General features: G+C 42.0%; 1 protein-coding gene and 1 long non-coding RNA gene across 2 annotated transcripts; both read left to right on the top strand.

The window, feature by feature from the left end:
* Positions 1-15,510: 15,510 nt before the first annotated feature.
* Positions 15,511-49,996, top strand: LOC111262552 (uncharacterized). The gene is made up of 5 exons (XM_022836878.2): positions 15,511-15,705; positions 37,092-37,133; positions 42,683-42,808; positions 47,790-48,237; positions 49,507-49,996. The coding sequence occupies exons 2-4, from the start codon at positions 37,092-37,094 to the stop codon at positions 48,198-48,200; spliced, it is 579 nt and encodes a 192-aa protein (XP_022692613.1). The 5' UTR covers positions 15,511-15,705; the 3' UTR covers positions 48,201-48,237; positions 49,507-49,996.
* An 8,517-nt stretch (positions 49,997-58,513) lies between these two features.
* On the top strand, positions 58,514-60,256 carry LOC147753189 (uncharacterized). Its single transcript, XR_015311944.1, has 3 exons — positions 58,514-58,739; positions 59,163-59,280; positions 59,878-60,256. It is a non-coding gene; the product is annotated as an uncharacterized LOC147753189 (long non-coding RNA).
* Positions 60,257-71,229: the final 10,973 nt, after the last annotated feature.

Below are 71,229 nucleotides of genomic sequence, written 5' to 3'. Positions count from 1 at the left end.
GTGTGTGTGTGTGTGTGTGTGTGTGTGTGTGTGTGTGTGTGTGTGTGTGTGTGTGTGTGTGTGTGTGTGTGTGTGTGTGGGAGCAAGAATGCATCTATCCATCTAACCGTATATTAGCTTTACATGCGCAAGCGCACCCACAAAAATGAATCATTTTCTGCCCCAGACGATCTATCCCATTGTGTTACGCGTCATCGTCTTTCGACCATTTGTATTTTTTCACAAACAGCTTTGTTGTTATTGTTGTTACTGCCGCTGTTGCTGTTGGTGATGATGGCGTCGATAAGAATTCCCTTACGTTTACTATTTCCAATTTTATTGTTTTCGGCCCGCTTTGCCACTCCGCATTTTAACGTGTTTGAAGATAGCCGATCGGGCCTTATTTAACAGTTGCTGACAGATTTGCGTTTGTTTGTGATCTAACGATCTCTCATAATCGGTCTTTTAAAAACCGCTTACTTCTTGGCTTGATCAATGCCAACAGTGGCATAAACGATAAAAGGCATGACAACAACGGCAGCTACTGCTACTCCGGCAATTGTTGCATTACTCATTCGAGACATACGACAATCAAGTCAATCGGGCCTGATACGAACGCTCACATGAACTCACCCTGCCAGGAGTCAGAAATTCTCGTGACTGATCAATCCATATACTGCATCCTATTATACATATATATATACGAGGGGTTTTGTATGCCTGCGTGTATCGCCTGTTCCTAGATGGCTGATATGATGGTGAACAAATGATGATCGCGTCGCATGCCCTCAAGTAGCGTTCGTCAAGTCGAATGAGAAGACTTCTCTGTTAGAGTAAATCGACTTGGTTCTTTACTGATCGAACAAATTTTGCTATCGTTTCATGAGTTCGTTTGCCGCATTGATGCTAAATCTTCTCTGGTCGTCGCTTGCTTTGTCGCTGCTATGTGCTCGCAAATTTGAAGACTGATTTGCTTCTGACCTTTCCGCTGATTTGTCGAGCTACGACGACTAAACCCTTTCAGCTTCGCATATCGCCCGATTAATAATAATTCCTCATGGCGGAACACACCATGGCTCCGAATGGAAAAAGTCACCGAGTACAAAATGTTAGAAGACGCGTATAATCACGTGACAACAGCTGTTACGCCCTTTATGGGACTTATACAATTACATAGTAACAATCGTCATAAATTCGACATCAGTTGATCCAGTATCTCCTTAGTAGAAGATAATAAACAAACGAACAGAGCAAACTTTCGCACATAAATACGCTAAAACGTTACGCACTCCAACACTCAAAATATATTACTGCAAGACCCATATATCATGCATAACGACGAGGTGCAACCCGGACCGTATTACCTCACAAAGGACATACACAATAGTTTAATCTTATCACGGATAACAGTTCCGTGTCACTGACCGTTACCGTAAGAAACTATAGTTTCAACTATATCGGCTAATCGATCTTTTTCGATGCACTACTGCCTAAATCTTGTAGCAAACCGCAACTGTAACGCTGGAAGCGTTTCGTTTAATATCGATACTATGATGCACTCTGAGATCCGTCCGTGCGCCAGCCTGTATTTGCGATTTCGGGGATACGGCTACTGATAATTCGGATCAATAAAAGTGATAACCAATCGTCAACAGTGAAGCAGGTGAAACCTTGAACCGAGACGTCGGTTACCATAAAGCACAGTGCTGAAGCCATCATCGTATCATGCAGTCTTACCATGTAGTTTGACAAGAACTGCATACACATCATGGTGCTGCCATTAAAGTATCTGGTCTTCTGCGACTCGCGGACGATACACCTAGGAAATTAATCTCACATGTCTGATGTCTAGTAAGGACCACTTGCGCTGAACCTGGAATACTTCCTATTTCTAGTTCTACTATAGATGCAACTATAGTTGGCTACCACAACTCGGGAGGAAGAGGACGTGTACGTCAGTGAGCGCCAGTTCTGTGTATAACTCTGGTCAAACGTATTCTTCGTTTTTCTTTTTATGCGAGTAACAAGAGCTAAGATGGCATGGACGCACGCTGAATCTTGTCTAAACGTTGTGAAACAAAGTTGCGCTAATCATGTAGGAATTGCGGACGCTTTCACCTACTGCGTCGAACGCCGTACTCTAATTTTCACAGCGATCCCCGTCAGAGCGTCACGCACATTACTCGTTATGATGCCACAATAACTATATAGAAGATCATCTCGAAGATTATGTTCAAATTTAAGCATCTTTCCAGGATTGGCATCTAGTACTATGGTCGTTATTGTTGCCGCATAATGCTAATTTTGACACGCCGATATATAGACAATCGTATTAAAAACAAAATACAATCTCGTTATATTGCCAGCAAAAGCGGTAGATGTCGCTTTGTTGGTGCTTTTTGTTTACAATAAATGGGGAAGGGGTGTAAAAGGAGGTGTCAATACATGCGTTTATAGCCACAACGCAACGAAATATCTAACTGGGGTGAGTCAGACGAAAACTGCGGAACAAGAATCGGGGTATGATCAGAAAATACCCCGAGCGATTCAATTGTGTTTGACATAATTATATTGATATTAGGTGGTAAATATTACGGAAGGTGTCAAAAGTGCATAGCAAACTATCCCTGTGCCTTTAGGCTCGGATATAGTCACTGTGTGACCACGGCTGGTAGCGTACGTATAGGAAAGGGACTTGTCCTAAATTCAGCTGGTACTTGTTTTCCTCGTTCTGTCCTTTTTGTCCTATAACGGATCATGCGAAGACTTTCGTCTCGATTTAGATGCTCCAGCGCCATTGTCGATGTTATCATCGAATCTGTTATGCTTCCAACCTTACCAACAAAGACAGATGATTATGAGGCGAAAACATGAAAGAAAAATACGAAGGCATTGAGTGGCAAGCTAGTCCTATATTTCGACTACTCCAATGTGATTCTGTCGGGCGTAGAAGCTCTATGGATGAAAGGCACAGTGCTCCTGGTGTCGTTTGAAATATAGGTTAAATGAACACGAACTCAGTTTTATGGAATCAGGAGAGAAAAGGACTCGTCAAAGTTATCACGACAAATATATGCAATATAAAGTATAGGCGTCATAAGGAAAAGGAGAAAGGGACGGACTCCTTGCTCGAGGGGTGTTGCCCGCTGAATAACGTCGACTAAAACCCTATCGTCACCCATGACCGGTAGTTCGCCATATAATGTGAGAATGGTTAGTCTTTGTTGGCACTCGCGAAAGCGCGGTCGATCTTATCTTCAGCAAAAAAAAAAAAAAACGCTAAAAAGCAGAAAAGTTGCAGAGTTGTCCTAAGCTTGAGATGTCTTCTTGAGATGCTCTAGCTTGAGATAGTCATTACATTATCGCACAGACCCCTCGCCTAGTTCTAATCTCAATGTTTTTATAAGCTCTTATTTATTTTTGTAGAAATCAAAATCGGATAGACAGATATCATGGTCGAATTTGGGTACAAATGATTTGCAGTTTGTGTAATAAAGCAGAATCTAGATGAGCTAGAGAGGTTCTGTCCCAATCGTTCTCTTCAATCGCTTTAAAGATAATAATTTAGTTCTTGCAGAAAAAAATATTGTTTGTGAATATTGCTTCTAAAGTAAATTAAAAGAGATGTTGTTCCAAAATACTACGCCCCGGGCAGCTTGATTGCCAAATGTAATATATCGATTTGCGTTTTTGTGTTTACTTTCGGGTGCTTTGTGCAGATTTGTATATGAACCTTTACAGCCATCGTATTCTACCACGTCCATTGGAATTTGTCTTCTACACAAAACACAGGGCAAATACAGCCAGATAATTATAAACATTACTTGTCTATGGGTTGGTCGACTGCTATGTAGTATGATCAGACGCTCATTTATTTAATAGGGCAAACAATAGATTCTATATTATACAAATCGCTATTTTGATTTCATTAAAAATCATACTCCACTGTCTAAAGCGATTTCCCTTGAACGCCGCCGCCGACGCTTCCAGACGCTGGCCTCTAAAAATAATTCTTTCGTTTCATTTACTTCTAGGTGTCGCCTATCATCTATGAATGTTTACATTCGTTCTGGTTTTTTCTCAACGTAGTTTATTAATATGTCTTCTCTTAATCATTCAACCTGGCCACTGAAACATACATACGTGCAACACTAAATAGATACAAATTTCGAGGAAACTCAAACTTGCCATTAGATACACGTAAGTGTTGTCGTTAGTTAGTTTCAGCTAGAATGAAATCAGACAAAGGGTGAGAGCAAAATTAGTTAACTAGATCACCATCGTGCGTCCTGCTCTGTAAATATGTATCGTTTTAAACTATCGGAGCTGAAAAGAAAGTCCCCATCCAGTGACCTATGTAAGTTGAATTTGTAAGCTTTTGCTGAAGCAGCTTCAAAGTGTTCATTCCTTAGATAGTGGTATCTATGAAAGATGCCTAACTTGCGAAAACCGTGCCAATTGTCCAAGTACCATCAAGGAACCACCTATCGAAAAGCTGGACCAACTGATATGCTAGCGGTGGCGGAAAATGGCCGCTGACGGCCGCAAACTATGGCTAACGACTGGACAAGAACGCGAAACATATGAAACAAGTTAATTCCTGAGATGTTCAAGCAGATCAACGAGTATACAAAAGAATAACTGTCCAAGGACTGTTGCTATAGTGTGCATTCAGGCTTACAGATTCTCCCGCAGGTCGAATGTGCACGACTAGCAAATGGCAAACTTGGGCATATTAGTTGAAAGCTAACGAAAAAATACCGTAATAACTCAAATAGAATGGAGATAAGAACGAGTGGCTCCATACATACAACACGATAGCCCGGACAACACAACAAAATGTCTTCTTTCCGCCACAAAAATGGCGTTACCTAGCGAAGGGCCAAGCGCAATAGGCGATGCGCTTACGGTGTTTATTGCATTTTTCCACTCTAATTCATCTTTGCTTGTTCGACTATAATGACTGTCATTTCGTCAGGCCGTGAATTACCGTAGGTATCGGGCTGAAGCATGAATATTAATTGTCAGCGGGAAGATGACGTTTCATCGAAACGTCAACTGTATTCCTCGTTGGGGTTACGGCCTGTTCCTTATTGTTTGTTTCTGCAGCTGCGGCCACAGCCGTATGCTCGATCTGCCTCGGCAGATCTTCTGCTGCTGCTGTTCCATTGCGTTCACCGGTTGCTGCCCATTGTTCACTATGCACCGCCACGAGGAGCGGAGTCTGGGTTCCGCTCTCTGACCCCCTGATAATTTCATCACTAAGCTTTATTGTCTCGCTGTCTTTTTTCCAGCGCACATTGGCAGCCGGGTCAAGATAGAAATCATTTTTAGAGGGACAATTGTGTAACCATAACGGCATAATCAGGTTGATCGTGGGGGTATGCGTAGGGTATCAGCATGTCCGTTTGTTGTTTCGCGTCAAGTGTTGACGTCGAGCGTCAACTTTATTCCTGCTACATGACCGTATTTTATGAAGAAAAGTCTCTGAACAGAGGAGAGAAATGCAGAGGACAAGAGGGCGGATAAATGTGTGCCTCGTATCGGTGGTGTTACAACGCTTATGTAGTTGCTACTGATTGGGAGGAGTCATTGAAGCGAAAAAGGTTGAAATGGTGATGAGGTCTTCCTGAAATCTTCATCACAGTCCAGATATCACAGTTAATAATGATTAGAATGAAGGTAAAACGCGACAACACACAGGTAGGCGGTACAAAGAAGGCTATTAAGGATACAACAGAATAATGATAATAATAATAATGCGGTACCAAAACAAATTGTAGAAGATCGGCACCGATGGTGAGCATGTTTCATGTTCTATTTTGGAGCTGTCTGCAACATAATGAAGACAATGAAATGCGCATCCATAAGTTCTTTGCCAAGGGCTTTGCTCCTGATTGAACCAGCGAAGATTGCCAGATATTATGCGAAAAGAGATTCAACAAAAACTAATGAAGATACACATTGTATCCGACAGCGAGTCCATTAAATATAAAAACGTACAATATAACACCTGAATAGCCAATGTACACTACGGTTGGTTCACTACGATTGATTACATATAGCGTTACTGAAATTTTATAAAAATATCTTTATACACCCGTTCATGTGTTTATCTGCTTGTATGTAACTATTTCATGTAAATAGAATTTTGACAAACTATGTAACGCGTACGTTTCGCAGTCGTTCGTGGCTCATATAGCAACTGTCGAATCATATATTAGATACCGACCGCTAGGTTGAAATTTAACTGTGGTAGATTTTCGAAGTGTTGTAGAGGACTTCAGCTCCAGTGGCGATTTGCTTCACTACCATCATCACAATCAAAATTTTGCTATGGCCAAATACAGTGGGAACGCTCATAGATATTTCAAATATCAAAGATCAACAATACAGGGAAAAGAAACAGTGCGTATGTCCCGTTTAGCTGTCTCCAGCCTATGTAAGCCATGTCTAACTGCAATTTCGTTTGGGGGTCGCTACACAAAATTACATAGCAGCAAATAACAAACCGTTTGGAGGCCTCAGCCTGCCAGAGGACTGGCGTCAGACTCGAAGCGCGATCAGGTACAAAAATGACATTGACCAAACGAGCGATGCCAGCAAACAGTCGGCGATAACGGCAGGACAGGGTTCCAGTGCGTGCGCACCTGTCTACCGCTTTACCTCAGCAAAGAGGTTGTTCTTTGATAGTGTTACACAGGTAACGTCGTTCGACGTTGCTGTTGGCGAAACCAGCTTAGCCAACGCCACCGCCGAGGTAGAAGACCGGCGGAGAAGCGTCGATCTAGGGGAGTGTCCCCTTCAGCCTATTTCAGTATTGCGGTATCTGTCATAATACTGATTCAAGGACCAGTACAGCGTAGACTCGGCAGATACATCAGGAAGGAAAGTGAGCGAAAAATAATGAGAAGAAACTTTCGTTAGTAACGTAGATCGGCGTCTAGCAGTGGAGCATGGCGTCATCAAGCCGCGGCCGCGCGTTCGTTTGTCTATAATACCGGACCGATCCTGATTTGGGAACGAAATCTAGATCCGGCAACGCACTTGGCCGCAAAACGGCTATCGAAGGGGCTATATAGATAGAGATTTTTTCTCGACCAGCTAAAACAAGAATTGGTTTGTGACTCAGCGTGTTCAACAGGTGTGTCTCGGCAACGCATGCGTCTCGAAATGACGACACCAACACTGCCATAACGGTTGGTGTCGGTATACTAACGCTGCTGCTCTGGATCGATTTCAAGCCGTAAGAATATATACAATCTTCGAATGTACTTCGTGGTAGACGATTGTTGCTCACTGGACAAAATCTTTGCCCTTGTTGTTGCTCTTATTTAACGTTGAATAAGCGCCACACAACGCTATACAGCCAGCCGTATCACTGAATTCGGCGCTAAGCGTCCCGATTCACCGTTTTTCTGTCGTCTGCTAATCCTTGACCGTCCTGTGGCGGGACGCGGCCTCGCGCAAGCATGACGCATTTCGCCACACCTTTTCAGATATTTGCCTGTGGGAGTGTTCGTATGCTCACACGATTTTCTAACCTGTGCGCTCCCATAATAGCTCCATCCGATGCAGTAACGGTCGCCGTATAGAGCAACGACAATGGCGTCCCTTAAGATCCCTGTCTTGGAGAAAAATACTCCATAACATAGGTGATCGACTCCGATAAGGCTTGCATACGATTGCTGCCGTGTGATGTTTCTATGAAACGATTCGACGGTTACGTAATTCCAGCTCAGATTGAAGCTTGTAGCGAATTGGCTCAATAAAAAGTAACCTAACGTTATGTGTGTTGGCCTGTTTTTAACAGTTTAATCGGAATTACTTGTTCCTGTTATAATTATTATTTGTGTATACACCGCTCTAAGGGCGAGTGTCGGTCGAGACCATGTTTTTTTATTGATTAATACTGCCCTTGTGGATGATACGTAAAGTTAATCAATACATCTAAGAAGAACTCGTAAATGATTACGCTGTGGCAAATGCCAACGACACAAACAGAAAACTATTTGTAGACCGCTCCAATGAACTGTGAAAGCCACGTTTCTTATGAAACGCTCATTGATCTGAAGTTCGATTTGTGCTAACCAGGTTGAATTATTTTTACGTAAACCATAAGCTGACGGTTAAAGCTAGAACCGTTTACTAATTTGGAATCAATGAACAGTAGAAAAAGGTTAACTGCAGTTGTGCTACGCAACTTTTAGAACTTCATTGATATCCAATAAGGCACACCGACTAAAATGACCATTATCTATTTATGACCAAAAGGGAAATGGAAGAAATCACAATGAAATTATTAAACACAGCTTTTGACTGAAGATAAATGCCTGAACGAACGTTTCATTCCTTCGTCCGCTGATCGCTCCCGCTATGCTGGCTGATGTTTGACGAGCTGAGGGTTTCAAGTCTTTTCATTTTATGTGATTTCTACTTATAGCAGAATCAACTGTCAAGCAATCATTTCTATCAGTTGATCATACATCATCGCCTAACAAGTTCCTTTTATGTTCAGTACATCAGATAGATGATATTTTTTACTATTCAGCTTTTATTTCTGCCGTCAAGGTGGAACCACCATTTCCGCTAAAATTCAAATTAGTATATGCTGAAACCTCCTGCTTGAGCCAAACGCTGAATCGCTTTTCGCGGCTTCTATGCCGTTCAGTACCTTTGTACTTGGTTTGTTTATTTTTACGTCACGTTCGTGTGAATTCGACCTATTTGCTGTGATGCGTTTATCTTGATGTATGCAAAAAGTCATGCACGAAGCATGCATGATAATCGCGTACCCTTTCGCGTTTGCAGCGCGTTCGGCAGCTCGGCTAAGCTCAGCTTCAATCGATTGCTGTAGACGTTGTGCATACATGCATCTCCAGAGGACACATACACACGTTTATCTAGCAGCGGCTAGCCTGGCGTCGTTGATTCTTCCGCCATCACCGTCGACGCCATTGATTTTACTTTTGCTTTCATTTAACAGGAATAGCAGAAGTTGATTTTCTTATGTCCGGTTATTGCTACTGGTGCTGGTTCGTTAACGTAGCTAGTCAACAGCGACAAGATATGTTGCGCATTTAGAAGGAATATCACGTAGTAGATTTGAAGGAAGGAACTTGTTGCACGATGCTAAGAGAGGTACATCACAGAGTAAATATTGACGGTCGCGTTGTTATTTACCATACTGATCGTAACCGTGGTTATCAGGAATAGTAATAATAATAACAAGCGTGATACATTCATAGGTATGCATCACCTGTGCCCTCTGTATACAGCCAAAGCCTGTTTCCGCAATTGGCTACTAGCTGAATACGTTGTCACAGTCACAGTGCTCTCTGTTATCTGGACTTTATAATACTACGAGTATTACCCTCATAGACTGAGCATTTAACATGTTTACGTATTAGTAACCAAACTCTCGAGTGAATGAATCTATTTAATTAGGCTTCGTTTAGTAGATTCGTGTATAGCTCGTACTAGCAGCCCCTTGACAATTAACTCCTCAGCGTCTGTTGCTTAATTCAGTTCATACGATATAATCTATTGGTGAAGCATCGGACGAATTCGCCTTGATCTCGCCCCTGTCAATCATTGCAAACTTCTTTCTAGCTTTTCGTCGCTTCTCGTAAACCCGGTGCCGGTCTTTCGCAACTAGTGAACCTCTTGCTCATCTACTTTTTGTGCTTTTATGAAATTTTCGTGAACACGTACGCGCCGCCAGCGGCTTTTTACAAATGTCATTATGAGCCATATGAGAAAAAAAGAAGCAAAAATAGATTTTTCCTCATGCTGAACCGACTGTCGTTTATGATACTTTATCGTTTCGTTATTAATCTGTGCGAATAATTGTTTTCACGTTAACGCCAGGGTGCGTCGGCAGTCAACGCGAAGATGGCTTTTGTGCCATCGGGCCATTAGCGCCGATGTCCAGCTGCCGACGCGGAGAGCTACAACACTAGCCGGTGCTCACCGCTGATTTCTCTTCAATCGTTGGTTCCACTTATGGCGCCAACGAGTCAAAGGAAAAAAATAGCCTAATACAACGGCACAATTGAGAAAGCTACTATTCTTTGCTAGTAAAAATACTCTTCTTTAGCTTCGCAACTGGCTAGATAGAGGAGTTTGTGTCTGTCGCATGTGAACCAGAGCTAATATTGATTCACGCCGTCTTTTTCCTCTGCTGATTCATTAGTTGTTTAAGTTAACTTTGCTTAACATTTCAATTAAAACATTTATACAATTAGGAGTCAAAAAGAGCAATTGCTCTTTATACCGAGAGCGACGAACAAATCAAGTGCACCAGTGAGGTGTTACCATGAAGCCCAGTCATGTGGCATCGTGCAAGATGTGAGTAGGTAAATTGTTTAGTTTAAAAAAAACCTGCCATAGGTTCACTGTATTTGTTTTCAACCTTCGTGAAAGCCGCTGTCGTTCCTGTGCTCGTTTCTTTTCGTTCCAATGAAGGTCCCTTGTTAACAATTATCAAAATGTGAGCAATTCCCAAACGTCGCGTCGGCATTGGGTCAACCCAAAAAAAAATTAAGCTGACCAAATAACTTTGCGGTTCGCCTCCGACGGCTCACCGTTATATAGAACCTTGCGTCAAGCCACTTTAATAACAGAAGTGTACATCGCTCTGCGATGATACACCTTCGTAGCAGCAGTAGCGAACGAGGTGGCCCCATCGGCAGTTGCGAGTGTAGACTGGGTATATAGTACAGTGCGAGTTAGTTGGGGAGTGACTCATGTGTCTGTTGATACGACAAGTCAGCGGAAGAAAGTTAATGCTGGCCCTTTATTCCCTCACGACCGGATTCATCTATAATAACTTGTTTCGTTGACGCGGTAGCAAATCAACCTGAGAGACGGGTAAATAGCGGCATGAGGTACATGTATAACTGGATTAGCGTGGGGGCATTCGCAGGAAGTCACAGATCAAGCGAACTTCGATTTAACAACAACTGCATGACCATGGCGACGAAATCAGGAAGCAAATCGAAAAACCGAGTAGCAGAACGGAGCGGCAAAGCGATTCGGTATATCGATGATTAAGTGAGCCTTAGTTCGTGGTCGATTTCCTGTCCATTTTGGACCAAAGTATCCCCGTCTTTGTTTGAGTGTACAGTGAACGCGTGCCTCAATATTTTTGCGTTGATTACATAAGGCTTTCTATGCTTTGAAGGGAAGCAGCGATAACGGTGACCCATGGAACAGCTAGAAGTAATGCACGTTACGTTTGCCTTTAACACCTGTTCCATTCGTGCGTTTGTCCTTCCGAATGGATTTCCGTGTGCACGTACATCAATATTTTTTCCAGAACTCTCTCAGAATGCCTCGCTCATTTATCGACTCTTGTGCATCAATGACCCTCTCGTTGTCGATGAGATAGATAGCCTCTGTTCCTAGACCAGCCTACCTCTTCTGCTGACAACCTCCTGTCTTGCTTTCGTCTATAGGAATGCCTCCCTGAATCTATTTTCCCATTAGATCGATACGAATATAGCTTATAGCTCAACTTCCGACAGCAATGTTTTGATCATTACCATAAAGTTTTTATCTTTAACATCTTCGTCATAGCGTCGTTATTATAGTTGTTCTAAGCGTTGTTTAACATAACGATGCGTAATTTCAAGCGTCCTTTCGGCTAGAACTGTACATCGCACACGCACATGTGCTTGCGTGCGTGTTCGCCCGTGCAAACGTTTCCAGTCGATCTCTGCTACTTTTTTTTTCTTTATTATCGTCATTGTGGTCATGTCCATACTCATTTTCTGCTTTTTCGTCCTTGGTGATTCTTTGTCGTCGCGATGATCCTTTTAGATTAGCTTTATCCATTACTGCTTTCCCCCTCATATGTTTTTGTTACAGGCAATTTTACCCTGTTTTGTTTCGGAGTACTGGCCGAAGCCGGCTATGGCCAACCTTCGGATCGGTGGCGTTCTCCACTTTCCGGTCCAATCAAGTGTCCACTGGACAAAGCTCCGCCTTGGCCGGTCAGAGTACTCGGAGCAGAGATACTCGGAACAAGAAATAATTACGCTCTGCCTCTACTAGCTATATATAAAATATATGGCATTTTTTCAGCGGCGTTGTGATTTTTATATTGATGGTGCTGACCGAAACAATGATGATCATTACAGTTATTATTCCACAAAATTGATTCTAACAACATGGCAATGAGATGCGCTCGCGCGACGCCAGCTTCGGCGACGACAGGCAAAACAGTATTTAGTTAGCAGTATCACAGCGATACGGGTTGTTGTAATAGGAAAAGAAAAAGCGACAATCGATTTTGTTTTGGGCTTCCGCCCAACAACCACAAATCGTTTAACCAAAACTGAATGCTCTGAGTTGAAGGCAGGATTTTGCATTAACGGAGATTCGTGTTCGCTATTGTGGGTCTTGTTATTTGACTACAACGGTAAGGCACATGCAGTAAATAGGCAAGGAGTAAATAAACGGAACCGGCCGAATAAGATAAAATTGAATCATCTTTTCCGGCTCTCCGAAAAATATTTAAGCAAAAAAATTAGCTTCGAGGAGTTGTAGCGGTATTGTGACTTTTGTTGCTTAACTATAACGGCCACGACCTTAAGATAGTTCGGCGCCCACGTGCGCTATCCATTCATTTTCATCTGTAGTAGATCGTAGCCATGGACGAAAAGCAGGACAACTCCACGTCTAAATTTTATGTGTCTCAAATAAGATTGAGGACCAGCCTGATTAGTGACGTTGTAACGTTGCACGCACACACTGTTTGCTGTGTGACTAGCATCCCGTCTACGCGGGAACCGTTCTAGTAGATAGGCACATTTTAGAGACTTGTAAACGTTCTTGTTTTTTTCTTGCCATGGTCTTCTTCACAAACGATGCGGCTCAGATTAAACAGCCAACAACAAGGACCTATAAAACGATTAAGCGAACGTATCCATCCTCGCTAAGGGAGGAGAGCATGGCAGCTCGAAAAACTGCCAAAAGCGAGCACCGTTGTAATATCGTGCTATTCTGACCGTAGATTGTTTGACGGAACCCCGTGACCCTCCGTCGGCGTTCTGTTTGCCACTGGCATTGTCTCACGTGCTCATGTAGCCTACAGAAACAATAACGTCAGATGGCATACAAGTGCTAAATAGTCAGGGAAATATGGAAAACGTAAGTGAGAGAGGATTGGAAAACTGAAATTATCAGTAAACAAAAATTTCCAAATCAAATTCTATATATCTTTGGGGATATTTTTGTGTAACATGATTTTTAATTAATAAATATAAGACAGTTTTACAAAAAATCGTTACGTGAGTTGTATGCAATTGGCGATGTTACGATTTTTCAATAAATATCACTAATGGGCAAATATATCTAGTGGGGAAACCAGGGCTCTGAACACGAGGTAGAATTATTTGACAGCTGCTTTACCTATTTAATTTATAACAAATTAATGAATAATACCGTTATTATATTATTAATAATATACTGTCATTTTTTTTTTACCAAACGTTGGCGACTTCGTCGCAGTTACGACGAGCTTTTAGAAACGTTCTGGCTTTCTAGTACCCTGCCTGACATCTCCCAGGTTTTAGGGCCATAGCTTGCTGTCCACAAAAATTATGTGCAGCTGCATATGAAGCATTGTGGAGTATTCATGCACATCATTACTCATTACGCGTTTTTTATGCGGTTGTATGCAGCATTACTATCGATTACAGAAAGGTTTACTATAACAACCCCATTACGTCGAGAAGCATGCACATACGAATACATCAACATCGACCAGCAGGTTCAAAACCAAGCAATGCTCTCACAGGCCGTCAAGTATAAAAAAAAAAAAACACTTGATTATCGACTATAGCGTCATGGTTTGCAGTGCGATGGAAGGAGAGGATGCTAATACAGTCACGTACGCGTTCAGCCATTTCCTGTTTTTCGCAATAGCTTTCTCATTCGACGATTTCTTTCGAAACTTACCTATATATGGATATGTCATACGAGAAACAGTGTTTTACTTCGAGACACCGTTCCCCATATGTCGCCAGAGGTAGGTACGTGAAACGTGTGAGGCAGCCATATGGATTACGTGCCATTGTCGGCCGGATTCGTTACAATGGCGAGCGGTATCAGCACGCGCCGTCACTGTTTTTGTTAGCACTATTCCTCCATTTGTAAGGTATCTATATATACTTGTATGCACAAAACCTTTACGGGAGCGATACACATGTGTTATAAATATGTAGCATTAGATCAAGACGTTCTTATATATCTGAGGCTGCGAGTTTCATCAACTACTTCATATTACCGGAACGGAAAATAATTTTTACTAAATAGAGCTAGACTTAAATAAACTAGTTCAGTCCACACAGTGGAAAACAAGAAGGTCGCCGATATTGATTTGGCAGCGCTAGTGAACCCCACATTTCCTAAAGGGGAGAACAGACTACTATAAGTGCTGCAACCCCATGCCACAGTATGACTCTACTCAGATTCAATACAGTAATTACAAAGAGGAGAAAATTGTGGCGTAGTTGACGACGTGGGACTTCTAGCTAGAGCGTTATTCATTCACCCGGCGAACCGAAAACGAAGAAGAAGAATGAGACCTGTGAGCCAAATCTGTTACATACTGTAATATAATCATTAGACCTCGACGCTAGGACGTCTCTATAGTCGGCAGTTCCGTATAAATAAATTAGCTCGTCCTCCTTAATGAAGGTCCTACTAAATAGGTTATACGAAGTTACTTATCGGCGCTTGAATAGCATGTCGACGTATAGTCGTCGTATGTATTTGTAAAGGGCCGATTACAATCGCATTCATCATAGCCACGAAATACAGGTGTCAGGAAAATGCCCCGTAAAATGTCCGAAAAAAAAACGTGCGAACTACTCACGTAAGCTTCCACACAAATACAATAATTTATTCTAGCAGTGTTAAACGTATGAAACGCAATAAATTACGTATTCCACAAGCCAACATTAATAATTATATAATATATACGGAAATTGCTTAGAATGTAATATGCCTTAAAGCTACTAGCTTTTTGGTAGACATACAATTTTTGCGTATGCATTGCGCACTATAGAGCCAACGTCGTGCAGGTAACATGAAGTGAGCGGCCTGCTACGTTTTCGCATGCAGGGGCAACGTGTAATCTTGATAGTGAAACTGGTGACGATAGAGCTGTGTAGACACGGACAGCATAGTCCATACCTGAAAAGTCGTGCTTTGAAATACAGCATTTGCGGATATCATTTTTATCTCTCTTTCGGAGCTATTGGCCAATTCCGAACACAGATAACGATACAGACACAGGCAGGCACACACACTGTTCAGAAACATCGATGTTTGTGTATATCTCGTGAAGTTGAGCAGAAGAGGATCTCATCAGACGCGGCCTGCCCCATTGTCTCTTATCTGTTGTTAGCAAAGTTTATAATACAAGGCGGTCTTATCTATGTGTCGCTCTTACCACTATAACAACACAATGATAGATTAATGTTGATTATTATGATTATATTACCAATGACGACAATGTTTGTCGATCGATGAATTTCAGATCCGCGCATCGCTCGACGAACGGGTGTGAAGAAATACTTGTCACAGACTAACCACTACATTGTCCCTACCAAGGAGTCTAAAGGAAAATATCGCAAAGGAGTGCCTCAAGGAATCGATTTACGACGACAGTCTGCTGACAGAGGAACCATCGAACCTAACGATCAGCAATCGCCGGTGGGTATAGATTGTTTAACGACTTTTACTCTTTGACATTTAATCATTCTGGATTGATCCAGATTGACAAAAACGTATTGATTGCGTTTACTAACAAAGCTTTCAAAGGAATATATTCCAATGCAATACTGGCCTATGCTTCTTCTTCATCGTACAAAAGTAATATGCATATATAACATATACAGGTAATAAATGTAAAAGCTTACAAAGAAATAGAATAAAGTGCAATCGACACGAGAGACAATTTTGATGATGAACTAATGATTAAACCTGGAGTCATCAGTTCCTTCACCAAACGTGGGCCAGTGTCACTCTTCTGGCCAAGTAGAACTCGCGAAACCCACAACTTTGAAAGGACTCTTCTTGCAGAAACATGCATCGATGTTAAAAGCGAAGGCCGAAGAAATTTATCGCCGTTAATCTAATCTGAAATGCAAACAAAAAAGAAACCTCTACTTGTAAAAGGGCCGCATGTTAGACTGATGGAGATGGAAAAAATCAAGCCGACAGATTCCGGATCGTTCGTATTTTTAAGAAGGCCTAAATCATAAAGAAGACGTTGTATTCATCGTTTCAAGAACTGAATGAGAGGGGTCCCGTCAAAGAACCGACGAAGATGTTACGACGGAGCATATGATTGAGATGGAGTTTATATCTAAAATGAGTTTTGATATAAGCACACACGAAAATGTCGGAGTGCTCGTTACAACATCTCTCGTAGCTGCCATGCGCTTGTGTAATATGCAGGGGCAACCGGCGAGAGTTTTCTCTTTGACTAAAAAGGCTTCGTCGAGCAGCTTTTCTGTGTTAACGTACTGCTTGCCTCTTTCAGTCCACCTCAGAACATTATACAGAATTTTTTTGAGTCACAGCAGACTGGAAAAGACGATATACGCTCGTGAAGTCGTGAGGAACTCATCGGCTGTATATTTTCGATTTGTCAAGGCGGTCCTGCTGCTGGTGCTTCTGTTGCTTCGTCATTTATCGAAATGTCTTCCGACAAATAAGCAATACAGATCTAGCCTTGTCCGTTGAATAGTTTGGATCAAATCAAAGGAAGTTCTCTTTGTATCCTACACATGCAATAGCCTATGTAGTTCGTAAGATTTTCCGACATTCTATAATGGCTCGTCAGTTTTAATCCACTACCGACGTTCCGAGCTTCTCAAAATAGTCTGGTTTCGACACAGACATGAAGTTAGCGCAGAATGGTAATGTAGTCTGCTACGTTCTACGAAGTTCAAGCACCTACAAAGTTGAATAAATGTTTGACAGAATATTGTCTCTTCGCATGTTACGGCACAATATCTTACTACAAGAAACATGTCTTCATTTGAGTCTCTAGTCTTAGATGATTGGTTATCCAAATAAGCATGAGCAAAAAGCCTCATCTAGCCATAGAAAGTAGTATGTGTTTAATCCCAAAGGTTACCACGATGGCACTTGTCTAACAGGTTGTCAGTTTCATCTAACGGAGATCGCAAATATTTTAAATCAAGTTCGTGGGGGGCATCAATCTATTTGAAACGTTCGTTAGCTTAATATCGATTTGAATTGTCGTTTGGGGTTATTGGTCGGAACCAATTCAGTTCAGGTTCTTTTTCCGCCGCATCTCCATCTAATCTAGTATCCCCCGCCCTAAAACGACGTTATGCATGTCTACGCTGTGGAGAAATGCCATCGGACAAAAGCAATTTAAATACCCCACGCTGCGACTGGGTCGCCGATCAAAACCAAGGGAACAACGCTGAACTGCTGCATTGAGTGAACGGCTACCAATGCATGCATAGTATGCGATGTTAGCGTACCGCTGCTCATGCCCTTAATATGTGTATGTATAGGTCGCTGCAGGTTCCACCAACACCGGTGCGCGTCAAGAGGAGAGATTATACCTATCACTGTTTCATCCGCCGTGCAAAAATCTGAAGGGCGGATCCGCCTACGTGGGGGTTCCCCAAAAAAAACAGGAGGATTGCCCCAAGAAGAGAAAAGAGGCAAAAAAAAAACCCACAACGTCCCGTACCGCTCACAGGTGTACCTTTTCGACCACCACATGCTCGATATACCTGCGACTCTCACCTCAGCTACATATATATATATATATATATATATGTACTCTTATATAGAGCGTTTACGAGTCAAGCGACTGGTATGCAGCGACACATTATGTACAGTCGAATTGAGCCGGCCCTTGGAGATGTTTCGAGACATCGAAGAATTGCAAAAGACCACACCGTACCGAAAATACGTGACGCGGCCTATGTGTGTTCATAAGCATGTCCGTAGATAATCATTCGTACGTTACAAGACATCGGGAAAATCGTAACAACTTCATCAGACCATTTGGCTCAATTCTGCTGTTACGCGGTATGACTGTAACTCTGTATGCCCACAGCAGGCGATTTAAATACACAATAAGTATATTGTGCCTGACGAACCAGCTGGGAATTGGCAGCGGCAGCTTGGTAGAACATTATTCGAGACGGTCGAATAGAACTAAGCGGAGCACATTAATCGTCGTCCAAGTATCGTGAGGATTTTTTGAGTCGGTGGAACTATGGGGGAACTGTCCTGGCCATTGGATCAGTGAGATGAAGTAAAGAGTCGCCGAACGAGATCTGTGAAGATTTTCGCACGTTTTTATTGCTGCGGATACCGAACGGTATATAGACATAGGTTTCTACTGCGGACAAAGGGCCGTCTATTGTGTCGGCCGATGGCTGAATCACCGTGCGAGACAGTAAAAAATAAAGAGAAACGGAAATAGCCATTGTTAGGTTTGATTGTTGGGGTCAATACTTATGCATGCCTATATGAATCATGCGAATATACCCTAGTCAATTCGTCCTGGTCGTCTATAGTCATTATTGGCCATCTCTTTATGCGTGTTTCGCTATATGTTCCATCATTTGGTAAGAAAATACGGTAGTATAATGCAGCGTCGTTATAAGATGACTACACGTAGGATGTACAACACAAACGGGGTTTAATAGGTACGAAATCAACAACAAACTCAAAGATTCTGATCGAAGGTCAAAGACTTCAGTGATACCTCGAAGAAGCCCAGTTAGACTGAATCTTATATTGTGAACAGGGCGGCAACTCACTAGATCACTATGTATGATGACCACTTCAGCATGAAAGATGTAATATAATGAAGGCAAGTCTTCAGCCAGACTACCATTTCGTGCTACCGAGAGTTCTCTGCTTTGCAGCTATTGTCGGTATTATTATTCGCAGTCATTACTGTAGCTCTGGGTATACCGCTGGGAACGGCAAGGTCATCACTTGACTTCATGTTTGATAGCTGCTCGGAACAGCGTCAGTTTGTCACCAAAAGCCATCGAACGATTGAGACAGATCGTTAGATAGATTGTTCCTTAGAGAGATGAAGACAACGGGGGGAAAGAATAGCTACATTCTTTCGAAAACTTCTCTATATACCAGAATCGTATTTGCTGAGAAGAATATTGCCTAAATAGCCGATCTTGTATTCTGTGCTTGAGTTAGATTGACGATAGCGACCCTCCCTCAAAAACCTGGCTTCGGAGAGCATTATATTTCCAGTAGCAAATCTCCGAAAGTCGTCAGCTTGCTGTCTTACCGACTTAGCCTAAACCAACCACCATCCAACCCTTTGTCAATTGCGACTGCCATATATTTTGAATTTTTTCGACCCGCACATGAACACGTAATCGAACATGCGCACTAATCATACAGAACAGATTGGAAAATGAGAATACAAAAGCAGGGGGTAAATGAGGATACAGCTAAACAGGTGGCCCCTATGATTTGGAAGGCGATCAGGCTCGTCTTGTCAGGACACGGCAAAGCAATCGTTCTTTACTATGGGTAGGGACTATTCATCAACAAGAGCGCAACTCTAAACACTAGTAGTTATTATATACTTCACCTATCGCGAGAGACCGCTGTAAGGGTACAGATGTCACAGGCCACACTGTTTGGCGCTATCCGTTCGGGTTCCTAAACGCCATTCTGTTGCATAACGCGATCAGGTCTAAGCATTGTGACGTTATGCTGAATTGTGTTGCCTTCCTTCCTACACCATTGGCGCGTATAATTGTCTCCCTCTAGCGACCTACGGGACTCCCGCCGTTCTATATGGAAAGATTTGTCATTAATTAGTTTGATACCTGGTTGTGGTGGTGGTGGTGGTGATGATCGTATTTTTTTGCCGGACCTCTCGTACAACCACTGTATGTAAGTTATGACAAAACTGCCGCAACGAGATGAACAACGCTTATAAGGCGGTGCAAAGACGGATCTACTCCTTTGTGATATCGAATCGCTATTGATGACGCTGCTATAGCCGCTATTTTGCTAGCAAATACTGGGTTTGGTGTTAAAATATTTAAAAGCTTCACTTTCACCTCACATTAAGCAAATGGACAGCAGACAGTGAGCTGTAAAGAAGTTCGTTGTCCAAGCTGATGGTGAGGTAGCCTAAGTCCGCTAGGATGACCCAATGTAGACATTTGCTATATCACTGAAGACAGTGGTGCGGTTTCCAACGTTGATTACGACAAAAAGCATAATGGTTATGATAATGATGATGCTCATACTTTTATGGTGGTAAATATGATGTATTATATAATACCTCAACAAAAGTCTCGTCGCAACAACTAAAACAGCCGGCACAAGCCATAAAGAACGTCGTTTCGCGCTAGCCAACGACAACAGCAAATCAGCTTTCATGCATTACATATCGTATTGCTATTATTAGATTGAGTCGTCGCCTAAATCGCTTAACAACAGCCAGCGGTGGCACGGGACGCCCCTTTGCGCGCAGGACATGACCCGATGCCGCTGCTACATCGTGACTTCGTGTGTGGCGATTCGGACATCGGCCGCATTCGAAGGAGGCACAGCGCGTAACCTGCCGTATGCGGTGTCTTGGCCTCGTTGGACCACACTACTAGCGCCACCTGTTAACAGACACAATAGCTAGCCAGGACAGAACCGATGTATGTGATTTTCGGCCTGATACCTTTATAACAGTCGTATCCAAGTAGATGCTCTTTGGAAGCTGACGTGAAATTAGGCAGCGGTTCGTCTGACACAGATTTCTTAACTCAGTTCAGATACGCCTTATTCACTTATTATGCATATGCCTCAAGGCTGCATTAGTTTATAGCAATAATGTTCGATGAGAGATAGAAAAGATACGGGCTATTAGGAAACTTGAAAGAGAGTAACCAGTATGATTCATGCATTTGGTAAAAATGCTGGATGCTTAAAATTGCATGCGTCAGTATTATTGTTATCATTTTCAATGAAGTTAGCATTACTTCCATCTAAGTTTTACCGAATAAGAATACACGCTACTTTTATTTGGGGCATCGTAGTCCAGACACGAAACACCATCTGGGAAATTATGGTGTCCATAATCGTTAACGTTAAATTAGCTCGCCTTGTCGTTATTGTAGACTAAGTCTCCTAACAGTAACAGGGGCAATCGTTCGTTAGCAACTCCGTTACGATTATATTTTTCTGCTTACTAGGTTTTGTCGACAGGCATGCTATGGAACAAAGTACATGACAATTGCTGGACGGAGTAATCGTAAACGGGAACTGCTCGTCACCGCTGTGGTGGGCACCTCTTACGTTTTAATCAAGCTATTGATGGACGAGCAAATATTTTTTTATCGGACTGCTGCGCTTTTTTGGAGAACTTCAACTACAATCCTGAAGCAAGAAGCCCACAGGGTTGTCAATCGCGTCATGCTTTCGGCATTAGGATGCGTTGTATTGGCGCGTATTCGTACGTGTGTATATGCCAGTGCGCGTTTTTGAATCCTCTGGCCGGTACCAAAATGGCTGGAAATAGGCAAAGTTGAATGCTGGCCACTTCTGCCGTGGGGACTAAGTGCTGTTGATTTCCCACATGATCGCGCACGACTGCGCAGAAAACACAACGAACTTTCCGCTTCGACGCCGTTCAATAGCCATTTGCAGGTCCCCCCCTCCCCAGTGCCACGATATTTATAATAAATAGAACGGCATTCGCGCTCGTTACCAACAATAGTTCCACGGACCTTTTCTTCGGAAGAAATGAATATTCAATCGCTGCGATACCTTTTGCCGTCGTTGTTGTCGTGGTGCTTCTTTTTAGATTCGTCTTTGCCGTGTCCGTATCTTCGCTCGTTTGTTCGCTGGATTTGGGTTTACATTCGGTAGCCATCGAAAGCAAATCAAAATTTCTAAAATTATATTCGAGCTGCTGTCCAGTGCTGACGCTGGTGTCACTCAGTGAATGACAGCGTCCTGCTACCGGCGGTGACAATAGCGGCGGGACCGAAAATCGTGGCAACAGTGGCCAAAAAACAGACAAACAGACACAGAATAGTGAAAAAAGGATAGAAAGAAGCAAATAGTCTGGCTAGCTGCTGCGTGCTTGTTTTGCTACCACAATGACTGTGGCTGGCGCCATTGCTCGCTCCATTAGAAGCTTTAACTGATGCCCGCACCAATAACTTTTCAAAAGACCACACTCGTTCGTTCCACGCTCAATGCGATCCGCTTCAAAAAGCGGAAAAAAAAGTAAACAGAAGCCAGCGCCGCTGTTCCTGCCGCCAACGACAGCAGCAGCATCGGACTTTGCTTGCTGTTTCGTCCACCGCGACAACAACTACTTTTGTTGGATGCATAGATCGTTACCAGTTCACGCGGCATTGTCACCACCGATGACGACGAGGTCGACACGGCGTCAAGCCGCAGTACCAGCAGCTTCCGTGCCGTAACCTTTGGCTGAGTTCTGGAGGCTCGGCAACTTCCGGGTGGAGAAAGAAGAACAAAGGGACGTGGGCTGCCATATTATGTTATGGCGAGAACGACAGTTACAACTAGCAGCTGCGTGGACAAGAACGATGGTGGCGTCTTGAAATCTTGAGACAGACGTACAGATGATACATCATGTTAGTTTTCACTACGCACTTGCGGTGTCACGTACTGATAATCGCATGAACAGGGCGACTCATTGACCGATTAAGTCACTACTGGCCAGCTGCGGCAGTCAAGTACCCGCAGCCGAAATCTGCTTAAAGGGATACACGATGTGGCAGTAACAGCGCGAGACGCGGCGGTCGAACGTTAAGTGTAGATAGAGACCATCTAGGAGCGGTCAGCCTTCGTCGTCTACCTTCAGACAATAGTTTAGATGTCGAAGTAGATGTCACTAGATGAGCAGTGTTGTCCTGCCGGTTTCTCCTCTTCCCGGCTTCGCATCACACGCTCACAGATGATACCCTGTTGTTCCTTATAAATATATATCTGTATATATATGCTCTAGCGTCTGTACAGCAACCATCATTAGCAAGATTTTCTCGTGACGTTCATCATGTGCAGTACTTTACTCATTAAATTTTTCAGTTCCGGAAGATAGCATCCATCGAATGACACGCGCTGTATGCGCCCCGCAACACACATATACGCCCATGGTTACCATTCTTTCTCCAGCGTTCCTCTTATATTGGCCATACATCTTCATTATCCTCACTACATGATGACTTCATGCTTTTATTTCCCAATACACCACAGAGCGTCGGAGGTGACGGTGATGCTACCAGCGGCAGTAGCATCGCCTCTCGGTCGGTTCCTTAACTTGTCTGCGGCCTAGTCACAATCGGTCTTGTTTAGCGCCGGCACTATCTATCGCGTCTTTTTTTTTTTTATTGTATTTAACTAGTCAGATCCACAGAGTCAGACAGTTGTAGAATAATTAAATTGTTGCTGCTGTTGCAGCTGCGATGGCAGGAGCCATCGCCACGAGCGAAGCAACCGCGCCCACTGTCCTGTTCCTTCTCTCCTTGTTAGACATCATTTTTTCTTTTGTTTTCCTTGTTTGATTTACTATTTCGGCTTGGTCTCTGTGTCGCCGTCGCGTCTGCATATGGGTATATCACAGAGGGCGCCACCTACTAATGGCCGTAAGCAACCCTCCGATCCAGTATCGCTCCAGGCCAAAGGGCTGGTATCGAAAAGCAATTGGCCTAGCAGCTCTGCTCGTTTGATTCACTCTCGCCTCTTGCAAATGAAATGGACGAACCAACAGCCGCCGAATAATACATAGATATACTTCAGCGCAACGATAAATGAGACGAAAAAAAGAGCGACGAAAGCTTTGATGATGATTGCTGCGGTGACGAAACGATCTCGAGTCGTAGCGCTTCGTCGCCATCATGTGTCGTCTCCGTTATCGCCAGCAGGCGGTTGGTCAGTCGCCATTCCTATAGGCGTACGTTCGGCTGCTCGCTCGCTCGTCGAACGCCAAGAAGATCTGGCTGACAGAGTCGTCCAGATCGACGCTGCTGCTGGTGATATTGAAATTTCTTTTTGCCGCCGTAGTTGAAGCGTTTGCTATTGTCGTTGCCTTTCTATTGATTACAATGTGAGGGAGTAACGGAGAACGCGATAAGTAGCATTTCAATGATACATCACAGCGGAATGTGGTATCTGCATGTCTCGGTATTTATCTGTCCGTTCGGTGATGATACGATGACCTATTCGATGAGTTTACCATAGCTCTCCTTGTTTCTCTTTCTCAATTAATGTTCCGTACTCTCTCTCTCTCTCTCTCTCTCTCTTTGCGTCTGCCCCTTTACGTCTATCCGCTAATATCAGTGTGGTCTGAATATCAACGTGTCTCAGATGGTGGTCTCAGACGAATACGCAACGATCTTCTTTTCGGCACTATTTGTATGTTTTGTGTCTTCTATATCTCTGTGCATGTGTGTGTGTGTGAAATGCGTTTGCGCGAAAGGTTCAAGATGTCGTGCCCCATCGAAAATTTAATTTCGAGGACCAGTGGCGTCCGTCGATCCACGCCGACAACAATGTACATGTCAGGATCGCTGACAGCGGCGTTGCGCATGACAAAGAAAATCCATTAGGAGCCACTAAACAGCGGTCGGGCCAATGTTGGTATTGTCGAATGATCAAACAGAATATTGCCTGTTCACGCCTGTTATATTACGCATCAGGCAGAAATTCTAAGGCGGAAAGAAAGCAAATGAACGAATATAATCTGTCCTTGTCATTATAACACATGCGGTCGGCCATTCCGCGTCGGCTTATTCAACTTTTACGAGTAACGCTACCGGCTTTATGTTCCCATTGGCCGTACCCGTAGGCGACCTAATTTATGCTACGTCCGCGATTCTATTGAGCATAACAATAGGATAATTTTAACTGTAATAGAAGTGCGTCCAGAGTGAATTAGAAAACTAGGCAAAGACAAAAAAGATGAATTTAGTAAATACGAAATCAACTTGTCGTTCTTCACGGTGCCTTTCTGGAGCTACCTTTACCCTCAAATGTAGCTTTCCTAGTGGCATGCTTTCCCATAGAAATTCAATGAGGTATATAGGAAATAGCCGATAGACCAGCAGTCAATCGGAAGCGTAGATAACAGGGATTTACTTTTGGTTACACGGGAAATACCTAGCCGCGTTTGTATAACGGCGAAGTCAGCCAACCAGTGATCAGGCCTCTACGACACTGAACCTCACAATAGATCTCGACAAATATTCGTAGCCGAAGACCTCATTCTTCGCATCGAAATAGCTTTGCTAATGTTGCCCTGGCGCTTTTCCTTCTATCAATCTCTTTTAAGAATTGATAAAAACACAATAGACCCGTAAAGACGACGTTGGACACTGCCCGCCCACATATTGTCTTTAGCGTTGAAGGCGCGGCTATGGGGCGTACAGCAACGTTTAGTCTTTCTGTAGCACCATTCTCTTGCCCTCCATAGTTCACGCTGTAGAATAGACAGGCCGTCTGTAGACAGGCCGGACAGATGTGCACGTAGGTTATTAAGCTGGGCTCAGTATTCTAATACCGTCATCATAACACACTGATGCCGAGAACAGACCTGTTTATCTCTCGTAGGTTATTAACTACAGCATACAACTTGTAAACTATGCAGAGTACAGTTAACGTCGTCATAAATTGTCGATATCTACTATTATTATTACTAAATAAGTATGTTTAGATGTTAACAGAGGTGGCAAGTTTCCATAGACAAACTACTGATTGATTTGACTGTGACAAATCTATCGAGACGGACGATTTACTGCAAAGATCTTTCATTGTGTGCATTTTGACATAAGCGAAAGCGCTCGGCCTACAGAGGTCATGATTAGTCATAAATTCAATGTGTAAGCGTATGAATTGGGGCTCGAATCCTCACCTTTAATAGCCGAAATTGGCTTTGGAAAGCTGACGGCTATGTATTGCGAAATTCTAGCAGGGAAATGTTTACTTCGTTCGACCTCAAAAGCTGTTATTACCTCACCTCAATCTTATTTCCTCTTATCATTACAAATTCGGTTTAGAGGATGCTCAAACATCACCTTCTATAAATGGTATCTCTTTTATTTTAACGCACAAGTTTGCTTTTGATCACGTTCTCTGCTCTTCTGAATTTTTATTTGAAGTTTTTTGCTGGTCGCTAGGTTCGAACAAGAGGTCAAAAAGTACAACACAGGTCAAAATGTAGATGCTATTAAATGTCAGGCAAAATGAACACGAACGATAAGCTTAAAAGGAGCCATTCAGTTGGCCTTAATTTAAAGCCATTAATTAGTAATCACTGCGTTGAGCAACGACGAACAGAGACGTAGAAAAGCAAATTCTAATTGATACATGTTTGAAAGGTATAAGAAATACAACAGCGAATGTCAACCTGGCCGTTTGTTAGTACGAGGACGACAATGTCACTGGTGGTTACAGGAGAGCTCGCGTCAGTGGTAGAAGTCACTATGGTAATGTCTAGCAATTGAAGAACACTACTACACGACTGCGACCCGGGTCTATTGGGAAGTAGGTGGGATCAAAGACAGAACTTAGAAAAAGAGAATGCTTTCCGGGAAGAGTTTTGTTTTGATTCAACTTAACCTGCTTATCTGTCTCGCTCTCTCTCGATTTTACTTCGATCCCGTTAGAAAGTGCAGGAACAATAATAGTTGTAATAGCTACGATAGAACAACTTTTGCTTATTTCAATCAGTGCATCATAGTTTATCGCTATTGTCACACTTGTAAAGGGGTTTGTGTGTTTCTTATCTCTCTGATCGTTTTAGCATTGCAAAAGTCTCTAGCAATTGCCATTGTGGGCCTGTTGGGGATTGTTTGCACTTTATTTATGTCAATGGTCAATACGGTGTCTTCTTATGCTGTGATATGGTGTTTAAATGGAAACTAAGTACAATAACACTACTCAGATGTTTGTGATTGTTGAAGATAGATTGGCAAACAGTCTTTTTTCCACGCGGAACTTATAGCTGATTTGGTGACGTTTAGCTTTAAATTGGGTCCGGATTTGTTTAATTGGGTTTAGTTAAATGGCTCCTGTTTGTAGTGGAGCCTACTCGGTTGTCATCCTATTGTTCAATGAGGGTACAATTTATTACAGCTTATGATCGTTCTAGAGGTCCGGTTATCTTCACCTCCTCCGTTAGCTTCACCAATTCCCCTTTAAAAGAGTCTATTCGGGACCTAGACGCGGAAAGCGATAAGAGATGAAATAGTAAACGGACTGAAAACCCTAAAAATAGCTGCACAGGCAAACAGAGTGCAGAAGCAGCATGAAGAAAGACACAATAATTATAACTACAGTAGAAGCAGTAACACTCCTGACTCAGCAGTCGATTCTAGTGACAACAGAAAATAGTACCTTATTAGGATATTATCATTATTTTAGGCATAGGCTAGAACCAGCGCTAGCAGACTTCACGCAGCTGAAAGAAAAGCCAGCCACAGATGGACAAACAATAAAGAAAGAAAGAAAGAAAAACAATTGAGTGATCATCGTTTTCCATCATCCTTCGCTATCGTTATCGCAACTAGCGGTCGGCAGATTTACAGCGCACTAGAACAGCGATACGGCCAGCGCGTCGGCGGAATAACGCAGCGTCTAATAAGTCGATGACGTCTCCGACGCCATGGCAATAACCACAGTTGTACATTTACGTTCATTCCTGTTCTTCATCTCTGCTCATTGCTTTACCACTGTTCAATATGGTAAAAATAAGATCTAATAGAGTTGAATATAGGGGGACTGGAGTTGCATTTAGTGCTGTTTCCTCGGTTTTCATTTAGCAGGATCAGTAACAGCAATAGCGACGTCAATTTGGCCATAACTATCGTTAGCCTAATCACCAGCCACATCAGTATCCGTAATTATCTCGTGATTAATTGCAATGAAGCTCATGCTAACGATACATCAATCAAAATACGTTGGCTTATTTATCTGAAGTGCAAAACTGTGTTAGCTTATTAATTGTTGCTTTTTGAGGCTTCAAAGCCAGAAGCAAGGTGGGTGAGCCAGCTAGTATCTGGGTCCAATGTTTAATAACAGCTCTGCCGGGTGTTTGCAATTTACTTTGATGTAAGGCATCTGATTTCTGTGAAAACTGTTGCCTTTGCACTATTCTACCAGATAAGCGAACGGAATACCATAACTTAACCGAAATCTCTCTACTTCGTAAAAACATCACAAATATATACTATTATAGATTGTATACTGGACCACTTTGTTCGACTTTCGTTATTTTATAGGTTGACCTAAGGTTAAGGATTAACTGCAGTCGAAAACGCAAGAACTCATTGATATATCTCTATGCGCGGCGCGTAAATGTTCCCCGACACGTTCGACACACGCGTACGCATATCGGTGCGTGCCGGCAAACACCGATGCATTAACTAAATCGAAACGACTAAAAAGCAATAAATAAAGAACACATAGTTTCAATCGAGATAGCAAATACAATTTACTTTGTAACTTCTGCTGGGGACACTCACGAAGTCCAGAGGTGTCTTCGTAGTTTATGTGCTTATAAAGGCAGCATGGACCACCACCTACACTCCTGACGGCAGCGAAGCTGTTGCCAAATCGTTGCTAAAGTTGAAGGAAATGCGCAAAAGGCCGCTCAGAGATTACGGGAAATCCGATTATAATAATATCTTGCTACTGCTTTTTGGTCTCAATGCTATTGTCTTCCTTGCCGATTACTAGTGGCCCACTTTGGTAGCGTGCGCGAAGCGGATCTTGGCGACATTGTGCGTGACCAACTGCAACAGCGGCCTTGCAGCGGGTGCGTGACAGTAGCGCCATTACAACTAGCGGTCGACATCCGAAAGCTTTAACAAAACTGACAAAAAACAAATGATATTAGTATATAAACCTCAGCTTCTGCGTCACTGTCAAACCCTATAGGAAGACTCCACTGATCGAATCGAATTTATGAAATGATGCGGCTGCCGCAACTATTGCTCTAGCTATAGCCGTCAACCTTGGTGGTCGTTATGGCGCTCGTTGCCTCCGGCAGCAAATGCTAAAGATGAGCGACATAACGGCCGCTCCAGGCTGCGCGTGTTGGCTTCTGTGAGATAATGGCCTTTGCTACTGCTGCCGATGCGAAGACGGAGAGGCGACGTCGAAAGAAAACGTCGGACAGTATCATTGAAAGGACAAGCACGCCATAGGTGGTTCGGTTGATCAACAAATTTCCAAACCAATACAGGCCGTTGAGCCTGAGCATGTTCACTAGCTAGCTCTTCAATGTTTCGTTCGTTTAGCTTGAATCTTTTCTGCTGCTGCACCACTTTAGATGATCCCGAGGCCTTCGAAGGAGATTTTCCTACGCTCTAATTCTGCAAGTGATGCTGTGAACGAGAAGCGAACGCAACGTGCCGATACTGGGCGGCGCATGGAGTGCAAAACCTTTTTCAATTGACCGGCGTCTGCGGCATTAGCGACGATGGCAGCAGTCGCAGTATAGAAATAAACGTAGCTTATATAAAGCTAGACAGTAATAACATAAATGTGAGCGAGAAACTGGTCAGCGTTCCGCTCGACTTGAACGCTTTTTGAGTTTCGCCGAACACCGTCGGCCACGTATCTAGCCAACGATTTTTTTGTTAGCGATGAACAGGACGAAAATCAGATCCAAATAGACCTCTGAGGAGATAAAATCTCGCTCACTGATCTGTTCTTTCGATGATTCCCACTCAATTACGTCTAAATATATGGCCACTTCCTCGAGAATAGAAAAACCAAACGAGTCAAGCGATTGTTCCTTAACCGTCTAATTGCTTTTGCGCAATCTATCAGCTCGCTCGGCCAATGATAACCACGTTAATAATGATGATTAATATCGTAACAATGTTATAATTGGGTAACGGCTGTACGAAAAAATAAAGCAAAATGACATGAGAGAGCGAATTAAATAAAAATTAAGGCCGTCCATTCTTTAGTGCCTGTCGCCGCTAAGGGCCGAAACAGTCCTGAAGAATTGCTATCGTGAATAAATCAAAATGTTTAATTAAAAACAAGAAAAAGAAACACACAACGAAGTTAAGACAATTAGTAACAAGCGGCGAAAAAAGCTCGCGACGTGGTCACGCATGGACGATACAATTCTCAAAAATCAAATGCTTCAATTGCGGCCACAGTGGAACGAGCGAATTCTGCTGCTTCTCACGATGTGCCATTCAGTGAAAGCTAATTGAGTAGCATTCGAAGTGAAAATGTCGTCTGAAGATCGAATGGTCAGAGACGAAACAATAAAATACTCTATAGATCGTTTACTGATTGCAGAGACGGGCGATGGAGGGACCAAACCCAAAATGAAAAAATACGAGGCGTAATAATTGCATCCTGTCTGGTTTGCTTATTGATGAAATTGTTGTCGTATCCAACATTGTATGTGTTGCTATTGTTGTCGTTGTTGCCGCCATTTGATACGTTGAAGGAACTGGATAGACTATGCTTATCCCGGGTACACGGAAAGGTGGTCGGATGTATCTATGAGCTTCTATCTATACGTTATAATATTAACTAAATACATTATATAATATGTATGGACGTTACATCCACGTCAGTTGTCGCCTACGATCGAGCGACGCCAGCAATCGAGTTGCGGAGCGGCAACAATGATAGCTTTAAAGCTATACAAGGGGTGAACACGATATAAGCTATGTCTATGGGAAAAAAGAAATAAAGGCCGAGGCTCAATTCCATGTTGTAGCGCTATAAAGACTTCGCTACCATAGACGGTCTTAAAAGAAACTAATCTTATTTCTACCGTAGCACTAAGTACCATGGAGCCGATTGCAGGAAAAAAAAAAAAAAGAAATTTGAGGCGACATCTTTTATGGATTTTTGTTTATTGAGCAACACTTGTAATGGTATTGATGATAAAAGCGTGCTACTGAAACCAAGACTAGTTCGGATTAATATACCGAACATTGTAAACCTCTGTCGGGCTCTCATTGACTTCAGTCCAATTTCGCATATTTGACACATGGTGAGACCTGTTGGACTGCTTTTAGGATAAGAATAATTATAATTAGTAGAGGGGAAAAGGTACCTTTATATTACCTGCAAAAAAAAAGTGTGTATTTCCACTATATCCATTTTCAAACTAAGCTTTAATCGTACTTCATTTCTACGGCTTCTATGAAAGCGATGATACGCGACCATTATTGTTTGCGGTCTAGACCACCAACGCTAATTTTGTTGTGCTTCAATAACAGCAAATATGATAACCTTCACTTACCTTCTGATCGAAAACTCTTCTCCTTAATTACAAGGTGTTACCCCTTGTAATACCTACCCCCACCCCTGATGTGTAACACCGCTGTAGGCAGCAATCTTTATTCGTCAATACATCGCGTCGCAGTGAAGGCTTACCGCCCCGAAAGTTTGTTTGAACTTGAAGAATAATGGTGACGATGATTCTAGTGAAGTGGAAGCAGAAACATCCGTGCTTAATGTCAACGTGTATTCCATAGACTCCCTAAAGCCAAACAAAGAAAACAAAAAAGTTGACAGGTCAGTTGGTTGCAATTGGCATCCAGCAGCTGTTTACATTGAGTTGATGTTAGAGAAGACGTTGGCACAACAAAGAGCCCGAAAACAAAAGCTAAACTGAAAGATCACACAAGGATATGCAAAGAATAACCTACATTACGCTGGATAGCAAAAGTCGAAGGAAAAAGACGAGGATGAAGGAGGCACACGGCAAGCGGTGCGCGTCGACCTACTCGGTCTCCAGAGAAAACAGAAATCGTTACAGAAACTATAGTAACAACGGAGGCAATACGGGCTTCAGCGAAATAAATGACCCATTTTGAAAAGGACACCCGTTCGAGGTCCTATTTCTATCTAACAAGGCAGCGAAGACGAAAACTGCGCCATTGAATGAATAATGGTATAAACTAGGCGAAGACAATTGTATTTCTATTGTGTGACATTGAGCGTAATGTTCGCGAGAGATCTGAAAATCTCAAAATTCCCTCCGGCAAAGATAACGTTATTGTTTACTGCGCGAGACAGTGTACGTGTACAAAGTGCGTCCCTTTCACATACGTTACTAATAATTGCCCTTATTCAATTAGTGCTAGAGTTAACACTGGGTACGACAGATTCGTGCAAGATCCAGGCTTAATATTTAATGCAGGTATAGTAGTCAGGTAAATAGATTAGCTTTATCAGTGTGTCCAGTAATGTTGTAGAAGTCTTAACGAAGGGTAGGAAACAGGAAAAAAATATAGGGGGTCTATTCGTTTTTATTGGCTTGAAATAATGAAGCGTTCAGTGATCGCATATTTACATGACCAGATGCTACAAGCTATAACGAAACGGCTATAGAAAATTCCTAAAACCTGTTATAATCCACTAATATATAGAACGTCGGGCTTTATGTAGCTCCGTCGTGGCATGAACAATAATAGTAACAAAGCAGTAAATAGTTTTATCTGTATTTGCTCACTTCTACTTTTACTAGATCAGGCACGCTCACTATCAGTACGACATGAATGTTTCTCGTAGAAAATCTGTATCATAACCTCCTAGTATCACACGTATATCTTATCGCCAGAAAGCTAAGTAACTCACTCGCTGTGTTATCCATGAAACTTCACTTAAACACTGAGGCGATGAAGACAATCAAATTTTTTTTGACGATTCATCCTGGTAAAGTTGCTGTTGCTTTTTCCCATAGAAGGGCACATAGGAAACGTGAATATCCTATGACACGCACTGGCATTTGCCTAAAATGTCACCGTTGTTACATGCGTATCGAGTAGGCATTCTGGTTCAGCCATCGCACCTTCTCCCACGCGGTGCGCGTCATTATGCAACGTCGCTCATGTGTAAACCGTACTATCAGCAACCCGACGTGCTAGAAGACATATCATTATTCGTCGTCCCCTGTGGCGACAGCAGCTATTTCGATAACGACGCCGTTCATCGTTGCTTTATAATTACAGAAACTCGTTCACCCTGTCTTCATCTCGAGACAGCTTTACTATCGGGTGATGCATGCAAGCATGACTTCGTATTTTTTGAATGAAGTGTCTTTCCTCAACAGGCCTCCGGCTTCCCGTAAAGATGATGGAGCAGAGCAAGAAAATAACATAGATCCAGCTATTATAGATAAAGAAGAAGAAATCTCCAGGCAAACATCTCTGAGGGCTGCCCTATTAATAATGTCCCTTATGCCACACTTGTTATTGCCGTTCTTATGCTGCTGCTGCTGCTGCTGCTGCTGCTGCTAATGCTGTTACTATGGTTTGTTGCTGTCGCTATAATCTTGCACGTAAGAACCCCTGTGGGTATATGACGTGAACGTCAACACGACGTGCACGTCGCCACAGCAAAACTTCTCCAAAAGTCGTATCTTCATTCGTAGCCTAGCTCCCACGCCGTCGCCACGCTCCAAAGAACGTCAAAAGAAAATCCCCAATGGGTGCGTTGAACTTGGCGCAACGCTACCATGTCGCTCTGCCGTGGCGGCCCTCTTAGCCGCGGACTTATCACTGCTTTGAGCCCGATCCTCGACGTTCGCGCTAGCGCAGACATCGACAACGAGGAAAAACACTAAAGCGTGTCAATTACCATTCTATAGCAACACAGCTTGTCAAGGCACCCGTATATCTGCATTGGCTGAGGTGTCTAGAAGCTATTTTGTTTGTTCCAACCGTAACCACCGGTACTTGCACCTCGTTGATTCAATGACGCCCGCCATTCAACAAAACTGTAGGTTTCGTGACCATTTTAGCGAAATTGTGCGGTGCGTTTGCTCCCCTAATATTTTCCTTATCTCAGTAACCTCTTCAGTAACCATCGACCGACGAGGATTCGTTTCTATGGCCAAAAAGCTTAGCGTTTTTTTGCTGTTGACCACCCATTGTTGTTGCCGGTAGAAACGCTAAGAAGTTAAAAACGATACTCGTTGGAATCTGCAGCCCACTATATACACGTCCATGAGGTTGTTATTGCCACTTAGCCAGTGAAATGTTTTCTGTATCGAGGAAACGCAATGAAGACGCCTAAACGAGGCGAAACGACTCGAACGACGAAAACTAACTTAGTAGCGTTAGTATGCTAGCGTAAATGAAAGATTGATGAAAGTAGAGAAGCAAAAAACGATCTACGAGGCCCGCTGTGGGTCCCTTTCCGGTAGCAGAAAAATTTTGCCGGTAATTGTCGGGTGGAACACGGATTAGACTGATAATTTGCGCATTGTCAGTGTGCTTCTGCACATTTATTAAGTCTGTTTTCCTATGAGGGATGATGTGGAAGCGCCTGGACACAGATGCTGTGCGGTTCCCATATCATGGCAAGCCTCGCGGTCAAAGGAAAGGAAATAGGTAGACTGGGCCAGTTAGCTCAAACCAATGTTAGAGGCAGCAGTACATAGGACGAATAGAGAGCGACCAATAGTAAACAACAGAACACAGAAAAAGAAGGAACACCCTTTTCCGCCGTTAACTAGTTAGCTACAAAGAAAATCATAAACGCAGAGTGTAGGATATAATACTTTTTCAGATTATATAAGCGATTCATAGACACGCATAGCATAACATGGTGTAAGTGCATTGCATTGCGTCTTATGTGTTAAGTGGACCTCGTACTATCGGTACACAAAGTATCAATTGTTTCTTCGTTATTTACAGCCTATGAAGCGTACAAACAGAGTAGAATCATTAAAAGAGCAAAATCCGAGCGTGTACACAGTTAGGGAAGATTTTTTAATGGAGGCAAAAAGAGAAATTTCTTCATTCGACAAACACAAACATATATACGCACATATACACGCAGAAACACACGAGAAGTCGCCCTCCTGTACGCCTCTGTGTTTTTATCAGGCTTGTTTTCTGGTTCTTCTGGGCCACTTGTCTGCAATTCGCATCATTTATAATGGCATACGTGTGCTCGTTAAAGGAGGGGTTGATGGAATATCCCCACGAGACAGCGATGACAATGCGATTACCAGTACCATTTCTTACTTCCACCATCGCTACGGAGTTCCTCTAGGACGCTACGGCAATTTTCCAGGTGACGGCAGCGTAGTGACCGTCACCAATCGACCGTGGAGTCCACGGCCACCAATGTCTGACGCCAAGAAAAACGAGCCGTGAACGGAAGATCAATAGAAAACGTCTATGATAACAATCGCGGGAGAATAAAGGAGATCATCCTCGGAACGACCTCACCATAATGAGATCGCGTGCGGGCGCTGGAGTTGACAGCAATTCGTTCAACTGACGATCAGATGTTGTCGGCTTGATACGCCGCTGTGTCTCTCATCCATGCATTTTTCAGTCCGTCTGAAGCAGCCTCAGGCTGCTAAGATATTGGTCTCCTTTTTCGTTTTGGCACGTTCTCTTTCTTTATCGTATCCACTCCATCGTTAGTCCGACTACAGTGATTTGCCGACAGGAACTGCACCGAAAGAGTGTAGTATTCATAGACGAGAAAGGAACAAAGCAAAAAAAAGAGGGACTCTTTTCACACTCGGACAAGTCAAAAGCTTGGACAAACTTAAAACGATCCTTGTTCCCTGCGTGACTTGTCGAGCTGAAGCTTCGCGCGTAATGGTCCAGTAATATTATCACATACTCCCACAAAGGATATTCGACACTCATACTAAGACTAATAGCAACGCCAACGGTATTGAAAACGGCCGGTGGCAAACGAGACGATGCTAAGGTAGAGGCTTGATGCCATAGCAAGAGAATAGATGTGACACGGTTCCTGTTTACTGCGTAAAAACTACTGCTATGAGTAGCAAAGGATAGAGATTAGATGACGCTGTTGATGGCAAGGTTGTCATTGACGTGGATGACAGGGTCAGGGTTTGTCTAATTCCCGTTGACTTTGCTTCAATGCATATCGTCAAATCCAGTGTAGTCTCGCTTTTTTGATGTCTGTTTCGATCATATCATAAAGAAAGGCCTTTCGCCTCTTTCTGATGTTCGTTGTTAAACCGGTGCGACAAAACAGGATCAGAAAATGACCAAATGGTGGAAACATTTAGCCGACCGCAGGAAGGAGCGATTGTCGCCATACAAGGAATACGCAGGGACACGACCTCGTTGTAGCATGTTACGTTGTACCTGTGTCTGCTTTAGCGGACTGGTGCTCATTAGTCCTGGGCCAGCAAATGTTTGGTGAAAACAGGTTGGTTAAGAAGAACACTGTATAACACATTGACAAATACGAAAGGCAGTTGGGTCGACGACATAGAAACCTGGTTCGCCCACGTGACAATCACATACGTACAATGGATTAGCGCGCTCTTTCGAAAAGATTCTTCGGCGTCATTTGATGATACCCTCGACAAAACGATGTCTGAGACGGATGGGAGTTTCCATCTAAGCGCTTCCTGCAAATTGTACCGTCCGCCTTAAAATCTGTGGACTATGTTATAAGGCGATTATAAACTATATATTCGGGGGCACTAAACAGTCGGCGGACTGTTGCGGAAACTGTGGCGGAACGACGCAGCGTCACAAAAGCCAAAATTTTAGGAGTAAAAAAAAACCTAATATATTCATTAATTTACATTGTTGTTTATTAAAATCTGTTAATTCTTTAACAGTGGGTAGCTTTTCAATGTAGCAATGATATTACACTGTAAATGATGTAACAGTGTACATATAATAAATATCAATACAAGCTGTTATTTTTAATACAGATTATTGCTGTACACTGTGTTTTCATGGAATATTGCCACTAAACTAAAGAACATACATAGAGCCTTTTCAAGATAAACTTTGACTGGGAAAAGGGAAAAGAAGCTACTTGGATTTTTGTGATCTACTCGTGTAATACAGTCCACTAAATACGTATAAAAGTATTATTCATCCTTTAAAAAAAGCTGGATGATACATTTGCGAAAACTATAGATTGTAGAGTTATGTTAGATTGCTATGGATGACATGAAATAGAAGAAGGATCTTCGTGTCCGTACACAGACACGCGTGACTTAAACGCACAAGGTCGCTTCATTTTTTGTTTTCATCTTCACTGCGCATTTCATTAACGTTACGTATCTCGTATTGTTCCTATTGCAGATGATCTTACCCTCCAATCACGTGATCACTGACGAAAAGAAGGTTGGTATAACAATCGCTTATATAACAACCCATACACAAGTAGTGTATACAAATAATCAAAAATGAAGTTAATATAGTAAGTGAGCGAGTGTCTATTATTTTGTCTAAATTTGATGGGCTCTCACTCACATGCATAATAATCCAACGAGTTCAGATCTGGGCTGGCCAGCGGTCATACGAAGCCAGAATATGCTTGTACTTTCAAATAGCCAAATCAGCCAACCCTGAACTAACGGCTTGTGTGAGCCGGTGCATTATTTTGTTGAAGGACGTATGGCCTTTCGCTACACAGTTTATTTATCCACGATTGCCCTAGAGAACGTAAGACATGCTAATAAGCTTCTTTAGTGGTGGATTCGCCTTTCTGGAGGAAGCACGGTGGCGTGAATTCTGCTGGACATTACCGTTAGAACATGAACTTTGCCCGAATATTTATTCCTGCTCAGAATGAGCTCATTCTCAGGATTGTAAGAGGGGCAATTTTTGTTTCGATGACAAAAGAAGTCTCGTCAGAAGACAAGCTGCCGCTTCGTTCTTGAGAAGGTTAATATATATAATATATATATATATATATATATATATATATATATATATATATAGATATGAGGAGGTTAAATAATAATAACAAAAAGATATTGGTCAAATCTCTTGGTTTTATTGTCCTCAGGGAGCATCTGTTTAACGATTACGCAATATGACGTATAATTGGGGTTTTTGGATCGCTCACTCACATCGACTTTCACCAAAGTTGCGATAGAGAGAGAAAAATCATTAAAAATGGTCTTTCGGACGGCAATGATTAACCTTAGAGTCCCCAGTGTTTTTATTTTTCTGTCGAGGATTTTTCGTTATGCTCTGATGAAAGCTGCTTCTTCTACAGTTTCATGTGAATATATGTTCGATCTTGTATGATCCAAAAAGCTTATAATCTCGGTCGGGGTTTGTCTAGAGGTGATCTTCACTCGAATTCCGAAAGCACTGTCGATCGCCAGAACATGTCAGAGGGTACTAGCTTTCGTCAGATCCGGGTAGTACTGGATAAATACATGTTCGCTACGACAAATATCTACTAAGTTTATCCTAATTGATATGCCGATGTATATACATATATACCTAATCAGCTTCATAGGATTACTTCTTGTCGACAGTTGCAAGTGGACCTAAACTCAACGCCCACAAGAGCACATGATGGCTACACAGTATGGGTTATTAACTGAGTTATTGTTCTAACGGGCGACATAATGGTATTATTTCAGCATGAGAAAAGAAAACCACTTTTTGCAAACAGACGGACTGACATGTTGTACTGGATTTTTCTTGATGGTGGCAAAAGGATAAGGGTGATGGAATGGAAAAGAAAAGCTTTTGTATGCTTAAACGGCGCTAAGCGTCTCGGAGCGGCCGCGCTCGCAGCAGTAGCTGGAGGCCGGCCGACGTCGTGTGTATTGTCTAACCTCAACAGTTTTTTTTTCTTTCCCCTGTTTCGTGATGTATACGTGCGATCGTCACCACTTCTCTAGCGACAACTCACTGGCGCTCGATGATGGGTTTCACTGCTAATCGTTATATTCTTATGATTGTTGTGCTATTCCTTTGCAAAGTATTTGCCTCAATTCTCGCTCCACTCCCACCTCGAGACCGAGAGGGGCAGAGGGAACCACAATAGACCCCGCGCATTTTAGTTGCCTTCTAGTGCCAAGCTAGTACCGCAATAAACGCATATATGTATATAGTCGGTCAACCCTGATTTTGGCGGCAGCAGATATTTTACCACGCTAAAGAGTCACGTTATTTAAAGCAAAGACTATTATGGCCGCCACTACTGCTGACTGCTATGTTTAGAGCAACGTTGGGCGTGTTGGGCTGAATTGTTAGAAATCGGCAAAGAAAAGGAGACCTCCGCAGCCCATCTGATGTCCGACCGGTCACCCCTTTCCGGTGCCGTTGCCGACCGCTGGTAGGTTTTGTGGTGACTTAACTCAAAAAGTGGACGCTTAAGAAGGCTGCAACAGCAGCAGGTTGCATTAGCGCGTCTAACAATCGGCAAGCTGCGTGGCGGCACCATTAATGTGAATGGTCGACGATTCCAGGACGGACCCACACGCAGATAACTGACCCACCGCGTTAAATAGTTGGCCAGGGACTAGACTCTGGTTTAGACTGTGGTACATTGCCATCAACCATAGCAACGCAACAATAGGTAACCAACCACTTTTACCCTGTATGTTTTGAGTTTGTGAACGGTGTCACGGTTAGGCATTCCACTAGACACCTGTTTTCCAGCATAAAACGAAGGTTCGGAACTAGACCACAACATGTCCCTAAGCTTAACAAGCAAATACGTTCTCCGATAAGCTATGACGGGGTGCAGTCTGCACCCACCCTCTAACATGCTGGAATGATGATGATGATGATCCAGTAGCTGCAGCAACAGCTAACGATTGGTGGACAATAACCGGTATTGCATGGTTACAGCGCAATACTGCTCGTAGCGTGACCTGTTTCGAGGCGTGCCTCACTGCAGCATCAGTAGTAATGGCAACATGACTGTTCGTTGTTTGCGAATCGCAGCCGGTGGCGCGTCTTATTTGAACTCAACCAGCGTCCACTTAGCCAGATGACTTACTCGATTCTAACAACAGTTGACTATAAAGTCACCAGAAAACCGGCAGGCCGACCGGCAGGCAGTGTTGGAAGGTCTAGAAATTAGAAAGGACAACAATTTAAAGGACGAAAGGGAGAAAAATAGCGCCGACAGTCGATTGTAGTTTAGCTCTATTAGTGGCTAGCTTCAATACCGTTGTCTTGGTATATCCATGACCCGGATGGGATTCGTGCTTCTTTTACTAGCGGGTACAATGTTATCCGGCGAGCATCCGGCGTTTAAGAGCAATGCGGATCTTTAAGGGATATATTTGCTTGATGAGCTGAAAGCGTAGTAAAATTAAAAATCAAAAAGGTCATTGCAGAATGTATACGGTATTTCATCAAGTATAAACGCCCATTACTGCGAACAGCATCATAGATCGGTAGAGGCCGCATTGCGCTGCCGTTTGTTATGAGCATTCTTTTTTTGGAAGCCATCAGCTGCATTTTCTTTCACCAGAACAGTTACCAGTGTTAATACTATGCTCTACAGAACGGCAAGTACGCGCATACAACTGCTCACAAAAGGCGTTAAAAAGCTGAAAGAAATACTTCGAGACCAGCGACTTAACGACAATAACCACCGTTAAGTCTTTATCTGTGAGTCTTTATTGATGTTTTCAGTGCAAATGGTTAACATTTGATAATTTGTGGGATGCTATTATTACTAGGTGACAAATAGATGGTGAGGAAACACCATAAAGGCCACATAGATGTAGACCATAGACCAACTGGACCAAGACGTAAGGACGATTTGTTCATTCCTCCAATTTGGCCAGTGTCCTCTTGTATATGCATTTTTTGTTCTCGTACAATCAAGTAGGAAGGTGCTATATTACTAGGACGACTTCCGCTGCGGAACTGTGCCACTACCTGCTGATCCGGATTCTCCTTCGAAAGAAACGTAATTACCGCTGTAATAAGTCGCAACTAGAGCACAGCAAAGGAAAATTTATAAGGGGAACAGAATTTTCAAGTTGACGCTTCTCCCCTATTAGAAATCATATTTATAGTGTCAATAATTTTAATTGCAGTCGACAGACAATGAATTAATCATTTCTGTCAGCGGAACTGTTCCACGTTCCCTGGTGCGTTAATTTTCTTCTGTTCGCTCCTGTTGTACAAGTATCATCATTGCCTGAGAACGAAGAAGCTTTAGCACCAGTTATCCACGATTGATATGATTTCCCAAAGAGCGCCATTTTATTCCAGACCACCTCCCTCGCCCGAACTTTTTTTTCATGGACGTTCTTCAATTCTGATCCCCTTGATTGTGACACCCCCCGTCCATTTCAACTCCTTCGTTCATCTTACGCTTCATGCCTGCGTTCGCATAACCTATTAATGTCAACCTACGTCCAGTTTATGCGGACGTTATGATTGTTCAAATTTTCAAGATCGCTGCAAATAGTCAGACGCCGTTTAAGTAAGCGATGAGTGTTTTTGAAAAAAAAAAAATAAAAAAAAAACATCCTTTGTTTCGTGCGCAAGTAATATCGTAAAAATGCAACTGGTCGTCGTGTTCATCATTAAGAGCGTCGCGTATCTTATACGATTACTGAAATCATAAAGATAGTGACAATGACAATAATAACACTGGCGATGCCCAAACTACTTCTTGCTCAAACGAAGGTCTAGTCGATAGAACGAAGACACGAAATACACGAAGAAGGTAATGCAGTCGCCGCCGTCAGTAGTAGGCCTATTATCGTTTGTAACGCCACTGCGCTCCTGTCAGTGATGAAATGTTTTCCCCGCTTGGTCCTAGACTTAATGCTGCAGCCAACTGGTCGAAGTATCATAAGAAAACGTACCAGAAATTCAATCTGCTTATTTTGAAGCCATTGCACAGAGCAGCATAGCCCCATCTAACACGCCCCGCTCACACGTTTGAGTGCCATAAAACACAGGCAACAAGCTACAACTCTTAATTGTTTCTCTGGCGGTCAGAGACTTCGTTGGCTAAAGTAACTAGCCGCAAGCCATCTAAGTGCCAGACGCAGAGTGTTAACTTACTGCGAAATTATTATCATGAAACGACGCAGGATATCAAAACAATAATTCTACTCCCACCAAATGCATCTACACCATTATTCCCCAAATAAAACCATATCCCACAAGTTATGGATGCATAGGAAGACTGCTGAGGGACAGGAAGACAACAGCGGAATACGTCGCCTAATCCTGTTTGTCGATACCGGCAACGAAGCAAAAAAATATGCCAGGCAGATGCTCGCAGGATTGAACTGCTGTTCATTGTTATGCTCAGTCGATTATTATAATGATCATATTCATATAAATCGCTATAATTAATCCCTATGGTAAATGGATTTTCGCAAGATTTCTTTCATTCTATTTTTACGTGTTGTACTTTTATTCAAATTTATCTTGTGCACTCTTATCGATATTGGATTTCTCTTTTATCTGTTTAGTGCTATCAGCAGATTATTGCAAATGGTATTTTTGTTCTTTTTATAAGTATTAATTGATGCGAAAAGGTTGCAAGATGGCATGAAAAGCGGGGGGCTTTTCCACCTTTTAAACTGCCACATTTCGATGATTATCGGTGATCTGATCTCTGCATTGATCTTCTTCGTTCAGCACCTAAGCCCATAGCTAGTTTTTCGCGGATCTACGAAACAAGTAACGATGTTGAAAAGACGCCATATCTGACATAAAAAAGCTAGTTGGACAACGTCATCTCTTCTGACACTTCATCATTGGGACTCGATAGATGATGAACATGCTTCGATTCTTACGAAAAAGCCGACGAAGGAAACCAACTGAAACATGTGAAAATATCCTCAGGCTACAACATGTCCTACATTTTGCCGTATATACTTGTCCTATTGAATATATATTCATTATCATGTTTAACATTTGTTCCTTTATTGTTGTTACAGTCCGCGTCATCCTGTCAACTCAATACTTCATCGAGTTCGTCTAATTTTTCGAGTAACGGATCAGGCTTCCTGCATCAACAGCTTTTGCAACTTCTCGCTGAGAACAATCACCTGAAGCAGATCAATGTAAGGGCGCAAATAATGATTTTCGCGTATAGATAAAGAGCGGCAATTTCAAAATGTTAGCGGCATACTAAATAGCATCTCTCGGTCGCTCGTTTACAGTTGTATTATGCACTGTTTTGTGTGTACACACATAAAACAAGGTCTGCATTTTATTCATCAGCTATCGGCCAACATCTTCAGCTTCCTATTGGTAGCTAATGTCGAAGTCTGTATCATATGTTACGGACCTTCGCCATACTGTGCACAGAGCGCGTGAAAACACGGCAACATGTATTACGATGCACAACCCGCTAAGACATAGCGAGCCTTTTATGAAGTAGGAATATAGTCCACTATTCCACTATTTGACATATAATACAAGGATGTGCTATTACTCGTGGCCTGTCATCTCAGAAGTAGGAAGACTGCAAACTAAACATGATACAGTTTGACCTCGAGCGTCACAGCCATAAAAACCGAACGACTATGATCACGGAGGCAGCAGCACGATGGTGGCAGCGGACTGTGCAGGAATAATTCGTCGACAATTGGCAGAATTACTCTTCTTGTCGTTATTGATGTGTGCATCTCTGTCTGAGTGTACCTATCTACACACACATACATATATAGATATGCGTGTGTGTGTTTGTTTGTTTGCATCTGAATGTTGAATATCCGATTAAAGAACGGTTAAACAGCCAGGCGTAATTGCTCAGCCGCTCACCTCAACTACCGCTCGAAACAGTCAGTACCGATAGCAGCGACGGTGGCCGGTGCCACCGCATAGAATAACCAGAACAAAAACCCAGAGGAAGGACTTCTGTTAGCATTTATCGAGGAACAGTTAGTACTTGTGAGTTTTTCGACCTAAAGACAATCACTGCGTTAAACACTCCCCCTCAAGCAGCCCGTCTCCGTGTTGTTTCTGCGGGTCTAGGATCTAATTAATGCTATAAATTCCAGAGAGTTGGTGGTCACGTCAATGTCGCAGTGTACACGTAGTTCCGACAGATATTTGTCAAAAAAGGACGGTTAAGGACCCTATTTTCTGTGTGCATGTGTTCACTGAGCTGTAATTTCGATCGATAACTTCAAATCTTCCCGCCAACTGATGGCTAGTGGTAAACATACAAACACACGCTGATGTCCCAAGTAGCGCGCACCACCTGTTTAGTTTCTGACGTGCGCAACATGGCAGTTATGGGACTGGCACCACATGTTGTATGCAGAAGTACGTTTTCGCATGGTAATGGTTATGGAAAATGGACAAAGTGCGACGATAATTAAAGACCGAAAATGCACGCGCACCTTGGCATCGTGCTTTTTGCTCGCTGTTGTCTAATCCAGCTAACTTGCTCTAATTGTAAACACTATTATGTCTCTGATTATTAGTGAGACTGGGACTCTGAACGTTGTGAAAAAGCTCACATTTGCTTTCTTGCTGATTTCTTCTCACCGATCACAGTCGATTGTATATCTGTAACTTTCTCGCGACAGAAGAATAATCCGTGCTGTCCACATCTGTAGTGCTACCGAATTTCAAAAGCAGGAACCTTTTATGTTGAAACACTTGTGGATATAATTTAATTTAGCATGCAAGGCGCTTCGAAGTACGAGTACCACCTAAAGGTGCTCTCATATACTAGATCTTCGTTAGAAGGCCTATTTAGGCCTTCGATCGAGATGCAGTTAGTTCTTCACCCGATGCCAAACTGTGATAATGACGACGGGTCACAACCGCGAGCAAGTATATGACAAGGTGATCACCTTTCTCCGCTAATAATACATTATCCTCAAAGTCCTTTTTCGAATGCAAATTGCTTTAGAACAGGCAATGGCTTCAGTGACATGAATGGCAATCAGGACAGCAAAAATTTTTTTTTGCCCTGGTTAGATATGAAACCTTTTGACCACTTTTGTTCTTCATATTATCATATCCATGCTTATTTATCGTCTGTGTTGCAATTATGCTTTTGTCTGTATGTTTTGCGTCTGTAAACGAGTTTGTTTATGTGGGGTTGGGTCGACTCAAGCACGAGAGAGTCTGTAAAAGCTCCAGGTGTCTACTAGACATACTAACACCTGCTTGTAATATTGGTGTGGACAGGCCTTCTAAGGCCGCTGCAAAGGCTGTGGTTGTTCGTACTGCTGTTATTACCGTAGCCTGTAATGCTCTACGTGAACTATTTCGCGTGGCATTGTCTTTGATTGAATTGAAGAAACTGAGGGGGGCTAGTGCCGTTGTCCACCGACGAATTAGCTACTAAGAGGAACCGAAGTCGATCGTCTCATTAATTGATTGTGTTTTTAATTTACCACACGACAGCAGCAGCAGCAACGATCCGGTGATGCTTGACATATTCTCGATGACACGGTAAGCACATGCAAAGATTTTAGCAGAAACGGTTTAATTGTTATGTTTATTGATTCTTTTGTTCATAGGTTTCCCGTACTGTGTAAATCAAGAGAGACGGACTCTAACATCTATTCCGTGTGACTGATTGGCTACCAGAGCAGCGCTATAAGTTAACTAAACGAATAGCTATACTTTTGTTGACGATTCTGACGGAAGCAAATGTGAAATAAGAATCGCTTTGTCACGATTTGTGATTTAAGGGATGCACGCGTAGGGGGCGATCAGTGTGTTAGAATGGAACACTGAAAAATCAGAAGGTAAACTAATTCGATGCTATTCATTGATCGCTTAGTAGTAGATGAATTCAGCACAATGGCTAACAGCTTCCGATATATATATATATATATCTTTAGCTATGATATCGTCGTGAACACTTGACAAGTACAAGATTTTTTGATACGCTCAAGTATCTTACGCCTGTTATAAGCTCCATTTTATTCAACCGTGTCAAGTCGTCACTCCTCATTTCCTCATTCCAGAGTTTTGCATCGCATCCGGAGGGCAGAATAGATAAGCGTTTCTGATTGTCTATCAAGCAAAATCTGACTGTCCGCTGACGTGGTAATTATCGAACCAGTCTCCTGCTGCTCAACAGGGAAATAATAACATACTAGACGAAGGGCAAAAATGCTCCGGCATATTCCAACAGCGGAAAGACTAGGAAAGGGTTTGACTATAATTCTAGTTTCACCCTTTCCTGCTCTCTTCTATTTTAGTTGGGTTTATTGATCTGTCTATAGTGCGAAACGTTTGCTGTACTTAAGCTAAGCAAACTTAACATAAAAATAAGTTGAAGTGAGTAACAGAGAAAGCAAGCAAATCTTTTAAGTTGCTTTTCCCTTTGAGCTGGTTTCCCGAAGCCTAAATTCGGTCCGTCTTTCAATGAATTCTAATTCGAATTCAATAGTAATCTATTAGAATTCGAGATCATAATGATTTTCTGCATCACTTGCATTAATATTTTCGTTGCGAACAACGAAAATATTCATGGGCCATTTATCTCGATGTGGCTCTGGTGCTCAATATTTAAATACTGAATCTAAATAATTACATGCTAGACTTACCGTGCGGGCCGATTGTAATGCTGCTCTGAAAAGTATGGGAAAATCAAGCTGTAGGATTCCGACCTGGGATCAATTTTGTGTGTTCTGGCCGGGTTGCCATCAGGTGGCCTACACGGCCCAAAGAATGCCTGCCGCTTGATTGTCATCTTGTGTTTCGGTCATTTCGACAAACGTTAACTTTCGGTCACGCTTATGATCCGCATCACTTACGGATCGTAGCAGCGAACTATGAAACCGATAATTAATTCGCAAAGGAGGTTCTCTTACAAGTTAATACGAATATTCAGGACAGAAATAAATTCAGCCAAGGAAAAAGCTCAGTATTGCTGTGGCTTTTAATTAGTGAAAACACTAAATTATGGATCTTTTTTTATAACAAACATTTAATTATTGAAGCTCGATAGAGAGTCTATAGAGGACGGTTTAAAAAATTCAACCTTAACCTCTTTCTCTTGGCTATCCAAGTTCAAGCGGCGCCTGATTTTACTAAAGGCTTTCCTAGTTGTTTTACTAAATTCCTACGAACAGAGACACACGAAGTTTACAGCACTGAGGATAGAATAGGACAGCACAGCAAAAACGGAAAAGGTTCTATCCACACCTATAAAGATGTTTCTCTTATATCGGGGTACTGTAAGTGAAATCGGAGCATATTTTTCTATAAACTTTGCTATGGAACAGTTAGAATTAGTTATGTTCATGCTGGGAATCCGCTGTCTGCAGCAATATTTGACGGCGTAAGCACCAAAACAACCAAGCTGTCATTGTAACCGGTGAATGACGTTTACCCCCCCCCCCCCCACGTTAGAACTCTTCTTTCAATGATGAGATGGACAAAGGATTCGTAACTACGTCTAGATCTATAATGTAAGTTATCTCTTTTCGTGTGTTTCTGTCACCCGCCCTTTTTTCTTGTCTTACGCGTTAAGAACGTTTTTGGTGAGCTATGAAAATATATGCATAGAATAAGTACCTCGTGGTTTGGCCTAACGCGCGTTTGACGTCTCGGATTGTTTTACGTACATACATCATAAGCTCGATCATTATCTGAATTTAGTTCCTCTTCTGCTGCTTACATCGAGTAAGCGTTGGCGGGGCTCATTTTTGGTGTGGCACTTTTGGAAGCGGACAAAACCTTAAGTACGATACGTCGTTAGTGTGCACTTCGATGACGTACCAATCGTTGGTACGTATCATAGTATTGTGCGTAAAAACCCCGATCATTATAACTTTATTGGGAGTTTTATAGCAAAGTCCGTGTATTTTATTCGTAGTACATTGTTGTAATGTAACATTTACTTTCGTTCTATTCAAATTCGTTTTGATACAGTCTCACTGTAATACGAAATAGAAATATTTTTTTTAGATTTTTGGAAAATATTTTGAACAAACTACGTCTTGATATTAGCTATGCATAATGCATACCTATATAGTATGCAGATGTAGATGTATAGTAATTTTTGTACTATAATATCTCCGTGCTCTGATATAACACCATCTTTTCTATTTTCGCATTGTTTAGGACAAGTTAGAAGACCAGCTGGACGAGTATCGTCGTCGCGATGAGAAACGCGACCAACAGCTACGTAAGAATGCCAAGCTGCCTATCGAAGACCAATTGCAACAAATCCGTAATTTACTGGGAAAATTGCGACGCTTATTGCGCAGTGAAGAGTGTCACCTAATGATCGACACCGTTGAACACTATGTGGTCAACAATACGTGCAAGAATTCTTGCGAGAGCAATGGCGCGATGCCGGCGGTGAAGCTTGACCCACTGAGGATCCAGCCCGGACGGACAGCGACCACAGCCAGCCCAGCTCATATACACCGCGCATCAGTTGTCATTGAACAGAAGACAGTCCAGCAGAAGATTCATATAGTTGAACAAAAAGGAAATTGCCGAATCTCTGGAGAACGAAGACAAAAATGAGCAGTAAGAACCGTTTATCGAGAAAGAGGCATAAATAGTAAGTTAACTACTGAGATCGTTACAATATATTAACATGTGCTTGTCGTTAATGGTGGTAACGAAGAGCAGGATAATGTTCAAAGGGTTCTATTGCCAGTTGACTTATATCACAGATACGCTGGGAATTATGTAAAGCGGTTTTTCTCTTCTATATGTTTACATAAGATATACCAAAAGTGAGTGCCTTACAATTTTGAGTGTTTACTTATTTGGTGTGTCATTTTTCATAATAATGCTATTTTAGATTATGATACAACAATTGCGTCCATTTTTTTTCGGTGACTTGATAAGCAATCTATCGGCCAGCAAAGTTTACTTGCTTCATATATATATATATATATATATATATGCGTACAGCAGCTACACAATATACATTTACGTCTATGGTTATTTTTGCTATCAGCTGTGACCCGACTGTTTCGAAAGCCAAAACCTATCAAAAACGTGGTCATTATAATACTAATGAAATAGATTATTCGCCTTAGGACATCTTTATGAGCAGAGAGTTCCGACAAAGCTGTGCCAAAAATGACCATCTTTTGTCAACTAACATTTTATTGGGTTGCACCTTACTACTTTTATTACTTTCTATATGATTTAATCAAGTTATTGCCACTCAAATCGATGGGGAAACCGATGGGTTAATTAGCTACGCGCTGCCATAACTGCCTGTTCCCTGTCTTTTATAATCGTTCGTCTGAACTGTATAACTAGACCGCCTGCTTATTGGAGTACTACGAAGTTGACTTTTTCTCAAACTAACCCTGTACGGTACGGTAGTCATCATTTTTTGAAATGATAACAACTACAGCGCAGGATAAAAAGTGGCGCTTGAAGTTGAAACGGATCAGGCGCTCCGAACGTATTATTAAAATTATATTCCACTTGGAACCTGGCTGCCTGCAGTACTCTAATCTAAATGTCGAATGTTTAAAGGTCGATAAAGCAATACGCAGAACGGCTCAGACAGTGCGCACTGAGTCCTATTTTCGACGCGCAGCAATTTTAGGTCTTCGCAAGTTGTTACTCTCTTATATGCATGACTGCCAATATCATTTCGAATCCTCAGAATACAAGTTTTTTCCGTGATTGATTACTTAACTTGATCAACGCAAACGTATATATAATAGGTCGAGTTACCGCTAGTTAAGGCACTTTATTTTTATTAGATAAAAAAACCTTCGCCTCACTACATTACATGTGCCTTTTTCCCATTTAAATGAACGAAGCCTTTTTGCCCTTTCCTTCCGTGTAACGATTTTTACAGATCATTTATTCGAAAGTGAGGCTAAAACGGTTTTACAACTAGACAAAGCAGAAGCAATGGGCTCGAGGGAGAAACACGCTAACACCTTAATGAAGTTCACGCGAAATCAGATATCTATCTACCGATATCGTGCTCACCAATAGTATAAAATTGTGTAAGGATAGAGACGCGGGCAGCGCTAGCGAAGGAGACAAAGAAGCCGAAAGGACTGAAAAAATATAGAGAAAAGGACTGCAGCTGAACGAATGTTGAAAGAGAATCGCTGGCGTTTTAAACAGGTATAACTCGATTATTCGGATACCACGCTGTGGTAAATCGTACATCGGGCATCTCCGCCAGCTGACCTTCCCTGACTCCGCGCAGGGACATAGAAGATTCATGCTGGTTTAATTATATATTCTGTAATATATAACTAATAATATAATCATTACAGTGGCTAATATTAATTACGACTATAATGAAACTAATAATAATGACCATTTTGTCTAAGTGATCGTGTTTTCATTTGATTTAATTGTCTACTGGTTTCTAGGTAGGCGCAAAATCACCTTAGATACTCGCATAGAATTCTGTCAGACCTATATTAAGGCCTATATTTTTTAATATACGGATGTTCAAGCGAGTTTAAATTACACCATTCGTATGTCGAAGGGTTACCCGCCAATTAGCTGAACTAATCAGTATAGAAGTATCTGTTGTTACCACTTCGGTCTAACAAGACTATTATTTGGTATCTGTAAAAAGAGATATTAGTTTATCTTGTTTGTTTTAACGTTCCATCGTGTAGCATGGGTTTCAAACTCTAGCGTAGGTACATAGGTAAACTAGTTAGGACCGGTTAGCCAACGGTAGTTATGTACACTATGTATTGTTCAAACGTGATCTCAACCTATGTTGATTTCTAGCCCTTTCTCTACTGAAAGTTTAACTGTGTTTCTAACGAATACACAATCACTCTAGCATATAGATCAAAGGTAATAACAGGGCAATTGTATTATTTTTCAAAGCTGCTTACGATTAGTACGAATTATTCAGTCACTGTCTAACTTCGGATGCTTTCGTATTGTGAGTGAATATGCACCAGTGAAACGTGCATTTATTCTCCTAATACACTTCAAAACAATCAAGTAAATCGGGTTTCTCGTTTCTTCGGAAACTTTTTTTCTACACGGACCCAACGATTCAGTCGAGCCCAGAGTAAACACAATCGCCTCACGATAAAGCTCCGTACATCTAGGTCGAGGTTTTCGTGATCGTTCTAAGCAGTTATAGGCGGATACGATATTTCTCGACTACGATTCGGCAAGGATAGTATTGCCGTGGCCAGCGGTTCAACAACGATCCGTAATATTGATTTGGCCAACGTAAACCGCGTAAGAAAAAAGCGGCAATTTTTCAACAAAGGCTGCGTATCGACAGATAGACACCCGCTATCCGCTGACGGTGCGACACCCGCTATCCGCTGATGGTGCGCGGGAAATGAGAGCTTCTAAGAGAAACGAATCGTGAGCGCTGGGCGCATGACGGATGTTGCCTAGGCCTAACTCCGACAAGATATGTTCGATAGCACAAACGGCAGCAGCGTTGGTCCCAGTGGCCACCGTCAAGTTAACTAAGGCGAACATAGCTGTCAGAATGGACAAAAGGTTCAGGCTAAAAGTAGCAGATACGGTGCTTGCTTAATTTTTGTGTGGACCTCGTTTAGCATCGTCGTTCTCTTATATGCCACGCAATGGCGGCCAGGTAAAATGATTGTGGTGTTAGAAGCAGCAGTAGCAACAGAAACAACAACAACGACCACAATAATGGTAAAAACGATTCGAGAACGATATTATGGACTACCACTCATAAGGTACCTGTGATGATGTTTACGAGTCAGAGAAGATATTGAATGTTTACATGACCGCTGCCTACATGTAACGCTTTTTTGTCTCAATTCTATTATAGCAATAGGTGATCTATGATAGTATTTTTTTTTAGTATCGAACGCCAAGGGTTGAAGTGGCAAAAAATATTTACAATTTCTTGGCCGCCAAGACAACGCGCTGAGAAAACGGCGCAAAAGTAAGTGACAAGCATTTTCCGCCACCGCTAGCCTTCATACATTTAGCGCTCCAGCCGAGCTGCTTGTTGCTAACAAGCAGTGAACCACCCGTGCTAATAATAATAATACTAGTAATATTGAGATACTTGCTGTGTCGACAATTAACACTTAACCATTGATAGCGACAGAATAACGATTTTTCACATATCGGTCCTTTAACTGGCTGATTGCAGAGCGGCAGCGTGCGTAGAACACTTACCGCCTTTTTTCCCCGTTCATTGCTCCTCTGTTTATTGTAAATATCACGGCGGTTGGTGGCCGTCCAGCTTTAGCTGTACCTCGATCTTCATTGCACAGTACCGAACTCAGTTAAGTGCCTTAGTAAAAGAAAATGGAAGGCCGATGCACACACCGCCCTATATGGACAAAAGATGGCCAGAAGCATAAAGTGTTTAAGTGCAGAAGTGGCAGCAGTAGCAAAGACAAGCAAATCATAGGTAGGAGCAGATGGATGTTGATCGAGTCAAATGAGTCTGCTCACTCATGGGGCCGGCCTGCTTTTGGCTGGTTTGGTCCTAACACAGTTGGACGCTGTGTTCTACAAGTACGACAGATATAGACACATGCTAGGATTACCTCGTAGCCGAATTTCGGTAGAAAATGCATCAAGTGTTGTGGGTTGCGCCCAAAGCAAAACTGACGACTTAATGAAGTGTCCGATAAACACAGCGGGGGGTCCTTAGCATGGTATAGGGGGCGCGCCAGTAAGAAGTTGCGTTTGTAGCGCTGTCCGGTTGTACGGTGACGTGTTGTGGAGTCCACTCCTGCTGCTCATTCGTTTTATATTATTCCCTGTCCTGTTCTTATTCTGTGATCTGCTATCTGATCCCAATAACTAATGCTTTCGGTGATTGCAGTCAGATGCGGCAGACATACACAATTTATTCCTTTTGTACAACAAACATAACCGTCGATGTCTGGAAGAACTTCGAGCGCTCGTTGTTTCGGCCGCCAGTAGCAGATATAGCATGAATCGGGAGAAAATACGATACGTATATACATATAGTTTACAGGGTACGATTATAGTTAACATGAACAGATGTTTAAGCAAAGATTAGCAGAACAATGTTTCATAGTACAAATCACGGATTTATTAATCGCTGACTCACAGTAGTGATAATTGACGAGCACAATTATTTAGTCTGAACTACAGTCGCCCTGTTCCCTTAATATCATGGTATATATATATAGGCAATCTGTTCCTAATTCAAGCAATGCTCAACAACAGCACCACACATAAAAGTCGGAACATTTACTTAAAGTTATATACCCAATTGTCGCTAAAAACCAAGTTTGAAGATATTCAATCAGTCATGGAAGTGAACAGATTTTCATGAATTACAATTAAGTATCATTGCAGCAAAAAATTTAAGTTTCCGAAACTGAAATTTTTCATTTCGTTGTTGACCCGTCTCATTAAGCCCCATAAAATTGCTTGGCTTAATATCCTAGATATCTTCAAAATCCAGACCCTGTTTTTACAGGTTTCAAAGATATTGAAAACGAGCTCCTAGGACCCACTATTTTAAGGCGATTGTTTCATTACAACTTTAATTTGGCGAACGCACAATTAATATAAAATACAGATGTGAAAGATAAGGCTATCTGAGCTTACCACATTTCAAGACTATGTGATACACGAATCAATGAATTGTCGTTCGTGTCATGGGGAAGAAATTTAGACGCATAGCCTATCATTTGTGCAAAATATTATTAATAATTATGATCATGGATTAGAATTTACCGTGGGTAATTATTTATTCCAAATTCATGCCTACTACGACGGGCACATAGGTTTCTATCCAGTTGGGTTAACTTACGAAAACATTACACCTGTTCCTTTCTACACTCGTCGATATATCGTTATTGGGACTGTTCAAGACTCGCTTTTATATCGCATGGAACGGCCTATAATCAACAAATGACTGTTTCACTAGGCAGCAAATTATCATAAAGCATCGCATTTTCTAAGCAGAGTCACAGCCTTTTTTATGGCTGCTTTCGCTTACGTAAATGACTTCTTCGCATGAAACCCATATAGTTCAATTTTTGACCGATCTGACTCCGCTTGGGTGAAATATAAGAACAATCGGCATAAATGTCTTCAACCCATATTTTCTCAAAAATGAATTAGTTGCAATGAACTCGTCTATAGGTCACCTTATAGAATGTGTTTGAATATTTTACTCCCTCATTTCAGCCGGTATAGTCTCACCTTTATATATATATATATATATATATATATATATATATATATATGTATGTATAGGGTGGGGCGCGTACAAGAATTCGATAAGTCGTTAGTATAAAAGGTCAGTCTATGTTCACAGAGTGGAAAAGCTTTGGGTTATATGTTTTCGACGCTTGTAGATTGCACATTTAGACAGTAAGCGCGACTTCGCACGTAAGTCGACGCTTTAATCAGCGATGTTTATGTTTCTTTCGAACCTTATTTCGCACGCAATCTTTCCTGTTCTATACCGTTCTGGTTGTATCCACGCAAATTGATGATCCGAAAGATAATTGATGGGTAACGCTGATTCCGGAATATGTGAGTCTGTTTTGTCTAAAAAATGTATAGCCATTAATCGAATAGTCATTGATATAGTTGGCTGTATTATTATATTATGATGACGATTATATGCAAATGTTATATATACACAATGAGTTTTTTTAGGATGCGGAGCTCACACGAGTATATCGTAGCAACAGCAGTAGTTTCTGACAGTGATTGTATCGGCGACAGCACTCGCACCCTAAGACCGCAAATAATGGAACACAAACTGTGCTTTACATTCTTTACACTAATTAGAAGGAATAGCATCAGCTGTTGTGTGAGGTGGTTCCTTTTGGTCCCACAGGCTCGTTCCGCACTTTGATGGGTGCTATTTCCTCTAGTTTTGATTACCTTTCCGTTTAATTCAGTCATTTTCCTAGAAAAGGTCCATTCCTTCGATGGGTGGTCATTGAGTACCGACGCATCAGTCGATCACTTCGCTAACGTTCCCATCCATCGAGCATCTAGACTCAAAACAACCAGTGTCACATAAGGAACGTTCGACGGAAACGCTGAACAGATCTCATGCGAGATAGACCGTTTTGCCACTCTTGCTGGTTCTGTTTGAGCCGATTCCCAAATTCGAAATAGCAGCAACTGGAAAATTGCAGGCACATGCCACATCGAATAATGTCACTCACCCCCCAGCCGGCCGGGAAACCAAGAAGGAAGGTAGTAGTTTCGATTAGGAAGTAGTCGACAGCAGCATCTTGAACGAATTGTCTGCCTTTACAGGAAACCCAGTTACTGATCATCACTCTTATCATCGTTTCGACTCTTATTGTCACTTGGATACTACTTCATTTGCGGCGGCAATGATGATGGGCGCAGCGACAGGGGTACCACTCCAGCGCTAGTAGTACTGTCTATTCTCTGGAGAGCGACACTGCCCGCAACAACTACTGAGCGAATGTGTCGGAGATGTACTACAATCGAACGTGCGTTAGCGTCAACATGTTGTACGGCAAACCAACATCGACTTAATCCACAGCATCTGCAACGATAGTGAAAGTTCTAGCCACGCAATACCACACGTATTCTCGTCCGCTGATATCTTCGACAGATATATTATTCCTCCATATCATTCTGCAATAATTCCAATCACCCTTCTCGTGTGCATTTATTGTATCATCTGGTCTGTCGTGTTGTATCGCGTAAGCGCATCAAGCACGACTGTGACAGTGGTGAAACCGGTAATCGGACCGCACTCGGCAACTGGGTTGAACAATAAAAGGACTGACTATTGTAGCCTGTGCTTACGTGTGCTTATGTGATGACAGCCCAAGTGTGGTCATCGATCGAATGGAAAGCGTTTCATCGCTGAATGCCAGGCGGCCTATACAAGGGCACACGACTTAGTCGACAATAACAGCGTTACATTGAGAAACGACAATGTAGTAATTCGCCCGTCGGCAACTACGTACGCAGGCGTTGACAGCAAATCGCAAAAAAAGGGAAATGACTCTTTCAACGACAACAGAAGCAGATGGATTTTAATGGCGAAAGGAGATCAGGAAGGTGGCGCCGCGATTAAGCGGCTGTGTTGTCGCGTTGTGGAATGAGCGCTCATTGCGCGGAAACCCGTTTGGAACATTTGCTTTGGAAGGAGGCTCCCATTCAATGATTGTGGCGTTTCTTTGGATTAGTCGGGATTGCCGATTCGGCCATTCACGTGCTGACGACGGGTTGGTCGCTCGCCACATTCGAGCCCTGGACAACACTAGTAACAATTGTAGTCCAATCCCATCAAAACGTCTCATATCTGTGTGCCCCCTATGATTAGCCGCTGAATTGGTGGTGAATAGTGGTCACGGTGGTAACAGTGGCAAACGTGGTCATACTGTCGGTGCTATTTTACGTGCCGGTTCTGACGTGCGCGTTCTGGGCCACCTGTCGTTCATCGATTTTCGAGGGAAGTTTGCTGGTCAGCGACAGCTAAACGTGACTGACGCATTCCCATCGTCGTAGTCTTGGATGTTTGTCAACTAGGACGAGCGGAGTGCATTGGAAAGTGTAGTGGGTGATCGATAGAAACAAGCAGAGATTCAGCTCTTGGGAGGAGATATACTCAGGGAAACAAGGAACACGGGTGAAAATCAGGAGTCATCTCCTTCACGAGTCAGTTTTTGCCGCCGTTATGTCTCTACTTAAAATGCTATTGCAATGGAACCATATGGGACAGATGTTTGGAATTGGCCGTTGTTCATAATAAGTTCACAGAGAACCAAGAAAACGTATTAGCTCTCGCATTACTTAACGGTCGATTTTCTAAATAAATTGTATGAGCGGAAAAAAACAGCCATAGATTAAAAGTTAAACCGTTTTGAAATGTTGGCTGACTAAGTCAACCATGAAGCGTCAAAAACATTTATATATCATCAATAAACCCCTGCCATGAATAATCAGTTGTGATGGCTCGCAAACTTCCGCCTGATTTTAGGATAAGTATATTCTCTTGTCTTAGAAAATCTAGTATCTATAAGAACTCATTGCGGGATTTCAACAAGCGGCATTTACCTGTTGCCAACACAGACAACCATTTCGGTCATAGGCTACCTGTTACGTACGCTCTTTCCGAATAACTACCCTGTTTTTCATTTTTGGAGATTTTTGGCGTTTATCCCTACTTTTTTTTACCCTCTTCTTGATGAATATCCATCAACTCCCATATATAAGTGCCGCCAAAACAACGATCGGTCGGAAAAATCCCCGCATCTCGACTGGAGATGACAAAAACGTTAATAAAGGAAGGCGCATTGTCGCAGATGACGATGAGGGGCCCGGATCATCAGTAAACACTGGAGAAGGGAGCGATTACATGACATCGAGCTCATGTCGTTCGACGGAACTTCAAACAAAACTAAGCGCTAAAATGGGAAGAAACTCTGCGTACTTCACTGTTTCTCAACACCGGTTCCGCTGCCGTGGCCACAGAAATGACAGCGAAAGCAAAAGTCGTGCAGATCGCGATATAAGAGAACCAACATTAGCAAACTCAGCCCCAGCTAAAGCAGAAAACCAAAGCTGAAGTTTCGGCCATCGGCGCTCGTCTGACCGATCTGTCTGCCGACGTTTGTCTGATCACCGGCACCTAGTCGAATGTCTAGGTATATACATTTCTGATCTTCAATTTTCCCATTAGATTTCTTGCCCCTCGACTTTTTCATTGCTTGCGTCTATTGCTGTTACGGTTCCTCTTCTTGTGTTTTTGATTTGATGCTAGCATTTGTTCAATAGATCTACACTGCTTTAGGTGCGGTCCTGTGCGGCCATGTTACCTATCGTTTACTTACCGACAATAAGCGTAGGACCTCCTCACATTGGTCCTACATACACTCAAACACGCACGCGCCGGCGTCGACAGCCTTTCCTCTATCGATTGAAAGCGTGCCATCGAAGCCCCAGACGTCTGCCGGCAGTGGATACTAGCCTGTCGTACGCAGTCGATTTTGCAGTCTTCGGATCGCGTTTTCTCCTGCTAAACCAGCCGTCCCTAGCTTAGTAACATTTTTTATCCTTCTTCACTAAGGGCGCCAGTTGCCCCGTCGGCGACGGTGGCGCCGATAGCGCCAATGTGGAGTACCATCTCGATTTCTCCTAACCCTGCGGGACACCCAATAGTAAGCGCGCCACCGTTCATCTACGGGAAGCAAGAAACAACACAAGATTACTTTCTGTTGTGATGGAACAGCAATCGACAGGAAAAATGATTGAGAGGACCACGGCAAGTAAATGGCAAGGCGGGAGAGCAGAGGGAGAGAGAGAAGAGAAGCACTGAAGACTTGGACAAGATAACTTGATTGTCTTCTGAAAGTCTTGACATATCGAGCTCACTTAAAAGTCTGTCTCATCTAGCGCCGCCTTCTCGAACTTGACGCTCGGACAAATCGTTTGGAAAATTAGCGCGGGCGAAGCAGGTTCTAAATCAGCCGCTGCTCGAAAATAAGTCAGACGGCTTTATCCGATTATTCGTCCGTTTGGCCCGGCATCCTTTAACATAGTGAATATGCGCCTCGCGCATACATAAGGGGACGTGGTACCGACAAATATCTAGAGGCTATACTAGCGAGTTTAATCTGTAATTGTGTTGTTTTAATGAGAAAGAGGTTATGAACGTGTATATCAGCATGAGATAAATCATCACCAAGGCTGAGACGTTACTTCACTGCTTGATCACCCTACAAAAAGGATTGTGTGAACAACTCATACAGGTAAACGCAGGATATTTCATATACAACAATCGTCTGGCTTACCACTGTAAGGCAATCGTGCCTGTGGATTATTTCGTGGTACACCATAGAGACAATTAGAGATCAGGCAATTAGAAAAATTGCCCTGAAGACAACTAAATTACCTAGGTGGGCGATCAGCAATGACTACCTGGCAATGACGAAGCGTCTTTGGCGGACTCTTTTCATGTCTGTAGATATGTGTATGTTTGTGCTCTACACATGAAGATATACGCCGGCCTGAACAGACATGTTACAGGCATATATTGCAAGGTATGAGCAGCGAAATGATGATATGCTTAATGGATAGCTGCAGATATACGTCGGAACAGCGCTCGCACAGGTGGGCGTTACCCAGACACAGAAGTCTACCCGATCCACAATGATTGACGCGAAATAGGTTTCCCTTCAGACATATTAAGCTTATTATTATCACTTCTATTACTATTATTATTATTGTTATGCCTTTATCAGCATTGTGTAAAAATACATAATCAAAGCGGGCAGACACTACGACTAATTTCGTTTAGAGGTTATTTAAGGGTATACCTTCTATACTTATACCTTATGCTTCTCCTCAGTGTCCCACGGGGCTTTTGTAGATTCATATAATTAAGGATAAGCTGTTAGCAGTTTTTTTCCTTATACCTACGACGAAGAAAAATACAATATGTCTAGAGGATAATAAATCACCTGCAAAAGGCCTCCTACGCTACTCACAACTGACGTATCCTCAAGAACGGATTACTCTATTTTTATAAACCAGGCGCCTTGTAGACACAAGACACAGCCAACATACTTGAAGATTGGAGCTCCTTCCAATGTGATGTACACGAATGCGGCTATTCCATGGATCATTCAGGGTGAGCTCGAAGTATCTCTTCGTAAGTATACGAGACTGAGCACGCACTAGCGCAAAAAGATCTCTGCTAAGACTCGTACGTATTCGTACATATATGTGCGCCAAATATTACTAATATTGTCGAGACAAACCTTACGTGAGTGTAGTGAAGTTTGCTTTTCTACCTATATAAGACATTTGCTGATTACTTATTAGCAATTAAGTCGGGTCCGTAATTAGAGTTTCGACATATCTGAGGGCTAGAGTGCATAAAAAATATCTAGTATAAACTTACAAATACGTAAAAGAATTATGTATTACCCGACAAACGTACGGAGGCAACGTAAGCGCGAGTATGAAGCGAGCCATACTTGAATACTCTTAGAGATTATGCTTGAAATGCGCGGAATCTGAAAACATTAGGACTAGTTGGTCAAAACATGGAAAGGTGCTCGACAATGCCGTAATTTCTACTGCCGTCTACCAGTGTCCATTACATATTGAAATTGTTACCAGTTAAATCCTTCAACGTAACATAATTTCTTATTTCGGAAGATGGCTTTGAGGTCCGTGGGTCTACACCTCTAGTACGTCTAGCCGAGATGTTTTATTGATAACTATTACGACTATTATTTTATAGTGAGTTGGCGTGAACGGGCTATTCAAACGGTCGCGATAATGGTGGATGCGGTAGCTAAGGCAGGAGGATTAAGATTAGCTGCCAGTTTTAACTTCATGTTAGTAAGTACAAACGGGACGTTCAAATATGCCCGCCTTACATTGATACCGACATCTACCTACGAGCGTTCCTGGCACACGATGATTTCGATGGATGATTGAACTTAGAGAAAGACAAAACGAATCGCTCCAAGAAGGAAAAATCAGGCCTTCACGTGGCACACAACTAATACATCCAGTTCTTTGTGTGTTTCATGTCTGAAAAATGATAAAAAACAGATGGCGGATTTGGTGAACTGTGCAGGTGGATAGTATGCTGTCCTATTGCTTCAAAGTGCTCACTTTACAAAAAAGTCAGCTGCTACATGTTCGAGCGTAAAGTCACTAGTCTAGTATTTCTAATTTTAGCGAACGATATGTAAATCTTAAGTAGAGCCAACTTCTAACATTGCTTCGACGTAAATGTTTGTTATTGATAGTATACTACATGTCTCTCACCAATTTTTTTTTAGGTTTTTGGACTAACTAATGGGCGCTTGTGTTTATATTCACATTATTTAACATAACAATACATGCAAGTAACTATTTCTAATTATAATATTAAAAATACATCTATTAGACACCGTAACCACATTTCATATTTTGAAAGTTTCTCACAATAGACAACTAACGCATAACCTCACTTCTATCTAATGACCGCCTCTTGAATAATCCGGACCAATTAGTAACATGTTTACATTTAACCGTTCATTGCCGGACGATACTCGCATTAACGACAAAGGATGCCGCTATTCCCGACGGCAACAAATCTTCAAAAACGCAACAGTAGATTAACATGAAATGGTGAGAAAGAGCCACTCAGCATTCGATAAGCCCCAACGTCGTTGCTAGCTTGTTCGTAGGTGCCTTGCCCTACAGCCACAAGCAATGAAGGTGCCCATGTGCCCTCCAAAGAATCGAAGAAACGTCATTGTTGTTATTGTTTTCAACAAATTAGGAGTTACACAGGTTCCGTACCAAAGTCAAAAGCCTCACCTATTCACGATGTTATGAAATAATTAAAAGCCAACAACCAGCGGTTGTTGGCGGTCCAGATAGCGGTCGTGCAGCTTTGATCTCGCTCACTCACTTTGGGCGATTCCGTTAAGAATCTTTTTCTCCTATACATCTCTTGGTTTCGACTAAGCGTCCTCAGCCTGTGAAGTCGCGCCGTGCTGCGTTTGCGCCACGAGGAAAAACGCATAACCAGATCTTCGTAGTGGCGAAGCGCGAGCATAAAAACTTCGCCAAGGTGAAATCTCCGTGACATGTCCCGGTATCGTAAAGGCACTCGTCGTCAGTATCGACCATCCGTCGCCAAAAACGGTCAGCGCCGATGTTTGCCGGCTCCCGTCGAAATGGCACGAAATGTACGCGGAAGCAGTGCGGTAGTACGCACCTTTTTGCGCTTGCGTTGTACTTCGAATTCACGGCCTCTCTCAGTTGTTGGTGCTAGCCCTGTTAGGTAGAGGCCCAGCATCGCCCTCTGCATTTTCGCATGGGTAGTGCGGACTCCTTAGAAGGCAGGAGGTGCCCGCGGTGCTGCTCACTCGATTGTATCTGTTTGTAGTTGAAAAGTCCATGAATCAGACTTGTCGAAGTATCGCTTGGTTGCGTACATTCAGTCGGTTCTATCTCCCTCTCTTAAATAAAGCTAATTGCTTCTTCATAAAAAGCCGCGGTGGAGCCAGCTGATACAGTAGGCATTGATACAAAGGCAAACGAAGGCTAAGCCCCATCGGCGACTACAGAAGCTGAAGAAGTCAGCCGAGGCGGCGACAGCAACGGTACCAAGATTTAACAGAAGATGGAAAGTCGCTGTCACAGCAGTGGATGATATTAACGATAATTGCCTATAGCGATTTTTGTTCTTCTGCTAGTGTTTTTTCTTGCCAGTATCCACCTGTAAAAACACTAATACTGATGTATTTTTAATGATCTTGATGGATATAATATCTTGGTTATGCGCTGAATTTCTCTGCTGCGCCGATAAGATTTCGCAGAAATCTCACCATAGAAGTAAACCTATTTTTGATCTTTTTATTAATAGCAGTGCCTATCGAGCTGCGAAATATATATATATATGGGTTTAGTTACCTATAACGAATATTGAATAGGCAAGATATTGTCAATATATGTATATTTTTGTGCATTGCCTACTGGCATTGTAAATATAGTGTTATACTTTCAGACAGAAATAGCCTTTCTTAAAAATACAAATTTATATTCATTCATATTTATACTTGTGTACTATAATTCCACCAAGAAATCGCTCTATACTTTCGAGAATTCAGGCCACAAAGATGTTTTGATTTGAGCGTAAGGTATGCTAACTATACACGCCATAAAGAACTATCTAAGTGACTCAATAGATTTCGTTCTTATCCGTCGTCTTCTTGAGATGTTAAGAACGGAGTTTCAAGACCTAGACGTGCCCGATCCGCAAATGTGAGTGCTCGCATAGCTTATATGGACACACAGGTGTACATTGCAACTTTGATCGACGACATATTTCCCACCCATGAAATTTTATCTGATTTAGTTTGAGAGAGAATTTGACGCATAAATATTGTTACTCATAGAACATTTTGAGCTAACTAGCATTGCTGCGAAGCCTAGTGATAGAACTTGCTAGACTTAACCCACCCAGAATATCTTGAATGCGAAGACGTTTTAGTTTACCTACGGTGGCTGCAACAATAGAATAGCCAAATCTCCTGTCTTCACTCAGTATACTAGTCTCTATAAGGCACGCTTCGTTAACTTTTGTATGTATAGTTGGCCTAGACATCGGCCATGACAGACAAGACTTTTCTCACTGCAACCGACGAAGAAGCCTAAAGTAGGTTGAAGGTAGGTGTGCTACAATTGGCCCACGCCTCTACCGGTCCAGACACGCCCGGGAAATTCTTCAAATTTCCTTTTTTGGATCGACGATCAACATGCTTGATTCATCTATCGTTTATTTCTATAGTAAATTCATTTATTATTAGTGGTCGGTGTTTGCCCCTCAATGTTGAGCGAAAACGTCAATCGAAGGGGTGGCACAGCCCAAGCCCAGATAGGTACGGTACCACGCCCCGGGAATTGTGGCCATTTGGGGTACCACTGATCGTCAACATGGTGACATGTGAGCAAATTGCCGGCAGTCAGCCTTCAGAGTTGATTGTTGGGCAGCCTCGAAAAAAAAATAAACCCCTTAAAATCCATGTAGGAGCATCTATTTAAGGTATAGAGAAGTTTTCATAACCATTTGCTTAGTAATTCTGTTGGTGTTGACTTTTCTATTTATTTGCGATAGATGATGTGAAAACCTTAGCAGAATAACAGTGGACCCTGCGTTTGAAAAGTAATGATCAGTTCAAACGATAGATTTATGAAGCCTCTATATAAGGTTTTCAAAAAGAAAATCGAAAGAAATAATCCGATTTCACTGTCGTGTTGTATCACATTCAAATTATTCAATAGTTTTAGGTTTGTATACAATCAATGCACGATGTAACCTATATATGACTTTCTAGAGTTTTATATACTTTTAGTTGGGTTCCACGTGAAGGAAATACCCATTGAAGAAGATGGCATCGGCACGACCGCACCGCCATACCGATCGTAAAGAAACCGATAGTAAATTGTTCACAACAGCGATACAAGTCTAGTCCAGCGCTTATCACTCTGCATTTGTTCATTCAAGATCAGCAGTTACCGCATATTTATGTAGCCGTAAAATGCACTACAAAAAAAAAGCTATCGTTCTATTGCTTTTGTAACATGTATATGCCAGGCAAGCTTTATATGCTGTCTAAACTTAGCGGATTTAAATCGCTGCACAAAATCGTTACACGACATCATAATTAATATACTATAAATCACTCGTATAATACGGACTGCGATGAACAGGTAACAGATATACAGACTACGATCTTAAAAGCTAAGCGTTGTGTATTGCATGGCAATGCCTTGAGTGCATGGAGTCGCTACGAATGGATGTTCTCACGACAGGATCTGACAAAATAGGAAGTATCTTTTTTTTTTTTTTATAGAACAAATCCTACGGATCGATCGTTACACAATCGAAGTCCATTTGCTTGCCGCAGACGAGCACATAAAAGGTAAATTTGGGGAAAGTAAAGCGGGTATTCTTGCCACTCGGGTAACAACAGCCATCAACAACTGTTATATGTGCTATTCAAACAGGCATGTAGGTATTTAGTCGACTGATCATTGGCTAAGTCTAAATGAACGTGGTAAAGAAGACTTTGTATAGGTTGATGGTATCCGTTTTCCTTTCTCATATCGTCATGTGAAAGAGACTATTTGACAATTCCCTGTATATTTCGGATGAGAGCACGTTCATCCGGGAGTATTCTCAGGGTCTCCTCAAAGTCGCGTCGTGCTGATTGGACCTACACAGACGTCGAACCCACCCGTCTAGCTGAGGTACTGTGGACACATGGCCATGAGCGTCACCGTGCACGAGCAAAGCAGCAACAACTATCGGCGTTATAGGGTGGGGGTAGGGGGGAAGGGGTCTACAGGTGCGTTATTCGACATTGTCTGTCTGTGCGGACAGTGAAGAAAAATAACGGCTACACAAAGAAGTGAAATCAGCAAACATTTTTTTCCCCTAGCACATTGTACATTTGGCAATGTACGAAGATGATAGAGGAAAAAGCGATTCTATCGAGCACCCCTGATGGCAGCGGACTTCAAGATGTGTCGGTCATAGCGGCAACAGTATCGACACGAACTGGTGAAGATCATGTCGAAGATCACAACGGACGTGTGAGCATTTTCCGTTGTTCTTTAACGTACAAATGTATCACTTCAAAGGGTAGAAGCTCAGCTTTGCCTCTTTTTTGCCGCCTGTTCTTGGCGTCTGTTGCAACTGTTGGCGCTCCTGATGATGCCTGGTGGGGCTAACTACCTATCCAGCATAGCAGCAACAGTAGCGAAGTGCCAAGGTGTGCTCTCAACGAATTCACCGATTGTCACGGTTTTGGGCGGACGCTCACAATCAATATCCCATCCACTAATGAGGCAATACTGAACCAACTGACCCAGCCCACAACACAGTATTTCTAAATTAAGCTAGCTGCATCAATAGCCTCAGCAGCATTATTGCCACAACGCGTATGTGGACTGATAAAGGGAACATCGTATCTTTTCATATAACGTCCGTCTGTTTGCCTATACACAGCTAAACAGCACGACCAGCTACTTCGTGGCGAAGTCAACCTTCACCTCTGTGCCGATCGTTGATTGTTACTGCTGCTTTTTTACAACAATAGCTTCGATGGGACATGGGTTTTGAACGTCGCGGCCGCTGCAGCCTGCTTAGTTTCCTGTTTCTGTCAGTTGCTGTGGCTTCAGCATCGAAAGGCCATCGAACAGAAAGACATGACGCACGAAACACAGCAACAGTCGCTGTCGCCCTGAAGTAAATAACGCCGCGCAATGGAAGAAAACGACGTCAGTAAAGTGCAGTAATACCATCCGCCGCAGCAATACGAAAAGCGGCTGTAGCCTCAACAGAAGCAATAACCGAGAGCAGGTGATTCTGCAGCTGTCCTCTACGAAGACATTGGCCAGTAGCAACAGCAGCGGCGGCGGCGGCGGCGATGGTCCGGGCGGTAAAATAGTGTATATAACATACACGCGCACACGGACGTATGAATAACGTTACTACGTAAGTCTCCCCTGCGTAATAGTCTGCGCGACTTATTATGGTGCCCTGCAGTGAGTGTGCCCACTTGCTAATAGAACATAAACCAATCACCAATAAACGGTCGTTAGCAGACGACATAATAGTACCACATGGGCGACCACAACAACAATGACCGACAATAGCGACAATAACAATAGCAACAATGAAGCCACTGCAGCTGTAAGCAGCAGCAACAAGGCAAAAGAACGAACAATTATGTGAACGAATTAATCAATGTAAGGCGATAGTAGCTGTTGACTTTTTAGTCAAGCTGATAGCGCCACGCACGTTTCGGCGGTCACCTGCTCCGACAAAAGGATACAGACCAGGAGACGGAAAATAGTGGGAGAGAGAAAGGACGAACAAACTTGAGAAGAGAAGAAGGCTTCGGCGCGTATATCGAATCCCACAAACATCTAGCAAAAAAACAAAAAGCTCGAACAGCCGGCATGAGGCATTGCTCCGCCAGAGGTAACGAGCGTTAAATCATTAAGTGTAAGAAACTGAACATATTTGTCAGAGAAGAATATAAAAGCATCCTTGTTGCATGTTTATAAATCGATTGCACTATAAACAGATTGAGAGGTTTAAGCATATCCACCTTGCGAAATGCACTCGGGAAAGAAACTGGAAAATGGAGAATACCTCTATCAGCTGTTGTGGATGAAAATGACGGGAAACGATGCTGCTTCTATAGTCCGAGCGACGGTGCGAGGACTGAAAAAAGTTTTGAGCACACTAATTGTACAATGAAAATCAATTTATAAAGATTAAGCAATCACCATTTTCATCATAAATAGCTTAATGCCACAAGTTTATTTAATAAGATATAATTGATCTTAAAGGAAAAGTTACAGTCAACTATGACTGATGGCTATATATCGCTCGTATTAAGTTTCTTATTGTGGTTCCGTATTGGCCAAAACTTGTGCATAACATCCATAAAACATAGCCATCATAAGCCTTTATGTGTAAACAACTCGGATAACCTATTGAAAGTTATACCTAACTGATATACATTTATATTTTGAAAAACTGACTATTTCAAGCTTCACGAGTTAGTTGTAAGCTTGCATTAACGGACTGTTTTGCTGGGCCATAAATTAAATAGATATCGGTCAAATACAGAGATGTCTTTTTGTTGCATCATGTATCTGGTATATATCAACCCGATGACTGTTCAGCCGATCGTAGAAATCACTTGTTATAGATAAAGTAATGAATTGTAGTTTGCTATTCAATTGCGCTTGTCACCACACCAACCCTTGATTAGATTAATCCGGATACGCCTAGAAAACTTGACGACCACAGATCAGATTTGCGTTACTTATTTTCACAGGATTAAGATATAGCGATATATCCTCCTTTTGCCAAAGTTGACAAATATCGACGTCGTGGAAACGTTTGCATTGGACAAAGGAAAAGATGCCTAGTATTCTTTCAATTTGACTTTTTAGTAGGGTTGGTAACCAATAACGAATCGAATAAGCGCATTTAATTATTTTTATGAGCCAGTAATACTTTAACGTATAGCGATTTTTATTAGGAAAAAATATCATGTCTATATTTAATAACACACAAGCACAGTTGTTTCTAACCCATTTGGCCAAGGGCAAGCCATACGGGCGAGCAAACTTCCTCTGTTAGGTTCATTTCGAATAACTGAATTACCTTAACGTAACTAACTCGCCCCGACTTCTCTTCAAAAGAAGGTGACATTGCTCGAGGGGCATCTTATGAAACAGTCATCAACATCAATTTTAAGCCCGCCAATCGCAGGTGACCTGTTCAACGCTTTTTGCTTGAAATTTTCAGTACATTCGTTGAAAGCAACTCAATTTTATTATTGCCGCGCAACCTTAAATCTAAAACAGTTAGGCCGAACATGAGTCAGGCAAAAATTGCTAACTAGTCAAGCGATGTTTTTGAATACAGCAAATGGCTGCCGTATCTCTCCAAATCAGCTTCTTTTTGTCTCCCTTCGTTTATTGCGATCAACAATTGGGCCTAGATTGAAAGAAAAAACCTTGTATATATGATTCACTGTTGCCCGCAGGAAGCCGTATTAATACAGCGGTCATTAAGGCCAATCTCGATAGGTTTCTCGTTTTTCTAAATGCATAGGTCTTGAGACAAGGAATTTATCAATAGGATTTTATCAATTTTAAGTGTATCTAAGTAGCTTTCTCAAACGCCAAATATTTGAAAAATGTACATATACACATATGTGTATATGGACTGTTTGAAGACCAGACGTTGAGTCAGACATATTATGAGCGCACCCTTACCCTTATGCGATACGGATGTGAGCGTTGTGAGACGAACCCGTCCAATAAATGAATGCAATGTCCCAGCATGGTAATTCATGATCCGATCGATTTACAGAACTAAATATAATTAATCTGGGATTGCCTTTGATCACATCAGTTTATGTCAACTTTGATGAATTTTAATAGTAATTAATAATATTACGCTTACCTATATAACAGTATAAATAATCTTGTGGTTGAATGCAGCTGCGAAATTCTAATACCCGTTTTGGCGTCCGATCTATGCACGTTTAAGTTGGCCTTGAAGAATTCTCGCATACCGCACGTACATGCCTGAAAATGCATTCCTGTTGCCAAATTGCTGCGACAGATCGGTGCTAAAGGCAATCAGCTCATATAAAGTTAAAACAGCGCAGGGATTTTAATGAATAGTATAGTGGTTTGATGATAACATCTAAGTTTACTCATACGTCAGCATTCCATATCTTTGGGTGTTAATAAACCCAAGGTTACGGATTTTATTGTAATTTTTTTATTGTAATTTTGCAATTTATGTAAAACACTGGTTGTTTTTACGTGTAGCAATTTTACTTGACCAGTACGCTGGCCGGTAATCGCTCTGCTCTGATATGAACTTCGCCTCAAAAATTCCCCCATTGCTGAAGTTATATTCAATCTTGATGAAACCCATCGAGCAAATGGAAGGAAAGTTACTAGGGTAAAAACTGTGTAGCTTGCACTTTTTCTTAAAAGAAAAAGGTAATGTTCTTTTAGAGGAGACATCTGTTATATTACTTATACTAGAAGGTGCTTCTGTTCACTCTAAGATGTTATCTCATTTTAATTATTTCTTAGGTTTAAGACATTTTAAATAGTTTAAAACATGAAGACGAGTATTACTTTTTGCGCAGCGGATACCGATTTTGAACAAAGTCCTAATCTCCATTTGGGTCCTAATTATAAAAAAAAAAATCCATTAAGTACCTAGCTCACAACATCATCGAATCATTATTTTTTTTTTCAATTTTTGTTTTTCACCGAATTAACTCGCTAGTTTATATTAACATAGTGCCAACTACTGATATGTTTTATATATATATAAGACTAATAAATGCTGCAGAGGTATGATTTAGTTAGTCGAACAGAAACAAAGTTAAACAATACTTTTGCTACACTAACGTTTGCTATGATAAATATAAATTTTGATACTGACTATAACAGAGGCGTAGTACAGGCACAAATATAAATGTTTCAATGCCTATAGATGGAGTTCGCATTCAAATGATCCATTGGATTAATACAAACATTTAAAAAACGTTTATTCGTTTTTTATTACATTCTTAATAGATATGACATAAAAAGGCACTATATCTACGATTTGATGATCAGAGCTTTAAGGGTAAAAAACAAATGCCAGTAAATTTCATATATTTGAGGTAACTAAAAATATCCATTTCATCAAGTAACGTAATACTTAAAATTAGTTTGGATCTTTCCATTTCACAACAGGTTCACAAACTGACTGATCTGAATTGATTTGTCTGTAAGTAGTATGGTGTTATGTATCGCAAACACGCTCACTTTTCTCTGCTCTTTTAAGCTTTACTTGCCATCATAAAATTTCGTCACTTTAAGTAGTCATCCTTGTTAGCCATATTGTTTGTTTCAGTAAATCGATTGGGTAGCAGTGCTCTTCAGATTTATTTTGGAGATAGTCCTAGTCATTTGTACTGGAAATTTGAGCTCGTTCTTAATATCAGCGTACCGGGCTGTTGCGTTTCGCCAGACCTGTCTATGGGTAATGTATCCGATGCTTTGTACAGAGTATTGGTACTGAAGTTTTCGGTCCCAACAAAGGAAAACTATGCCGTTCGAGGATTGTCGTTTTTCGAAGGACAAAACTTGAGTTCATGGACCTGTGAGGTTCGTTTTTTCTACTCGTGCCCTTCTGCCTAGAAAGTGTGAGAAAAGCAGTATAGAACTTGACGTCTATTTTTGTAGGGCACACGGTACCTTATCAAGACTAACATGAAGGACCCACGTACGTGCTAATGACTAGCTATCTGTTGGGGGGGAGGGGGGCTAAAAATGGAACGGTGACAAGTTAGATGACTATCATCCGAATCACTTAATTTAAAGTCGATGCTCCGAATAGATGAAAGTAATTTCTCTCGTGAGAGATAGATCGAATGTACTAATTACCCATGTGACTACATATGGCAAATGCATAGAGTGATTTCAGCTTGTAAATGGCGCCTATCATAATAGTGAAACTAACAATCCCGACAGTATAATGTGTGAGCAGCATTAATAGATAAGCGAAGATTTACGAATTTCTGTATTTGGCAAAGCATAGGCTATTATGAATGAGTCTTCCTTCTTAAGCCGCTATTATAGCAGAGATTTGAAGTGAGTTCATCATATAGGTAATATAGGATATAATAATAGGATAACAACGTCTATTTGTATTGTTTCTTTAACTAGCATGGAAACTATTTTAATGAACGTGTTATCTATATGCCAATTATTACACTAGTTATTAATTTTCTATGCTTCAACAAAATCTCAGCGTTTACGCGACTTGTATTAGCGTAAGTTTTTCACACAATCTAAACCGGCGCCGATCGTTCGATAAAACCAATCTATATATGGCCACAAGGCCGAATGATTTTGCTTTTGCAAACTTGAGCAGGCTTAACGAGCCAGAATGTATTCTGTGCTTCGAGCAGTGTTTTGGGTGCGATTTGTAAGAACTATTAAATTCCAATCTTCTATCCGTCCGCAAACTGCGAGAGATTCATTGCGGATAGTCTTGGCCTCCGGGAAACCACGAGTCTTCATTGAGCTCTAGCACGGACTGCAAATAATGAGACGTAGCCAAAACGATTCGCTCAGTATCAATAGAGACGTTAACCAATGGCCAGGAGAAAAGGTTGGAAGAATTTGTGCTTTTTATTTTACTCTAGAAAGCAGACGAGGGTAAATTAAAAGAGAAAGCATTAAAATTGTCCGATACAAGAAAACGACAGACGTTTTGTAGTCTTAATTAAGTGCTTTAAATTTATAGGCGGAATAAGATAAAACGAACATATCATTCACGACGTACTTTATTCAAATGACAAATCAGATATGAAATTAGCGGGAGGACTTATTTTTAAGACAAAGTTTATTTCGATGACGTTTAAAACTTTTGAAAATGTCGATGTCGAGTATCGTAAAATGTGTATGGCAACACTTCGACGGACTCTCAACTAATCGAAAATATGTTTGTTTAAAACATAAGTCTACAATGTACATATAT

This window comes from Varroa jacobsoni, unplaced genomic scaffold (assembly GCF_002532875.2).
Source record: "Varroa jacobsoni isolate VJ856 unplaced genomic scaffold, vjacob_1.0 scaffold_673, whole genome shotgun sequence".
Lineage (NCBI taxonomy): Eukaryota > Metazoa > Arthropoda > Arachnida > Mesostigmata > Varroidae > Varroa > Varroa jacobsoni.
Note: the sequence above shows the minus strand (reverse complement) of the source record. Positions and strands in the feature narration are given on the sequence as shown.

Bases quoted from the DNA above. Each gene is read 5' to 3' on its own strand.
- LOC111262552 (XM_022836878.2), top strand. From the start codon at position 37,092: ATGATCTTACCCTCCAATCACGTGATCACTGACGAAAAGAAG. The intron at 37,134-42,682 runs GTTGGTATAACA...TTGTTGTTACAG, and splicing joins TGATCACTGACGAAAAGAAG to TCCGCGTCATCCTGTCAACT. The intron at 42,809-47,789 runs GTAAGGGCGCAA...CGCATTGTTTAG, and splicing joins ATCACCTGAAGCAGATCAAT to GACAAGTTAGAAGACCAGCT.